Source organism: Benincasa hispida, chromosome 1 (genome assembly GCF_027475165.1).
Source record: "Benincasa hispida cultivar pf3 chromosome 1, pf3_genome.v1.1, whole genome shotgun sequence".
In the NCBI taxonomy this organism is placed as follows: domain Eukaryota; kingdom Viridiplantae; phylum Streptophyta; class Magnoliopsida; order Cucurbitales; family Cucurbitaceae; genus Benincasa; species Benincasa hispida.
Window position 1 is genome coordinate 61,070,402 of NC_143478.1, and position 72,089 is coordinate 61,142,490.

At 32.8% G+C, this 72,089-nt stretch overlaps 3 protein-coding genes and 2 long non-coding RNA genes across 6 annotated transcripts; 3 read left to right on the forward strand and 2 right to left on the reverse strand.

The window, feature by feature from the left end:
- Positions 1-11,583: 11,583 nt before the first annotated feature.
- On the reverse strand, positions 11,584-13,057 carry LOC150038597 (uncharacterized). Its single transcript, XR_016523707.1, has 2 exons — positions 12,618-13,057; positions 11,584-12,549 (listed from the first exon to the last, which is right to left on the reverse strand). It is a non-coding gene; the product is annotated as an uncharacterized LOC150038597 (long non-coding RNA).
- Positions 13,058-19,643: 6,586 nt separating this feature from the next.
- LOC120084574 (S-adenosyl-L-methionine-dependent methyltransferases superfamily protein) lies at positions 19,644-23,410 on the forward strand. 2 transcript variants are annotated; one of them, XM_039040379.2, is made up of 4 exons: positions 19,644-20,522; positions 20,656-21,066; positions 21,162-21,434; positions 22,966-23,410. In XM_039040379.2, exons 1-4 carry the CDS (start codon positions 20,448-20,450, stop codon positions 23,296-23,298), a joined length of 1,092 nt encoding a protein of 363 aa, XP_038896307.1. In that variant the 5' UTR covers positions 19,644-20,447; the 3' UTR covers positions 23,299-23,410. The 2 variants fall into 2 exon arrangements, with proteins under 2 accessions (XP_038896307.1, XP_038896311.1); XM_039040383.2 differs by having other exon boundaries at positions 20,054-20,522; positions 20,633-21,066.
- Positions 23,411-30,206: 6,796 nt separating this feature from the next.
- LOC150038598 (uncharacterized) lies at positions 30,207-34,611 on the forward strand. The gene is made up of 6 exons (XM_090313779.1): positions 30,207-30,419; positions 30,483-31,612; positions 31,721-31,873; positions 32,413-32,493; positions 33,205-33,424; positions 33,796-34,611. The coding sequence occupies exons 1-6, from the start codon at positions 30,207-30,209 to the stop codon at positions 34,609-34,611; spliced, it is 2,613 nt and encodes an 870-aa protein (XP_090169905.1).
- Positions 34,612-35,168: 557 nt separating this feature from the next.
- On the reverse strand, positions 35,169-42,404 carry LOC120074318 (uncharacterized). The gene is made up of 3 exons (XM_039027417.2): positions 41,285-42,404; positions 36,104-36,646; positions 35,169-35,611 (listed from the first exon to the last, which is right to left on the reverse strand). Exons 1-3 carry the CDS (start codon positions 42,146-42,148, stop codon positions 35,513-35,515), a joined length of 1,506 nt encoding a protein of 501 aa, XP_038883345.1. The 5' UTR covers positions 42,149-42,404; the 3' UTR covers positions 35,169-35,512.
- A 17,282-nt stretch (positions 42,405-59,686) lies between these two features.
- Positions 59,687-61,462, forward strand: LOC150038599 (uncharacterized). The gene is made up of 2 exons (XR_016524649.1): positions 59,687-60,191; positions 61,115-61,462. It is a non-coding gene; the product is annotated as an uncharacterized LOC150038599 (long non-coding RNA).
- The last annotated feature ends 10,627 nt before the right edge of the window (positions 61,463-72,089 follow it).

The window sequence follows — 72,089 nt, forward strand, 5'->3', positions numbered from 1 at the left end:
CTGGCCCTTACCCCTCATGGGGGTTGTCTTCGTGTCCCTCTAAATTAGGTTCACCCTGTTGTCCCTGTCGTCTACGACGAATACGTTTTCGATCAGTGTCAACAATATTGAGTCATCTTGTTTGTTGAATAATACCTTCTACGTTGACTAATGTTTGCTGATACATTGAACCGAATACTAGTAAGTTGTTCTGCACTTAATATTGTTGAACATCGCCGATAAAATTATTCTGTACAATAAAAAAAATAAATATTAAACAATATTCATATTATATATATGGAAAATGTCTGATTTTAAATCTCTTACCATGTAGTAATAGTAAATGCCGTCAGGTGTGATAAATCGCCTCGTGATCGAATTATACAAGGGAAAGTAGTCGTCTGATACAACTAGCCCATTTGTTAATTCTCCCTATGCACAAGATCATGTCATCCATGCCAGTAGGATAAATATTTCATATGGATTCGACGCCAGTCTTGGTCGTGCTTACCTCTCAAATCGATCTGGTGTAGTGCTAAGAGTGTATAGAACAACGAAGGTATCGTTTGTCGTAGACCGAACTGTCTTAACACACGATCTGGATGATGCCACTCTACTATATGAAAGCATATAAGAAGGCTAACGGTCAACCAGATGTTTTCACCATCATGACAATAATCAGGTAAGGATGACTAAATCTATTGTGTGTATGATGTCCAAATAATCTGACAAAAAAATAAGTATACATATAAAATATTTTAAATATTCATTTATTTATACATTTGCTACCTGATTATGCATCAGCATGTCGAATATCTTTCTGTACACAAGTAACATATTTGCTAATTGTTCAGATGCAGTTAATATACCACTCCATCTAAAATTATAAAAAACACAATTAATTTATATTCTTACATAAAATGGTAACGAAATAAATATATAAATGAAATAATACCTGGCACTAAGTGGACGATGATCTGGGGCCTGTAGCTGGACTTGTGGGGCTATAATTGGAAATCGATCATAAGCACATACTTGTAATAGTATCAGTGGCCCTGCTATTTCCAACGCTTGTGCATTGGAAGCCCGACAAAGTTCTCTATACAACCATGCAATACATGCACCACCCCACGAGTACGTACCAGCGTGCTCGAAATCAGACAATAGTGGGAGGAACATGAGATGCACTAGAGTACTTGACTTGTCAGCAAATAAAAATCCTCCAATAAGTTGTAGGATGTATGCTCGTGCATACCTACGTACGCTGATGTCGTCGACATCGGGAGGTAATTTTTGAAATTGGGATGCCAACCAAGGAATACTCAATCTTGATCCCTTCAGATCCTTTGATAGGACGCCTAAGAGCTCTTCACAAACTCTAGTCATACTATAGTGAATCTATCAATGGTTGCCCATCCATTCGTAACCCAAATTGTATGGCAACATCCTGTAGCGTAATCGTACATTCCCTACAAGGTAGGTGAAATGTGTGGGTTTCTGGTCTCCAGCACTCAATTAGAGCAGTAATAAGGTGCCAATCAAGCTGGATAAAACCAATTTGTGCAACCCCAAGAAAACCTGTCTGCTGAATATATGGAATAATGCAGTGATCAAATGGGATAGTATGTTGTGCAGTCGCCTCCCTTCTCTGACAACTCAACACTATAGTGGAAGAACTATCCCATACTGTTTGTGAACGATGCGTATTTTGTTGGTATAATTGTACAGGATTAGAAGGACCAGGCTCCATTACCTAAGAAGTTCAAATTATATTATATAATAAAATCCATGACATAAAAGATACATAAAAAGTACATAAAAAGATACAATTACATAAAATAAATTTATTACATAAATTCATTATAAGTACATAAAGAATACAAGTATATAAAATATACAATTACATGAAAAATATAAGTACATAAAAAATACAAGTACATAAAATATACAATTACATGAAAAATATAAGTACATAAAGAATAAAAATACATAAAATATACAAGTAAAAAAAAAATACACCTAATGACCCGAAGACGACGAAGCACCTAGTGTACGTTGTGGACAAGTGCGCCTGTTATGTCCTTCTCTCTTGCAAATTGTACATCACACTTTTCGACTTGCTTTTCTCCAATCCATTTCATTATGAATGTGCGTACTTTTTGGCCGACCTTGTTCTCTTAGTAAGTCCGCATTTGGACAAACTTCTGTAAATGATAATTCTGGCCAATAATCTAGGTGTTGAATTGGATGGAAGTGGCCTTCATAACAACGCTTGAAATTAGACAATTTGTAGCATTCATCAATAAGTGGTAGGTATGTCATACACATGCAATTATAAACTACAATTACATGAGAGCATGAAATCTTGAATGATTGCCAGTTATTGCAAGAACATGTTCCTTCTTTCAAGCTCAAAACTTGGGTGTACCGTCCTTTATAGGGAGAAATCATACTTATGCCAGTTTGTACTTTGAAAGTTTGACTTTCCCTGTCAAAGGATGTCACCGTATGTGCAAATGCTCGTTTTTCCCACCTCTTAAGTTCTTTTAGGACATATTATGTATACATGTCCCCACAATCGAGTGCTTCACTGATTTCTTGTCTCTGACGTTCAAAATACAGTATTGTGCGATAGAATGTTAGCCTAACCAAAGAAGTAATTGGTAACATTCTAGCACCTTTGAAAACCCGTTCATGCATTCAGCTGCATTGCTTGTCATCCACCCATAGCAGTACCCACCGTCGTGCAATTGTTTCAATTCTTTCATGCACCAAATGAACTTATGCCTTTGGTGTTGATTTTCGACCTTAAACACCAAATTTTTTAGTTGCTTTGATTTGTATTTCGTATTGAAATTACTGGTAATATGGCAAAGATAATATCGATGGTACGCTTTGGGTTCACTCCAACCAATTTCTTCCTTATTAATTGTAGCAAGAATGCCCTTATGTCTATCAGAAATCAAGCAAATACCCTCTCTTTGGATAACATATTCATGCAATGCCCACAAAAACTATGACCAACTGGACGAATTCTCACCTTCGACGATAACAAAAGCAAGGGAAAATATATGTCCGTTTGCATCAATAGATAAGGCTGCCAATAATTTCCCCTTATACTTTCCATAGAGATGAGTTTCATCAATCTGAATTAATGGCCTACAATGGTTGAGTCCTTCTCTTGCAGGACCAAAAGACCAAAAAACTCGTCCACAAATAGTCGTACCTGACACATCAGAGGGAAGGAAAAATAAATCTATTCGTGTTCCTGGATTGTAATGAACAAAAGTATTCAACCAATACAGAAGCTCCGAATATGATTTCTCCCAATCACCAAACACAGTAATCAACGGTTTTCTCTTGGTTTGCCACACCCGTCTATAATTGACATTATAGCCATATTGTTTTTTAATGGCTTATTAGAGTAGGGCATAGGTAATCCAGGATCAGCTCTAACCAAATTTTGAATTTCAATACTCATGAAATTTGCATCAAGCCGTGAATGATCCTGTATCAATTTTGAAAACAAACAGTGTTCTCCTTGAAGTTTGGTGATTTTGAACATCCCATGAATTTTACGCCGACATGCCCGTAACTTCCAAGCACAACCGTCACTCCATGATTTACCTTTAACATACCAAAGATCCTGATTTGATTCCACTACAACAATTTCGTAGTGTTCTGTTACACAATATTTTTTTACAGCAACCTGTAAATCTTCTTTGGTATTAAATAACATTCCTTTTTGTATTAAACTACAGTTATCTACACCTATATTCCTTTCTTCCAAAGTAGACCCTAGTTTACACGTTGAATTTGTCATTTTCCAATCTATTTGGGTGAACATTTCCGACGATACCAACTCAAGAACATGTTCCCCACTACTGTCATTTCCAAATAATTCATCAACTTCAACGTCAATGTCACTATTTCCATCATTTCTAGGTTCAAGAATAACTAAATCTTCAGGACACATCAACATATTTATTATGATTTTTTCAACTGTTATAGTTGACAAAAAAAATATATTAATATGTCAACCCAACAAAATCCAATTTCTAAATTTAACATATAAGATCTAAATATTATACATTTAAATTAGCCCAAATCTAAGATTCATAAACTATATGTTTAAATCAGCCCAAATAAATAAATAAAAAATATATAAGATCTAAGATTTAAGATTTATAAACATATACATATAAGATCAGCCCAACAAATACATATAAGATCAACCCAACAAATACATATATTTCTAAGTTTAACATATAAGTTTAAATTAGCCCAAACAAATAAAAAAATATATATATAAGATCTAAGATTTAAGATTTATAAACATATAACGTCAGCCCAACAAATACATATATTTCTAATTTTAACATACATATATTTCTAAGTTTAAATTAGCCCAAACAAATAAAAAAAATATAAGATCAAAGTTCGGACGATTATATATTGAAAAACAACTAGAGAAAGAATTTTACCACATAAGCGTTTGGACGATTTTGGACGAACGAACAAATGGAGGACGATTTCGAACAATTTTGTACGGACAAAGGCGTTTGGAGCAAATGGAGAAACGCAACTGTTATATGGACGAACTGACGAAGGATTTCGAGTAAATGGAGGCATTTGGATGCACAAGATAGAAGCAAAATGAGGAAGATTTCGGAATTTTGGATGGAGAAATGCAACAAAAGAAGCAAAATCGTTCGGATGGAGAAAGTTTCGTTCAGAAGGCAGAAAGCTCTCAATGAGGAAGAAGAAGGGGTGGGCAACGATTTAATGGAGAGGAAGTCGTGTACTGGGTACACGACTTAAGGTAATCGTGTACCGAATACACGATTACCTCAATCAAGCCTGCATGACTGCCATGGCAGACTGCGCGTGCCAGATGGATAGGGACTTATGTACCTGGTACACAATTTAGAGCTAATCGTGTACCCGGTACACAATTTAAAAACCTATTTTTAGGAATACTTTCTCTCCAACCCTATTTTTGACATTATATATTAAAAAACATTATTTTAAAAAAATCTTCACTTTCAAACAAGTTAAAAAAAATGAAAAAGAAAAAGAAAAAACCCACACCCAAACAAAGAACAAAATTTCAAAAGTTGATTGAAACTAATAATGATGGAGACAATATGGAGAAGGTAGAGAGAAAGAGAGGACAATTAGGATATACATAGAAAAGAGATGAGAGGAAGTCTAAGTTTATATCCTACAAAAGAGTTGCTTTTAGATTTGAAAATGGAACCAAATTGTTTTTTTTAAGTACAATAAGAGTATAAAGATTCAAACTATATATCTTTTGGTTGCTAACGCATCCCTATATTAATTAGGCTACACTCTAGCAAAAATGAAACCACATCTATGTTGTATAGAAGTTCTTAGAAATATGCAAAATGTGGGATTAATAGTGTGTGGTAAGTAAAAATTATTCACAAATAAAAGTTTGGAAATGTTCACGAGAATTTTTCTAATATTATGGGAGTACCATACTCTCCTTACTCACACTAGAAATTTACCTTCATAAATATTTGTATGGATTTCATATCAATGTTAGTGAATCCAACCCTATTTTTAAAAGTATGTTGATATGGCACACAATAATCGGAGTATGAAATTTGTCCAATACTATGTGTGGTATGGGAAATTTTGGAATGGCAAAGTAGAGTCTCCCGTCCATTAATTTTTGCAGAGATTTCTGGTAGAAAATTCATGAGAATTGAGTTAGTTTAAAGAAAAAAACCATAAATAAAAAAAACCATAAATTAAAATTAATTCTATTTGATTTTTTAATTAAATACTTAGTTTTTCACTATAAAAAACCATTTAAATGTTTAATTTCATCTACTGAATCTCCATGTAAAGATAAATTTCTTAAACTTCATATAATTAACTTATCAAATTGTTTAGGTCTTATTTGATAACCATTTTGTTTTTTGTTTTTGTTTTTTAAAATTAAGCCTATATACCCTACTTTCACCTCCAAATTTTGTTCATTCAGTATCTACCTTTTACCAATAATTTAAAAAACTAATCCAAAATTTGAAAACTAAAAAAGGTAGCTTTTATTGTTTTTGTTTTTGAATTTGGCTAAAAATTAAATCATTGTAGTTAAAAAACATACAAATCGTTATAAGAATTTGGGAGGAAATAAACTTAATTTTCAAAAACAAAAAACATAAAACGAAATGGTTACAAAAGGGGACCTTAGTGGTTGATATTTATAGTCAAAATGTACAATGATCTAAGTTGGTAAACAATAAAACTTAAAAATTAAATGTTATATTAACATATATAAGGAGCGGGGACATGAAATCCATTTAGTTTAAGGAGATTTTTTCTCCCCTTACCGTCTTCTCCATATTACCCGTCAAACCAGAGATTCTCCACTCCTTTTAAGAGTGGGTCCTATAGTCATGTGCTTGATTTAAATGTATTCATCATATTACCTATCAAGTGATCTTAAAAATATAATTCATTCAAAAAGAAAAATACACATGTTCACTTTTGCATAACGACATTAAATCATTTCGAAGTTATAAATTTTATTAGATACATACTTTTATTTTTAATTTTATCTAATTGAACTTTATACATCTGTAGATATTGCCTTCTGATAAGCTTTCATTTGAAGAATTTATTGATGCACAAGTATTGACATATGTCTGATGTGTTCATTGAATTTGTTAAATTAGAGAAGATGAAAAACAATTTGATACTGATGTGGCAATGGCTTCACCTCCTTCATTATTGAGTTTTTTTTTTTTTTTTTTTAAAAAAAAGGACGTCATTAAAAATAAGATATATTAATCAACAAGACCCTCCTTATCAATCCCGACAACACGGGAAAGCTCTGTGTAATACAAGATGATAAAATATATTTGGCCAAAGAATGGACCACCTTATTACAACATCTTGGCATGTATCTCAGCTCTCCAACATTTAATTGACTAACTAAAGAAGCCACTTCAACAAAAATGACCCCAAAAGAGGAGAAAGAAAAAGAGAGAGGAGGGACTTCTCCACACCTTCAGCATCGGATTCCATCCAAAAGTCATCAAGGCCAATATCCTCAGCAAACCTTCATAACTTGAGTTAGTTGGAAACTTTAAGGTGTAATTAGAGTTTTGAGAATCATAGTTAACTTGCTTACTCGTTATTTGTTTTTGTTACTCGATCAATACTGAGCTTTGGACTTAATGTTGTGGTCTTAAATCTCGTTTCTGTCCAATTTAAAGCCAAATAATTACTGAATTTAACTTATTTTTCACATGAGTTCAAATTTACCCATAATATAATTCATAACAATAAAAAAATCAAAGACAATATCTCATTTGAATTTAATGGATTGCTAATATAAGATTGAATACCAAATTAATAAGGTTATAGAAATATGAAATCACCAATATCAACCTGACTCCAACTAATATAAAATATATGTTTTAATTCTACGCCTCAATCGACAGTGAATGTTATTACTATTTTTTCAGATTAAGAGATGTTAATTCATATGATCAATAGATCCATTTAGCCTCTCTAGAAAATCAATCCCTCTGTGACAAATATTTGGCATGCATCTTCGACTCCTCAATCCATCGAATTTCGCTTTGTTCGGAGGGAATGGAATCGGTTTGCTAATTTTCATGAGTGGTTAATTCTTTGTTGTCATCATCATGTAAGGAATTTCTTGTGCCCAATTGTGGCAGTTATTCTTAGTAATACAAGTACTTAACAAAAAAATTTTAAAAAAAATCCCATAATAGAGAGAGAAAATGCATAATAAAAATGGTGAAATTTCTATTTTTCTTCGATAGATAGACATCAAATATAAAAAGGTCGAATTGAGGTTGAAAGTGAAATTTTTTTGTTTAAAAAAAAGTTGACTAAGTTTTACGAATTACTTTTTCTAAAAAACATTAAAATAATCTTTTGAAAAATAAAATGGGGGATTTTCAGAAATAGAAAAATAAAGAAAATATTGGAAACGGCAAGACCCTCAGACGACGAACAAGACAACAACAAATGATCAAGTCACGACAGTTGAGCAAAAAATAAAACCTGCAAAACAGAAACTGATTATAGGCTGAGTCGCGGAGCTCACTCTACTGCCACGTCGTCCCAGGATAAAACTGTCTGAAAAGAAAACCCGATCGAAAATGCACCGTTACCGACCGGAACACACATCCTTTCTGACTAACTGCTCGGAAAACAAAAAGTGGAGTGGAAAAATAGGAAAGGAGAACTAAGAACTTTCGAAAGGAAGTGAACAAAAAAATTGTGTGAACGAAAAAGAGGGGACAACCTCAGAACGTGCGAGGGACGGAAGACTCGGCCGAAAGACACACACACCATGCCCGACTGGATGGACGGACGGACGGTGCGCGTGTGGGACGTCCATCGAACCCACATTGGTCCATCTCTTCACTCCCTCCAAAACATAGGTACCCCTTGGGGCCCAAAACCAAAGCTCAAGGTTAGAATACATAAGGGAGGCTTTCAAATCAAAATTTTCCAATGTGGGATTCTCCAACCAAAGTTTGGTTCCCTCTTATTTTTGAAAATTAAATTTTCACCCAACAATCCTCCAGTTGAAAATTTAAACAAAAGAGAAAAAAGTTTTTCATCGAGCAGTTTCAGTATATACAACAATGTGCATAAACAAAGGTGTCTTGCGACTTGAACATTTACGTAGTGCAGATGATTTAGAATATACTAGAGTAACCCTTAGTTTTGAACTCTATCTCTAACAGCATCTCACACAGAGTGTCATAGGGTGTAGTACAAAAGCTCGTGCTTTAAGGCCTAGCACGTGTATCCCGGTTTAGTGAACACTCTAGAGAGTTTGCCTAAAAACTCCATAGGAAGTAGCCCTCACTTCCACATTCACATAGGTGAGTCTATCAAGAGTACTCCTGTAGCTAGGTATCCCATTTGTCATCAAGTATAGATCTCATTAAGAATTGAGTTTAACCTTTCTTACACTTCAGGATATCATACTTAAACTATAAGTCATAAGAATAGAACTCTATGTTTGATTTAGCATGATTCACTATATATCACTCGTGATCAGTTATTACCCGTTGAACTCGTTTCTTAGGATCTCTAGTCTGCAGGTTGGGTTTTCCTCACCATGATTCATCTTTCTATAGGCATGAGTCTCATTCTTTCTGAGATTCTGAAAACCTTCTCTCTGGCCAGTCCTTTCGTCAAAGGATCTGCCAAATTTTCATCAGTTCGTATATGATCCACTCTAACTACACCAGTAGTGAGAAATTCTCTAATGGTATTGTGCTTACGAGATATTTGGCGTCTCTTTCCATAGTAGCAATGGTTCTGAACTTTTACAATTATTGCAGTACTATCGTAATGGATCAATATGGCAGGTACTGACTTTTCCCATAAGGGAATCTCTGATAACATACTTTTAAGCCAGCCTTCTTCTTTGCTAGTTGTTGTTAGTGCTATCATTTTTTACTCCATCATAGATTGGGCTAAAATAGTCTGTTTTTTGGACTTCCAAGAGACAAATCTGCCTACTATATTAAAGATATAGCCACTTGTAGCCTTTGAATCATCTGAAAGAGAGTTCCAGTTAGCATCACTGAACCCTTTCAGGACAACGGAAAACTTTTGATAATCTAGGTCTGCTTGTAAACCTGCAAAGTAATCCTACAACATAAGCTATGTCAGGCCTAGTGTAGTCAGCAGTGTATCTAAGACTGCCTATGATGCTTGCATACTCAGATTGATTAACATTGTCACCAGTGTTCTTGAACAACTTAACGTTAGGGTCATAAGAAGTACAGGCTGGTTTACAATCAAAGGAATTATATTTCTTTAGAATCTTTTCTATATAATGAGATTGATCCAAAGAAATTCTCTTTTCAGACCTATTCACTTTTATGCCTAAGATTACGCTAGCTTCTCCTAAGTCTTTCATGTTGAAGTTTGCACTTAATATTGATTTGACATCATTTATGACGTGCAAGTTTGACCCAAAGATCAACAAATCATCTACCAAGATAGTGCATTGATTATTTTCAAACTTATAGTAGATGCATTTGTCACTTTCATTAACCTTGAAAACTTTAGATAGGATAAGGTCGTCAAATTTTTCATGCCATTGCTTAGGAGCTTGTTTTAGTCCATAGAGAGATTTGTCTAATTTACACACCTTATTTTCTTGACCATGGACTACAAAATCCTCAGGTTGTTCCATGTAAATCTCTTCTTCAAGTTCATCGTTTAGGAAAGTGATCTTTACATCCATTTGATGTACTACGAGGTTATAAAGGACAGCAAGAGAAAACAGGACATGGATTAAGGTAATTCTAGTGACAGAGGAGAAGGTATCAAAGAAATCTACATTTTCTCTTTGTTTAAAGCCCTTTGCCACTAACCTAGCTTTAAATTTATTAATAGTTCCATCAGGTCTAAGTTTCCTTCTTAAGATCCATTTGCACCCTATTGCCTTGCAACCTGGGGGTAGATCTACTAAGTGTCAAGTTCTATTTGACTCAAGTGAGTCCATCTCATCATTTATAGCTTCTTGCCATATTTTGACATCTACTGATGACAGGGCAGCTCTCAGATCTGTAGGATCTTCTTCTATATTATAGGTCAGGATGTCATTTCCGAAATCTTTGGCGGTTCTAGTTCTTTTACTTCTTCTAGGTTCTGGGTCGGTTTCCACTCTAGGGTTAGACCACTTGATTCCGAGCTCCCACTATTTCTTGATTTAAAAGGAAATCTATCTTCAAAGAAGTCGGCATCATTTTACTCAATGATCACTTGGTTCACTAGATCATAGAACGATCACTTGGTTCACTAGATCATAGAACGATCACTTGGTTCACTAGATCATAGAACCTATAGGCTTTACTATTTAAGGCATAACCTATAAAGACGCACTCGTAAGCTCTACTAGCCAACTTTCTCCTTTTTGGGTCTGGAATCCTTATAAAGACTAAACAACCCCATGTTCTAAAGTAGGACAAGTTTGGTTTCTTATTCTTGAGAATTTCGTAAGGTGAAGTTTTGTTTTTAGACATTGGGATTCTATTTAGGACATAACACACGGTAAGGATGATTTCACCCCACCAATAAGACACGGATCCTGAACTAAGTAAAATAATAACTACTAGCTCAGCTAAAGTTCTATTTTTCCTTTCGGCTTTTTCGTTCATTTCAGAAGAATAAGGTGCAGTCTTTTCTTGTATTATTCCATGTGAGTTAAACTCATTAAAACTGTCCGAGTCGTACTCGATTCTCCTATGACTACGAAGTCTTTTAACCTTTCTATTAAACTGATTCTCTATTTCATAAACAACAAATTTGAAGGTATCAAAAGCATCATTTTTATTTCTCAGCAAATATACAAAAGTAAAATCAGAACAATCGTCAATAACAGTAATGAAATATCTTTTACTGTTCCTAGTCAAGATGCCATCAAATTTAATACTCACATACTCACAATTATCAAAATCATAGTGGATAATTTAGGTATCATTTCCAGCCTAATCATGTTTACTAATTAAATTCTTATCCACAAGACAGAGTCTAGCATGCTAAACATTCATAGAACACAACATATACACAGAAGATTTTATTTTATTGAAGTCTAAATTTAATTTGAAAATTCCCTCAGTTACATACCCTTTCCCTATGAATACATTATTTTTGAGGAGATAACCCGAGACCAAATTCTTTCTTATCTCCGGAGTGTGCAGGACGTCCTTCAACGTGAGGGTCTTCCCAGAGGTAAACTTCAATTCTACCTTGCTGGTTCCAACAACTTTCGTGGAGTGGTAATCCCCCAACAGAATATTCTTATCCTTAGTTTCAGTAAAAGTTTTAAATAGACTAAGGTCGTGACAGACATGGCGCGTAGCGCCAGTGTCTATCCACCACCCTTCACAACCACCAATCACATTTACTTCTGTGATCATGGCGACTAACGGTTCTTCTGTCAAGTTCGCCTGACCAGCAGAACGACACCTGTTCCTACAGTTCCTAGCCATGTGCCCAGATTTATTACAATTAAAGCAGAGGAACTGTACCATTTCTTCTAAAGGGGGCTTCTATTTTTTTTTTTTTTGTTGGTTCTGGTTGCTAGAGCCACGGTTCTGACCTTTCCTCTTTGTCCCCTTAGTTTTTTGGTCCGGTTTTACCATGGCAAAGGCGGGTTTTCTAGGTACTGCGTTCACCTTTTCCCTCTGGTCTTGCCTCCGAGCTTCCTCTTTGATCCTTAGCCAGGTGATAGGACTATTCAAGGAGAACTCCTTAGTCTTATGCCTCAAAGTGTTCTTAAAGTCCTTCCACAAAGGGAGCAGTTTATCAATAATAACAACAACTTGGAATTGTTCATCTAAAGCATACCTTTCAGTAATTATCTCATGGGCTATCATTTGGAGTTCATGGGACTAGGCCTCCACGGATTTGCCATCCGTCATCTGGAACTTGAAATAACGACTAATAGCATATTTCTTCGACTCGGCCTCGTTGGTGTCGTACTTCTTTTGCAAGGCATCCCAAACCTCCTCCGCTGTCTTCATTGTACTGTAGTAGTCATACAGATCATCAGTCAAACCATTTAAAATAAAATTCTTACAAAGAAAGTCTTTCACCTTACAGTCAGTAGCTTCTTTTATCTATTGTTTAGTTGGTTCTTCTAAAGGGACGATTGACTTATCTCTGGTACAAGTTTCAGCAACTTCCTTAACGGTGAGAAAGAACAACATTTTTTGCTTCCACCGTTTGAAGTTCACTTCTTCAAATCGGAATAGACGGTTGAGGTCAGATTTCATAACATCGTTGTTGCTAGTGAGAGCCATTAGTGATGTGGCAGTAAAAATGTCTTAAAACTGTTGGAAACGACAAGACCCTCAGACGACGAACATGATAGCAGCAAACGGTCAAGTCTCAACGGTCGAGTAAAGAATAAAACCTGCAAAACAGAAGCTCGTTATAGACTGAGTCGCGGAGCTCACTCTCTTTAAGACGTTTTGCGGCTCTGCCCAATGTGGAAGCAAGTCAGAAATATTGCCATGTTGTCCCCAGGATAAAACAGCCTGAAAAGAAAACCCGATCGAAAATGTACCGTTACCGACTGAAACACACACTCTTTCTGACTAACTACTCGAAAAAAATAAAAATGGAGTGAAAAAATAGGAAAGGAGAATTAAGAACTTTCAAAAGGAAGTGAACAGAAGAATTGTGTGAATGAACTGTTGAAGTCCACACCTTTTATAGGCCTTCAGCGTGGAATGATCGAGTGAGAAAGAGGCAGACAACCTCGAAGACTTGCGCGGAGAACCAAGTTTTTTCCGGTTTTAAAACATAATAATAAAAAATAATAAAATAAAAATATTTTTATTAAAGAGAATAATCACACACACGCGTCGCGATCGATCGGACAGACGACGTGTGTGTAGGACGTCAACCGAACCCACATTGGTCTATCTCTTCACTCCCTCTAAAACATGGGTACCGATTGGGGCCCAAACCTAAAGCTCAAGGTTGGAGTACATAAGGGAGGCTTCCAAATCAAAATTTTCCAATGTAGGATTCTCCAACCAAAGGTTGGTTCCCTCTTATTTTTTAAAAGTAAATTTTCACCCAACAGAAAATTATTTATATAAAATAGCAAAATTTAATCTTCTTTGACAAAGGTTGATAGAGACCGATTGATATCTATCAAAGTCTATCAGTGATAAAAACTAGTAGAAGTCTATCATTGATATTATGTGATAGATGCTGATAGAAGTCTATCAATATTTACCAATAATATAAATGGATAGAAATCTATCATTGATACTATGTGATAGATGTTAATAGAAGTCTATCAGTGTCTATCAAAAGTGTTTTGACATTTTTTGAAAATTTTCCAAATAAAATTAATTCATCTATCTAAGATTAAATTTTTTTTGTTTAGATCACATTTAATTAAACATTAGACACAAGATAATCTATATACTATCTAAAAGAGGTTATGAGATCGTTTTCTTCATTTGCCCCTTTTAGTGTTTGGTTATAAGGATATATAATTTTACTATACAGTAAAAAAAAAAGTTATAATTCACATAAACTAAATTTATCTTTAATATTTGATTCCAAAATTTATTATGTAAAAACATTATATCATTCACGTGGATTTTTTAAAAAAAAATCATGCAAAAGTTACTCATAAATTAATTTGTTTAAATTTTAATTATCTCTAATATTGCTTCCATATTTCATTTTAGATTCAAAATTTATCATTAAAAAACACACACATATATATTATATATATATATATGATATAAAAAGATCTATCATTCACATGAATTTTAATTTAAAATTATATTTTATTGATTTGAAATCTAAGTTTTTTCTATAAATAACTAAATACAACCCTTAAATTTCTATCACGTATTTTTGTAATATTAATTTTAGCTAACTCGCTCTCCCAAGTTCTTAAGTTCCACACCTATTTTTTTAGAAATTTTGTTATAGCATTCAATTTTTTTTCTAATAGTAACATCGAGTTTGATTTTTTGTATCACGTATTTCATCCTGATCTAGAAAAAATATCACCTCTCTTAGCTTTCTTTAAATATATTTCCTTTTTTCTACGTTTTTTTTTCACTTTTGAATTTTGTAAAATCATAGAGTGTTTTAATGTATTTAGAAGTCGAAAAAGTGACAAAGATGAGCATGATTGATTATTTTATGCTTTTTTTAACTTTTTATTTTTTGTATATGCACACCAATTAGTTCAGGGATCATAATTTTTACTACTTATTACAATGTTTTTCTATTTTTTTTTTCCTTTTTCATGAAACTTTGAAATCAAATTAAAATCAAGCAGAGATCTTTGAAAATAAAAAGGAATTTAAGTCTTTAGACTTTTGGTGGAAAAAATAATTTTGTTGTTCAAATTAAAATCTATAAAAAGAAAATAATAAATAATAATAATGATAATAATAATAATATTATTATTAAAAAATAATCGTCACTCGCCTCCGCGCAAATTTTCACCCAACAATTTTGTAAAATCAAATAAATGAGTAGATATTATTTTGATAGTCAAAGGAATATCTTAGATAATTACACATTCAAATCATTATATAGTTTTTTTTTTCATATTTGTTTCAAGTTAAATGAGTAGATATTAAAAAAAATCTATCTATTTTTTTTCCATATTTGTTTCATGTTAAATTTTGGATATTAAAGAAAAAAAAGAAATTTTTACAGATATGAAAAATGTCAAACTATTTACAGAAATAATAATAAAAAAAAATACTAATAATCATTAATAGACTTCTATCAACCTCTATCAATGATATCTTGGTATCAATTTCTATGATTGATAGTGTCAATGATAGACTTCTATCCGTTTCTATCACCTATAGACACGGATAGATTTCTATCAGCATCTATCAGTAATAGACTTATATCAGTTTCTATCACGGATGAAAGCTGATAAATTTCTATTGCAACTAAAATTAAATTTTGTTATTTATATAAATATTTTCCATTATTTTTCTATTTTTAAAAATCTCCTAAAAATAACTTTTTCATATATGTGATTTTTTTTTGACATATTAAGTTTACGTTAAATGGGTAGATATTGAAAAAAACAATCAAATTTCATCCCTAATCATTTTTGTAAAATGATTTCAAATCTAAATTTCCTTAATAAATAGTTAAGTTAAATCTTGTTATTCATTAGATATCTCCTCTTTTTTTTTTTTTCTTTTTTTTTTTTTTTCTTTTTTTTGTTTTTTTGTTTCGTTTCGTTTCGATTCGATTTTTGTTTTGTTAACCCCCTCTTTTTTTTTAGGGTATATATATATATATATATTTAATTTCTTTAAGCATTATTATCACATTTTGGTGTTCTTTCAGCTCTTAGCATCACCAACAATTTTTTACTTCGACATTTTTTAATTTTTTTTAAAAAACTTTTTTGCTCTATTTATTTTATTTGAGGACTAGAAGTAGCTGTAAGTGCTACACCTCCATTTTTTTAATTTGTTTAATGTACATTATTTTTTACAATTTTTTTTCCTTATGTAACTTGTGTTTTTTTTTTCTTTTTTTTTTTTTAAATTTTGTGTGGGATTGAGATTTAGATTGAATGGTTTTTTTAAAAAAAAAATTTTAAGGAAGTTAAATAATAATGATAAATATGTTAGAAATATGTTTTTATTTATAATAAAAGTGATTAGCTTAATTTTCTTATTATAAATGTAAATATTATTTAGTTGGTTGGTTCTCTAAGTATCAAACATTTAAACTAGAAGGTCAAAAATTTAATTTGAAAACTTTAAAAACAAGTTTAAAAAACACATTAATAATTTAGATTAATTTTTTTTAAAAAAAAATATATAAAGGAAAAATGATGATCAAGGATAAGACATTTATTTCAACTTATACATGTACATTTCATTTTTAAATGTTATGGAGTACGTGCAACACACATAATTCCAATTAGTTACGAATAAGTGTTGAACAAAAAATTTATATTACTTTACCTCAAACTTGTGAAGATTACAATACTAAAACTCTCGGTGCTTAAAGAATTATTAGCACTATTTCCTACTACAATTAAAAAAAATATATCTTTTAAAAATCTATTTATACTGTACTTAAAAATACCTATACATTTACAACCTATAATATTAATCGAGATTTTCAAAAATAGAAAAATAAAATAAACTATTTACATAAAATAGTAAAATTTAATCATTTTAGACTTCTATTAGTTTTTGTGATTGATTAACACAATTTTTTTTTAATTATTTCGGTAAATAACTTGAGATTTGATAAAAAAAAAAAATTCCTAATATTTAACTATATCAAAATTGTTTCAAAATGACATACTTCCCCACTAAACCCTTGGGCTCATGGTATTATGAAATATAATGGGGAGGCCATTATATTAGACTTTGTTCAATGTCCAATCTTTTTCCTAATTGGTAGTGTTTTTAAGAAGCTTTAAACAACTTGAGAATATTTTCAGTGGGAGAAATCAATTTGGATTCTCTTGAAATTCTATTTGAACAATTAAAACTTTTTTTTTCAAAAAAAAATATATATATATAATTTTTTTTAATGCTTTGTGCATCTTTTTGAATTTCACCACAATTACATACCAAAAAATTAATTTTATTTCCCTCGAGATTTTTAAACCGATAATTTCTTGACAAGTCACCATAATCTTACATCATCAAAATGATTACAATGCCATTTTAATTGTAATCATTATTATTTAGTTAAAGTGATCGATGTTTTTTTCATCTCTCTTTAGATGCTAATTATGTAAATAAAAAAAGTTTTTTTTATGCTTAAATAATATATAATTCTTTTAATAAAAAGATATATCTTTGCTAACTAGCTTAATTGGCATAGTATTTGTACTATCGATCTCGAAGTCTGAGGTTCAATTCCCCTACCTCACACTTTAATTAAAATACCTTTCAAAAAGAAAAATATCACTTTGATCTCTAAATTTTGAGTATAATTTCTATTTGGTCCTTAAGTTAAAAATATTACACATTAGATCTTAAGTTTTGTATTTGATTTTAATGTAATCCTTAAATTTCAAAATGTTACGATTCTACCTTAATATTTAAGTTTTATTTAAATTTGGTCCGTAGGTTTTAAGATTTACACTTATAACCTCGTCTTTTTAACTAAATACTTTCTTTCTATATTTAATATTAATATCTATTAATTAATTTAAAACGATTATAATTAATTAAGTTTCACTGTTTTTCATCAATATTAAAAGTAAAGTTAGAATTTCACTTCATAATTATTTTAAATTTATTAATACACATTCATGTCAATAATTGAAAGACAGTATTTAATGAAACATCGAAGTTAAAAATGTAAATATTGACTTCTAAAAACTAAATTGAAACAAAATTTAAATTTCGATGTTAAATTTATAATAAAATATAGATTAAATTGAAACAAAAATCAAAGCTTAAAGATTAAATGTATTATATTTTAAAATACAGGAACGAAAATAGAAATTAGATCCAAAATGGATCAAAAGGTATTTTCCCATTCTTTGAAAATCCACTCAGAAATAAGTACCATTACCGAATTACAAACTTAACTTCCCCTTATCTAGATGTTAGTTTCTATGAATATTTGAAAAGAAAAAAGTTATATTTATAAGTAGTTAATTTTAAATTATAATTAATTTTTATTTAGATTACCTAATTATACATTCTAAAAAGCACTTAGAGATAAAAAATATATATATATTAAAAAGGAAAAAAATAACAATCTTAAACTTAGACAAATGAGTATAAAAAGTCGGGATATGATAAGGGAGGAAATAAATATCAATTACCTTTGAACTATCACTTTGGCCGTTGTAATTTGCAATCTCAACCTTAAACAACTTTAAAAATATTTCAATTTCAACTCTTTAATAAGTTCTTGCTACCAATGTCAGTTAAAAAAAAAAAACTTCTCTTGATGAATTAAAAAATACATGTACAATATGAAATTTTAAAGAAAAACAACATTAAAGTTAAATTTCTAATTGAAATTTGCATATAATTAATTTGTGTAAATCTATATTTTATTGAAATTAACGAGTTTAAAAAGATTTTTACACTTTTCCTATAGGTAAAACAAGTAGGTGAATTAGTTAAAATTGAACCGTAAAAATTGCAACACTTAGTTCAAATTGATAGAACTTAACATGTTTAGGGGTCAAAATTTAATTTTTTTTCCCCCTATTCAATGAGCACGGTTATATTTAGTATTAGTTAATTTAGAATTATAATTAAATTTCATTTTAATTACCAACCTACTTTAAAGTTTAGGGAAAAAAAAAAAAAGAAGAAGAATGGTTGCCAAAATGACAATAACTCAAAGATAATCGATATTTACTAATTCCCTTACGTTTGGTGGTTTAAATCTCTATACTCTACTTGTTGTCCTCATGAAATATATAAATAAAAGTGATTGCTTGCTTTGCAACAACCAAGAATTGTATAAGGGTAAGATGAAGAAGATGGAGAAGAAAGAGTGAAAGGCAATTGGTCCGTTCTAATTTTAGTTAAGAGGGTAAAATGTTGCACATTCCTGACTCTGCATCTTGATATTTTCAAACTCATTCACTATAAGAAAACTCGAAGCAAATTTTACTAAAAATAGTCGAGAATCTCAAGGTATGGGAGCATAATCAAACAAATGTAGAGAGATTGGAAATGAAGAAACTAAGAAGGTGCATGTATATGAACGTAATATCCTATCCTATTAATTAACCCTAAAAATGGGAATGTATGAAGAAGCATTACCCATGTTTCGAACATATTCCAAGTTAAAAGGGGGATGTTTTTAATCAAAATTATTCTAGGGACCAAAATTTAGGCCTCTACTTAGAGGGTGCATGAGTGGTATAGTGGAAAAACATAAAAATGGTGTATTCAATTTCTCAATGGCACCCCACTCATCCACTCATCACACACTCCATCTTGGGGAAAAAGAAAAAAAATAATAAAATGATCCTTAATTTGGGTCAATATTAGGAATATCCCTTGACTTACACGTGTCCATAGCCGCAACTTTCTAGGGATGAACATTGCTGCAAAATCTATGTCAATTTCTCATGAATAAAAGCAATTCTTTGATTTGATAGAGTTGCCTTTGTTTTCCAGTTCCACACACCGATTTGCTTTTCCTTACATTACAACCAACAACCTTATCTTAAAAAAATAAATTTTTTTTTTTAAAAAAACATCTTCTGCCTAACAATCTCAGCAAGTCAGAGTACCCAAAAAAGAAAAGGAAAAAGAAAAAAGAAAACATATGAGATAAGCTTCAAACACATAATTCACTGTCACTTTTGTTGTCCACCAATTACTACTTTTTCATTTTTTTCTCATATGGGTTCTTTTTCTTTTTGTTACAAAGCTAGCTCAATTTCAAGATTTGTCTAAATCTTTGAACATGTTTTCATTATTTAACAAATGGGTGAAAGAAATCTTAATGCCTAATTATTCCACAAGTTATGTTGCCTTAAAGATTCTCATTCTTCTCAGGTAAAATTTCTAGTACTACAGTAGAAGAAAGTATTGGATATGTTGTTAATTTTGAGTTTAATTTGCAAAGACTGATTTTGAGCTCAAAACTCAAGATTACAAAATCTCACTTGTTACTTACTGTCCATAATTTATTACACTGTTTGTATCAAATTGGTCCCTCCCAAGAAGGTAAGTAAATAGCCACTATTTATGAAAGGAAATATCATAAAAAAGAACAAGAGGCCAGAAAAAGAAAGAGAAAAAAATAAAGGGGGGCCAAAAAAAAACTTTCAAACTTCATTCAAATTCTGCCATTAAAAGGGGCATCTGAACAACCCAATTAACTCAACCAAGTCAAGAAGAAGAATAAGAACAAGAACAAGAACCAGAAAAAAAAATCTCAAACTCTCAATCTTTACTCATATGGATATTGAGAAAATTTTCCATATGAATGGTGGAATTGGCAACAATAGCTATGCCAAAAACTCCAATCTTCAGGTCATCTCTCTAATTTTTTTTATCCTTTCTTTTCTTAATATGTTCATTTTTTGCCTTTTTTTTTTTTCTTTTTTGTCCGTACTATCTCCTTCCTTTTTTGTTTCCTAAAGGCTAAAACACATGAATGTAACAGAAGATAGCTTCAGATATGGTAAAGCACATAACAATGGAAGCTATAGAGCAAGTTTACCTTTCCACCGGTGCTCCGGCGAGCTTCGGAATCGCCGATCTGGGTTGCTCCTCTGGTCCAAATTCCTTATCAATCATCAAAGAAATAATCCAAGCCGTCCGATCGCTTAGCTCCGGCCATATCCAGCCGCCACTGGAGTTCCGAGTCTATTTAAATGACCTTCCGACCAATGATTTCAACTCTATCTTCAAAACCCTCCCTGATTTCTGCAGAGAGCTTCAAAACGAAGGAAAAAATCAAAATCCATCAGGGTTTTTCATTGGGGCATATCCAGGCTCCTTTTACCAGAGACTTTTCCCTAATAATTCCTTGCACTTCGTCTATTCCTCTTACAGCCTTCACTGGCTTTCTAGGGTTTGCCGCCATTGCTATTTCTATTTCTTTTCCCCCCATTTCGTTGGTTTTTTTGGGGGGGATTTCTAGAGTTTAAAATTGGTTCGATTTTGTAGGTTCCTGAGGGGGTTCGAGATGAATTGGGGAAACCAGTGAACAGAGGGACGATTTATATATCGGAGAAAAGTCCGATGTCGATAGCGGAGGCTTATGTGAAGCAATTCCGGCGAGATTTTTGGGAGTTTCTGAGGAAGAGGGCGGAGGAGGTGGTTTCCGGTGGCAGGATGGTGCTGATTCTGCTCGGAAGAGACGGCGCTGATCATGTCGATAGGGGAAATTCCTTCATGTGGCACCTTCTTGCACGAGCCTTCGCCATTTTGGTCTCTCAGGTAACAAGAAAATTCATAAATGTTTGTTTATTATTATTTTTTAACTGGGGTTTTTGTTTTGTTTTTATTTTAACAATTTTCCAGAGCATGTTTTCACAGTGATCAAAATATTTATAAAAATAACCAAATTTCAGTAAATAAATTTTTTTAAATAGAAGATTTAAAGCACAAACCTCGTATTTACTAACCCATGCTTATTTTGAAGGTAAGAAATTGATATATATATATATATTTATATATATTAGGCAATTTTTATATCAAAACTTAAATAGAATCGCTTTAAATCAGGTAGGGATATCCATTAAATGGGGATGGGAAATTTTTTCCATTTAAACAATTTATTTATTTATTTATTATTATTATTATTATTTTGTGGGTAGATAATCAATTTAATTGAAATTTTTTGGTGGAAAAATGCATAAACAAAAATTTTCACTAACAATTTTGTAGAAATGCAAAACAGAATGAGTGGTTTATCCTACTAACATTTAAATGAAGGATTGACATTTTGATTTTAATTTTTTTAATCTTATGTTCTCTTATTTTCTAGATTTTGAGATTCCAATTTTTGTCATTTGGATTCTCATCAAAATTGACTTAAATTGGTCCATTCATTAATTTAGAAAGAAGTTTCACTTTAGAAAAATAAAATTTATTAACAAAGGCCAAATCTGGACTTTCATATAAGTGGAAGAATTAAAATTAGAATCAAAGTAGGTTTGAAAAAAAAAAATGGGTAAAGAAGATAGGAATAAAAATTAAATATACATAAAAGATCCTACGCTACAAGTCATATCTACCAAACAAATTCAAATATTTAAATAAAAACAATAACACAAAAAAAAAACATTTTACACTCTTTGAAAAAGTACATTTAAATATCTTATGCCTACATAAAATCCATTCCAGGGAAGAATTTATTGGTAGCTTTAATATTACTATATATTATCAAAGGAATCATAATTCAATTAACATTTGAGTGTACTAATAACCATGAGATCTATATTAACCATAAATAAAAACCGGTAAAAAGTAACCTTTTTGTAGTTAATTTATAAATTAGGGGTGAGGCAAGTTCTAACTTCAAACCAAATATGAAGATAATCAATGTCACTGAGCCAATAATAAGCAAAGCTACAAAGAATTGAAATATATGTATACATATTGTGAATTTTACATGATGTAGAGTGGGGATTCAACCCTTTAATCTTAACTGAAGTGTATATCTTAACCAGTTAAACTATGTTTAAGTTGATGATACTAAATTGGATTTAGGTTAAATGTTGGGCAAAGTAAATAATTGATTAAAATAGGGTATGTTTATAGGGTTAGCAAATTAAAAATCCTCGTGAGTATCCACCTTGATTAAGGTGGAGAATTTTTAATTTGACCGGAGACACAAAATGGGTCTCGGGTTGGGGATGAGGAGAGTATCCTCATCCTATCCCCGACCTTGAATCTACCTCATTTAATTTTTAAATGCTTTGAAGGGAAATGTGTATTTATATAACATTACAAATGTTGGTTATAGGGAGAAATAAAGGAGGAAAAGGTAGATAGCTATGATGTGAATTTCTATGCACCAAACAAAGAGGAAATAGAAGAGGAAGTGAAAAGAGAAGGGTCATTTGTGTTGGAGAGAATAGAGAAGTTTGAGTTAGAGAAGAAGGTGAAAAATGGAGAGAGCTATGGAAAAGAAGTTGCCAAGGCAGTTAGAGCCATTCAAGAATCTATGATTTCTCACCATTTTGGTGATGAAATTTTGGACTCCTTGTTTCAGAATTATGGAACCATTTTGGATGAAGAAATGGCCAAACAAGAAATCAAACCCATTTCTTTTGTTATTGTTCTTACAAAGTTGTGAAACAACCCCCCCAAAATTCTTATCCCACATTTTTCTTACAAACCTGCATCATTCCCACCATTATTATCTCTCAAATGTTATTATCAATTATCAATTTGGTTTTCCATTCAAACCTCAAGTTCATTAGATTTACTTGAATATTCAAGCATGCAACTATAGTTTAACAATTGCTAACTGGTGTGAAGTTTGGTTAAATTCATTTAAAAAATAAAACCTTACAAAAGGTTTAGGAGTGATTTTAAATTTATAGTAGGGTTTAGGAGTGTCAAAATTAATAAACTCTAATCAAAATGAAATGCAAGCATGCAATGAAATGAGTAATTTGCAAAAGAAGAAAATATTTCAAGCATTTGTTTGAGAACAATCACCCCCTATGGTTAAAAAAAACAATAAATAAATAAATAAAACCAAGCTGAAAATGAAATGCCCTAGTAACTTTAAAAAAATACATAATATAATTTTGATATATATGTGTGTATATATAATTTTGATAAAATCATTTTGGGCTAGCTCACAAGAATGCTTGGGCTCTACTTTTGTTGAACCTTGAAGACATTGCAATGCTCATATATTAGTCTTTCTAAGTAATATTGTCGGCAAAATATATACGACAAAGGGAATAATTTTAGCATATTTACAGTTTTTTCAATGGGCTTTTTTTACATTTTAAACATCGAATTAAAATTACAAGGATAGAAATAAAAACTGAATTAAACTTTGTTGAGGATCAAGATAGTGGATATGAAGAGTTATTGATATTGGAAAAATGATAGAGGAATTAGCCATGTTTAAAATATATGTTACATCTAAATTTTAAGTCTATGGTTGGAGCATAGTTCGACATGTACACACTCTCTGTCAAAAAACAAAAACAAAACAAATAGACGTCCATCGAGAGGTCAAATGTTCTTTATAACGTTATTTAGAACTAAGAAAACCTAAAATTTCTAAATTAAATATTTAATCATATAAAAATAAATTTATTGTTAATGATATATAATTAAATTTATTTTTTAACACTAATTTAAGTTTTCGAGTCAATCGATGATTTAACATGGTGTCAAACCACATTGCTTCAGGATGTCTTAAGTTCAAGCCTTGTACTGTTGTTGGGGGAGTGTGATGTATAATTAAATTTGTTTTTACCCTTAAGTTTTTGGGTCAATAGGTGATTTAACACAAACTTTCAGGTTTACATATTTATGGTTGAACTTTTGAAATGATATTTTAGTCATCTCTTTCATTTTGGTCCTTAACTTTTTATGTTCGTTTTTATCCTAAAATTTATAAAAGTAACCATAATTTAGTAACAAAAACAAAACTCGTTTACTCTGAAAACAATGTAAACAAAAAAGGTCTTCTTAAACCTTATATATAGAGACTAGACCAAAGAGAGATAATATAGAATAATTATAGATATTAACAGCAAAACCTTTCTAGAATTGAAAAAATCGATTCAATATGAAAGTAAAAGTTTAAATTATTGAATAAATTCATACAGCATAATATTTTACAACATCAACTAAGTACTTTATAATTTAAAAAGAGGGGAAGTTGTTCTCTTCTACCTCATACTTTAAAGCTAGGTCTAGTTTTAAAAATAAAAGAAAAATATTTTGGTGTATCTCGGACAGTATCAATGTTTGTGTATTCTACCATATTATTCAATCATAACTTGTCATGTGGCAAATTTTGCTTTTTTCATTTTTTGAAATATTTCAATATTTTTTATGTGAGTGATGAGAAGGGATGTACACAAATGGATGCATCCAAGTATTATCCAAAATAAAATACTTAAAAATGGGGTTTTGAGAGAACTTACAACTTTACTTATCCTAGTGGAATATAAATATGGCTTATAAATACACAGTGTTATTAAATAAGATGTCACCAATATAAAATATTAGTTAAACTATCATTTTAGTCCTTATACTTTAGACTTTATATTAATTTTATACTTTCAATTGTTAAAATTTAATCATTATACCTTTAATAAAACTTAATTTAGTATAGAGTGTTAGTACTGAGGTAGAGGATTTGAATCCCAGACTTCTTGATCCTAGGTATGGGTTGACACAAAAGCCTAACTCCTTTATCTTGCCTTAATTCACCTTGGTTTGCCCGTGGATGCCAATGGATGGATCAATCCGAAGTCCCAACTATTGGGAATGTCCTAAACTCGCAGTTCGTAAATGTTGTTAACATATTTTATTTATCAATAAAAATATTGTTGAATTTTTTTTATTCAATAAATTATTATTGACTTTGCACCATTTTATGAAAATCCAATAAGCAAATTCATGGCTATAATATGAATACTTTAATTTTATGTAGCGACATAAAAATGGATCAAGTTTTAGTATGTAGCCAAAATAGTCTATAAGTATATGGATGAGATTGGGTACCTTATCTTGGTGACACTATTGGATGCGGCCCATTTTATATACTGATACAAATGATGTGATCTAAAAATCATTCATGTAGAGACATGTGAGTGGGGGCATCTTGTGCAATGAGTTTGCATAAGACTGAACCTCAAAATAGTCACTTTTCTTTATAACAACTATTTACTATTAAAACTGACTATCTCAAACTCAATGACATAGGGTAACTCGATCTTAATCTTAAGCTAACTATGAACTCTTATTTATTCGGGATTATCTTCTGATTTTCATAGATGAGAGCAGTCCAACAGCACTGCTCAATAAGCCTCTCATTTTGGGATAAGACTAGGTAAATAGTTGTGGACAGGGTTTGGAATATGGAATTCACTCCTATCCAATTTAGGGTTAGTAGATGGGTTACTTAAGCACTGATGTCTTGTCTTGAACAATGGGGCCCCGCTCTCTCATGGAAGAGAGAGTTATGATTTATATGTCGGACTATAAATCAATTGTTCAATGGAGGATCAGTGGGAGGTTAAGGAGCAAGATGTACTTACAGGGGTAAAACAATAATCTTTGACCTAGTTGTAAATACGAACAACCTGTGAATGATTGACTTACCGATTATGGTTAAAATGGATAGAAATATATCTACAATGAAGAAAGTGCAACTATCGAACTATAGTGGAATGTCTTGGTAGTTAACAAATAGTGATTTATTTGGTTTAAAGAGTTTAACAAATTAACTACAAATCGTTGGAGCTCATGATATGTTGGTCCATAAGGTGCCTCTACTAGCTCGTAATTTTGTTAAGTTAACAAAATTTCTTGACGTTTTTTTCCTTGTCAAGAATGTCCATATTCTTGACATTTTAAATATGTCAAGTGTCTGTGTTTCTTGATGTTTTTTAAATGTGAAGTGTTATTTTTCTTGACGTTTTCAAAACGTCAAGAAAATCGACATTCTTGACACTGACTTTCTTGATGTTTTTAAAAACATCAAGAAAAGTCATTCTTGACATTTAAAAAAGTAAAAAAACACTGTTTTTATAGTAGTGACTCGTTTCAATCAATAAATTCTCGATTCTTCTTTTCACGATCTCCCTCACGGTCTCCATCTCAATCTCACGATGCTTCTTCATTTTTTCCTTTGAGATCTGATTTCAAGGAAGACTCTTGTTTTCTCTAGGACATTGTTTTTCCCCTTTAGAACTGACTCATTTGCTACGGGTTTTGTTTATTTCCAAGTACCAGATCTATATGATTCTCATATGGCTTTTTAATTTTTACTTTTGTTGATGGTTTTATTTTTTGGATACGTAATTCTTGTATTTTCTAATATGCACTGTACTCATCAGATCTCCCATTTATGCATACTCCTTGATTTGTCTATTGATTTTGCACCCTATTCATGCTTTCATTTAATTTTCATTTCAATCCATTCTTTCCTGGCTATTTCTTAAAAAAAGGTACATGTAAATTGGGCTGCACCTTCAATTCATCCATGCGCCAAGGATCAGGGAATGTAGAAATTTAATTATAATCTGAATCTTATATAGAATTTATAGTTTTTTTAGCCTTCTAACAAAGATCAAATTCTTCAATGGATAGGGAAGTAAGGAAAAAAATAGAAAAATAAAAAAAATCTGATGACCCAACCCAAAAATATTGAGTTTGGTTGGGTTGACCCTCCCAAATGAACCAATAAGATTGAGTGTAAGGCCAACAAAAAAAATCTCTAACCCGACCGATGTACACTCCTAGGAGTCTCTTATGAGAGATGAAGGGAATTTTGAGGAGAAGAATTTTCTTATGCGAAGAGTCTTTCTCTTTCTGAGGCTATGGGATGTAGAGAGAGATTTTTTTTTCCACAGAGAACAACCAACTCTCAATAATAGAGAGCTTCTTCGAGAAAATAACTTCTCTTTTTCGTTTCTCTTTCCACGGGAGTTATTTAATTAAATTAAAAATAATTAACTTTATTAAATTAAACAAAAATAATTAATAATTCAATTAAATTAATGAAAAATTTTTATAAATAAAAAAATTCTAAAAATATTTACACTATGTAGAAAAAAATTTCAAAAGTACTTGTACTTTTGAAATTTTTTTATCATAAAGTGTAAATATTTTTAAATATTTTTTTATATTTAAAAAGATCCATTAATTAATTATCTCATATTTAATTAAATGAATATTTCAATAATATACAACTATTTATTTCTCTTATAACTTATAATTTTATTTGAATTTTATTCATATTAACTTTTAACCTATAGTTTTTATATGAATCTTATTCACATTAACTTTAAATTATAGTTTAATATGAATCTTATTCATATTAATTTGTTACTTGAATCACGTTCAAATATATTACATCTCCATATATAGTTTAATTCATAATTAACTACATATTATAATGTATCTATGCACATTATGTTAATTGTATCATATACAATCAATATTAGGTGGCCAATGAACCTACAGATTATAAGCTCCAATGATCTGAGATTAATTAATTAAACTCTTTAATTAAATTACTCAACCACTATAGGCTAATAGTTGCACTCTTATGCCCTATATGTTGCGTTCATGAATATAACCATTACACGTAAGTCAATCCTTCACGAGTTGTTCGTAATTACAATTGAATCAAATGTTCGTTTAATCCTCAAGTACCATTTATCCTCTAATGAACAATTTGTTCTTCCATAAGTGAATTTCATCTTATGAAATTACGTTCTTAGCTCCCTCTAAAATGTTAGGCTTATTGAGTCGGAGACTTGGGCCACTCTCACCAATGCAAATCAAAGGACGAGCCTTCATAGAAAAGAGTTTGTAGCTCACTCAGATTCGAATCAAATTACACAAAATCATTCTGCCTTTTCAATTAACGGAGTTACAAAGAGAAATGAATTATTTCACGGTTCAGTCTTATACAAATTCTTTGTATATGATATCTTCATTCGCATGTCTTCATATGAATGATTTGGATAATTACAAAGTGCGTCGTATACATAGTATCACTAAGATAAGATACCCAACCTTATCCATATACATAGACCCTTTAGGTTATTACTTAAACATGAACTACATATTGTCAAATTTCATGTAATAACCTTAGATTTTTACAACAATGGACAATTCATTATTGCATATATAATAATCAAAGTGAATGGTGCATTAAATAATTAATTAGCTACAAGTTTTTAAGGCACGAAACCCAATAGCGAGCACATAAACTTTGGGCGACGCATTGATAACAAATTTTGTAAAATAGTCAAAATTGTCTGTAAAAGCTCATAAAATCAACCAAAACCATTAACAATCTACTTTGAATAATAATAAAGAACCTTCACATGATCAATTATCCATTTAAGACTGCATGTTTGGGGTAAAACACATGTAAATGACTATTTCCATTAAGTAAAGGTATCAAAATATCATTCAACACTATGCATTTCATGATATATATCAATGACCCTATTAATATTATTTAATTTAGTCAAGCACGGATCATTTTTTGTTTGCATACTCTTGAAATATATAAAAAGGAAACTAAAACATAAAACAAGAATGATATAAGCTAATTAACTAAATGTATAAAAGTAATCGAAACATGAAAACTAAATGTATAAATTAAAAGTAATTGAAACATGAAAATAATATATTAAATAAAATAAAAAACTTAAAAAAAATAGTCAAGAAGTGTTTAGATTAATTAGCATCTGTATGTACTGAGAATCAAAGAGATCTACATGGTTCAAATCTTCTACGGTTAAGGATACTAAGGATGCCAACACATAAAGTTTTGCTTATCTACCAAAAGAATATGGCTTACCAAAGGAATAGGTTGGTTACAACCAAATATCTAACCATTTGTATTTGTTGAGTTATTTTTACATTCCAAAATTAGGGATTCCATATTGTATAAATACAACACCTATGTACATTTCAAATACAAGAAATCATAAAGGAAAAGTTAGCTTGCCACTGTTGTTTACTGCCTATCGTCTACTTGATTGAAACTATCGTTTACCTTTTTTGATACTATCGTCTACCTCTTGTCGTAGTCGTCTACACGATATTGTCTATCGTCTACCTTCTGACGCTATCGTCTACCTCCTGTCGTAGTCGTGTATACGATATTGCCTATCTCTTGAAGTTGTCATCTACCTCCCGCAGACGTTATCGTCTACCTCCACAAACGCTATCGTCTATCTTTGACGCTATCGTTTAACTTGTCTAAGTGCTATCGTCCGCAGTGTGAATCAAGCCATATCCTTCAACCTCACATTTTTAACTTGGTATCAGAGCAAATAATTACTAACGTCAATCAAGGAAACCTGTGAGCCACCCTCGGCACAACCAACTTCAGCGGCCCACCCTTGAACCAACTCCTCAATTAGATAACCTTCATTAAAATTGATCGCAGCAATTTCCTCCTATGGAAAAACTTAGCGCTTCCAATTCTTCGGAGTTATCGACTCGAAGGACACCTGACGGAAAAAAGTTTATCCCCCAATGTTTCTGCAACCTGCAGTCGGTGAGAGCATACCAACTGGATCGACTGGAGCAAGAGCTGCTCCGCACAGCACAAAAGGAAGCTCCGTCAATGGTGCTTCCAACTCGTCAACAGCAATTGAGGTAAATCCTCAATATGAAGCGTGGATAGCTATAGATCAACTTCTCCTCGGCTGGCTGTATAACTCCATGACACCAGAGGTTGCCATTCAAGTGATGGGATGTGAATGTGCAAAGGATCCATGGACCAACATTCAATAACTCTTTGGTGTTCAGTCCAGGGCTGAAGAAGATTATCTGAGACATGTGCTTCAAACAACCAGAAAAGGTAATTTGAAAATGGAAGAGTACCTTCGAATTATGAAAATGAATGCTGAAAATCTCGAGCAAGTTGGTAGTCCTGTGCCACCAAAAGCTCTTGTTTCACAGGTACTACTAGGACTTAATGAAGAATGCAATGCCATCGTGGCCACAATTCAAGGGAGAGCGTACATATTGTGGCTTGATATGCAGTCAAAAGTTCTCCTGTATGAAAGGAGATTGGAAGATCAGTCAAACCAAAAGACGACAGTAGGCTTCAACCAAGTCAATAATGCATCAGTGAATATGACAAACACTAGACATGTCAACCAAAACAACAAGACCAATAGCAACAATCAGTCTACTAGGGGAGGACAACGATGTGGTGGTGGCCATTGCAGAGATCGAGCCAGGGGAAGAAACAATAACAAACCTGTGTGTCAAGTTTGTGGGAAGGTGGGACACATAGCGTTCTACTGCTTCAACAGGTATAACAGAGATTTTGTTCCCAATTCTCCTCAAAACAAAGGACAACCCTTCCCCAACAATCAGACAAAAAATACACAACCTCACCTAATAGCCCTAGCCACTGCTTATGGAAGTAACCCCTTTCTGACAAGACAAGAAAACATGACTCATGCAAATTTGTATGCTGACAGTGGTACCTCTAATCATGTTACCTCAGACTTCAACAATCTTGGCAATCCGATTGAATACTCAGGTACTGAAGCAGTCACTGTAGCTAATGGTAATACTCTAAAAATTTCTCATGTTGGAACTGCATGTTTGTCTAGTGATGCCTGCAATTTGAAACTGAATGATATGTTATGTGTGTCTGTCATAGCAAAACATTTGGTCATATCTAAGCTAACAAAAGACAATAACGTGTTTATTGAATTTCACACGGATTACTGTCTTGTTAAGGACAAGGGTACGGGACAAACGATAATGAAGAGAATGCTTAAAGATGGACTGTATCAGTTAGAGGGTGCAGAAGTCAACTCGAAGTTAGTAGGAAACGGAGTACCATCGCAACCAATGCACAAGAATAAAGATCTGTCTGCTCTTAGCATATCTTCGAAGCATAGGGTGTCTAAGATTACATGGCATAGAAGGCTTGGCCATCCTTCATAAAAAACACTAGAGTTTATTATCAAAAGTTGTAATCTCCCTATGTTATCTAATGAAGAGCTCAACTTTTGTGATTCTTGTAGCTATGGAAAATCGTATTCTTTAACTTTCCCTAACTCTAACTCAAGAGCATCTGCAACCTTTGAACTTATACATACTGATATGTGGGATCCAGTTCCTCTCTTGTCAACAGATGGGTACAAATATTATGCTATCTTTGTTGATGATCACAACAGGTATACATGGATCTATCCTCTGAGGTTAAAAAGTGACACACTGACAACTTTTCAATACTTTCTCACCATGGTACAAACTCAGTTCAATACACTGATCAAGTTCCTACAGTCGGATAATGGTGGAGAATTTGTTAAGATACATAAAGTCTGTCATCAGCTTGGTATTGCTCCAGATACACTTGTCCATATACGTCAGCACAAAATGGAAGGGCTGAGAGGAAGCACAGACACATAGTTGAGACAGGGCTAACTCTACTAGCCCAAGCACATCTTCCCTTACATCATTAGTGGGATGCATTCTTATACTCAACTCTGCTGATTAATGGCCTTCCTACCTCTATCCTAAATGGACAGTCTCCAATGGAAATGATGTTAAAAAAGAAGCTTAGGTTCGAGGAGCTTCGAATATTTGAGTGTGCATGTTTCCCCTGCTTGAGACCGAACAATTCACATAAGTTGAGCTATCGCACAGAGAAATGCATCTATCTCGGTCTGACTGTGAATCACAAAGGCTATAAATGCCTTAACGTCAATGGCAGGCTATTCATCTCTCGGCATGTTGTGTTTGATGAAACGGACTTTCCTTGTCAGGTGTCTCCTTCAGCTTGCAGACCAACCAAGTAAGCAGTTGTCGTCCACTTGGTTTCCCAGCTACCCCTCAGTCAGGACACACCGCACAGTGACTTCATGCCCTCTATGTCTATAACCTCATCCTCACCAACTGTCAGAACAACCCATACCCAATCACCAGCTAATACCTCTACAGATAACCCAACCTTCCCACCTCCTTCCTCTGATCGTCTACCCACCAATTGTGTACCCGAAGATTGTTTACCCTCATCGTCTAGTGACCAGCCCACTGATCGTCTACCTACCAGTTGCTTACTCAGTGATCGCTCACCCTACAATCGTTCACCTACCGATAATTTACCCAACGATCGTTTACCCACCACCCACTTACCCACTGATCGTGTAGCTTCCGATTGTTTACCACCTGACTCACCATCTTCTACTGCCCAACCCACTGATAGTTCACCTTCATCGTCCCCTTCCCAGTTTTCACTTGATGCTATCCCATACTCTGTGCCCGTGTCTACTCATCCCATGATTACCCGAGGAAAGGCAGGCATCTTAAAACCCAAAATATTTTCGTCCCAAACCCAAAAAGACTGGTTCTTAACCAAACCTACCTGAGTCAGTGATGCGCTCAAAACCACGCAGTGGAACAAAGCAATGGGTGATGAATTTCAAGTACTAATGAACAATCAGACCTGAACTTTGGTTCCTTCGTCATCGTCAATGAACGTTGTTGGCAATAAATGGGTATTCAGAATCAAAAAGAGTCCTAATGAATCCATTCTACGCTACAAGGCACGCCTCGTAGCAAAAGGCCTCCATCAAAACCCGGGCATTGATTTCTTTGAGACGTTTAGTCTAGTGGTAAAGGAATCCACCATCCAGATTGTCATTAGCCTTGCGATATCCAAAGGATGGCAGCTGGGACAGTTAGATTTCAATAACGCCTTCCTTAATGGCGTCCTCGATGAAGAAGTTTACATGTGCTAACCACAAGGATTTGTTGATCCTCAACTACCAAATCATGTCTGTCGCTTACATAAGGCCATATATGGCCTCAAATAAGCGTCAAGGACCTGGAACAACACACTGAAAACAACACTATGTAGTTGGGGATTTCAGAATGCTAAGTCTGACACATCTCTCTTCATATATCGGAGCACTTTTGCCTTGATACTCTTACTAGTATATGTTGATGATGTATTATCACCGACACCGATCAACAGGCAATCAACAAGCTTGTAACAGCCTTATACTCCAAGTTTGCTCTAAAAGATCTTGGCTAACTCCATTACTTCCTTGGAGTCCAATTGCACACTGTCCCTAATGGAGTTCTACTGAATCAGGAAAAATATGTCGAGGACATACTTCACCGCCTTGACCTTAGAGATCTAAAATCGGCACCCTCTCCAAGTGTTCTAAACAAGAAACTCTCTATCTCCGATGACACTCCTCTTGACAATCTCTATATCTATCAGAGCATGATTGACGCCCTACAGCACTTAACCACCACGAGACCTGACATTACATATATGGTTAATCATCTAAGCCAGTACTTAAGGCAACCTACGGACGTTCACTGGCAAGCAGTGAAGAGAGTTCTAAGATATGTCAGTAGCACTCGACACTTTGGCCTCTATATTCAACATGGGTCTGACCTCTCTATTTTAGCCTTCTCCGATGCCGATTGGGCAACCAACATAGACGATCAAAAATCAGTTGCTGCTTATTGCATCTTCCTTAGAGGTAATCTTGTCTCCTGGTCCTCCAAGAAACAATTTGTTGTCGCCCGGTCTAGCACAGAGTCTAAATATAGAGTGCTCGCTCATGCCTCTACAGAAATCATCTGGGTGCAACAACTACTATCTGAGATTGGTGTCAAACATAAGTTGGCTCCTGTCCTGTGGTATGACAACCTCAACGCCGGTGCTCTAGCCGTCCATCCCAAGCACATTGAGATCGACATTCACTTCGTTCATGATCAAGTCCTCAGTGGTCAGCTTGATGTTCATTATGTACCATCCTCCAACCAAATCGCTGACTGCCTCACCAAGACCTTAACACACTCACAGTTCTTCCACCTTCGATCCAAACTCGGTGTAGTAGAACTACCCTCTCGTTTAAGGAGGAATGTTAAGGATATTAAGGATGCCAACACATAAAGTCTTGCCTATCTACCAAAAGAATATGGCTTACCAAAGGAATAGGTTGGTTACAACCAAATATCTAACTATTTGTATTTGTTGAGTTATTTTTGCATTCCCAAATTAGGGATTCCATATTGTATAAATACATCACCTATGTACATTTCAAATACAAGAAATCTTAAAGGAAAAGTTGGCTTGTCACGGTCATTTACTGCCCATTGTCTACTTGATTGAAACTATCGTTTACCTTTTTTGATACTATCATCTACTTCTTGTCGCAGTCGTCTATACGATATCATCTACCTCTTGTCGCGGTCGTCTACACGATATCGTCTATCGTCTACACGATATCGTCTACCTCCTGTCGCAGTTGTCTACACGAAATTTCCTATCTCTTAAAGCTGTCGTCTACCTCTCGCAAACGTTATCGTCTACCTCTACAAACGCTATCGTCTATGTTTGACGCTATCATTTACCTTGTCTAAGTGCTATCGTCCACAGTGTGAATCAAGCCATATCCTTCAACCTCACATTTTTAACTTCCACCCATTTGTACTTAAAGAAAAACAAACTTAAAAATAAAGAAATAATTAAGCCAAAAACTTAAATTACAAATTGGCAAGGAGAAGAAGCGCAAGTCGAAGAAGAACTTAAGTTTGTTTATCGAACCATTGCAAAGTAAAATGTACCTTGTAGATATTGGTTCTCTCATTTGGATGTGATATGGGTTCATTCATATATTCTTCCTAACCTCGGAGTAATCTTTATCAAACTAGCCTAAACCATTTAGCTGTCAAAGAAATTGAATTGACCCTCCAAAGCAGAAATGAAATCATGAATGAACAAAGCAAAAGTCAAAAGAGCCTCCCTTTATAATAATAATAATAATAATAGTAAAAAGATAAAATTAATTAAATCAGTCACTGATCTCCCCTTCCCTGCAAGTACCCACATCAACAACCAACACTCCTTCCTTCTCCATTCCCATCACTCTGCAACAATTCCTTCTTGGAGCCTGAGAACAACAACAACAAATCCACCCTCGCATCGTTAGAAAAATTTAGTCAAACCATAATAACATACACCATTGATATTTTTCACACTTAGGTTCTCATTACTTATGAAAGTTCAGACTACATAAAAGTGAGTACAGCAACCAAAATATATGGACCAAATGTATTTCTCAAAGTAAAGATTAAAGGGTTTGTTTGGAATGACGGTATAAGTGCTTAAAAACAGTTTTTGAAGTACGGAAAAGCCATTCCAAACTTAGTTTATGAGTGATTTTAAAGTTGTTAAAATTGTTGAAATCATTTTTATTATTTTTAAAATTACTCAAAAATTCTTTTTAATAATATGAAAAATGCGTTTAAAAAGATAAAATTTAACATTGAGTCGATTTCAAATGATTGAAGATATGTTTCAGAGTGATTTTAACCAAAATCACTTTCAAACATGCACAGTAATTATAAAGTTCAGAAGAAGAAAACGGTGGTGAAATACTTACAGAATCCCAAAGGTTGGGGTTTGGTTTCTTAAACACCATGACCATTTGAAGGTGAGCAGGATCAGCCATCTTCCATTTGCAAAACGGATGTTGTGAACGGTCTTTCACATACTCGGTCACAGTAAGGCTAGCAGAGGAGTTGAGAGTGGCATTTGAAAAGTAGAAGATGAAGGGCTTCTGGCAGGGATTTCTGGTAACAGGGCGAGTGTTGAATGCATAGGCAGTGTAATCGGCTTTTCGGTACCAGTTCAGGAATGTTCTCGAAGGCATTTCGATCTCTCGGGGCGAAAAAATGCCACGGAATATTTGGACTGTGAATCCCCAAGAGAGGGAGATGGTCCACCCCCTAGCTCTGTCGTAGCAGATGGATTGCTGCATCAAGGCTGCTGAGTCCAGCCGCATTGGAATTAAGAGTCGATGGAGAGCTTCGAGTCTTGTGGTGTCTGGGAAGATGGGCTCAACGATGTCGAGATGGTGTAGCGATACCAAGGGAGTCACTGGATGCGCTGCAAGTAGCCCGAACAAGTTGCCATAAACGTCGTACTGATTCGAGTTTTGGCCGAGAAAAATACAGGTATATTAGTTTTAGTGTTAAGTGTATACTTTGTTATGAATCCATTAACAACGTATGGACATGGACATCTCAAGTGCATGAATGAAGTATTAACAAACGCATTCTTTGTACCATAAAAACTTCACTTGAGTACCTTCTGAGCTATACCTATCTACCCTAAAAAAATAAAAAAGGAAAAATTTGCCACATGCAAACTGTGATAAAACAGTCGGGGTGCGCTGATGCAACCCACCTATGTTTTTTCTTTTTGTATAAAAGGATTTGTTTACACAAACTCAACTCAGGGATGTTTCACAATTACTGTAGTTTTAAACAAACATACAACTTTATTTTCATTGAATTTCTTATTCTAAAGGGACAGTTTGATTTTTGGAAATGATACTTAGATGTCCAGAATTATAGACGTCCGAAATCTCTAAAAATGTTTGTTTTGTAGGAATATTTTTGTAGATATCTAGAAATATTTTGATAACTACGTAGGACTTTTACTCGAGAATGTCTTAATTTACATAATATTTCAAGAATGCCCTTATAACTATTTATTAATTTATAATTAATTTAAAATGGGTCGAACTTATATAAGATATTTGTTTTTGTCTACTTGAATTTCTTTTTACATTAGTATAATTTATATTATTTTATAAATTATTTTTTCAAGAAAATAATATAACATAATTTAAGATTTTTTTTAAAAAAATATTTATTTAAAATTAAATTTGAATATCTTGGTTAAAAAGTTACAAGAACTACGATATAACAAAAAAAAATTATATATATGACTGGCAATATTTATTTTAATTAGGAAAAATTACAAAAATAAAAAATATGATGGTAGTAATTACATCTTCAAACTTTCAATTGTAAAAAATTTTCCCTAAACTTCTACAAGTATTAAAATTAAACTCTCAAGCTTACAATAATTGTAGAAATTGAACCTACAGATGATAAAATTTGAAGTCTCAAACTTATATAAACATTATAATTTATAAAATTATGTAAGTTTGAAGGTCCAATACGACCCAATTTTAACACTCATATAAATTTGATGGCTGAATTTTTAAAATTGAAAGTTTAAAGATGGATTTGCAACTATCACCATACTTCAAGGGTAATTTGCCCTTTTAGTTATATAATAACATATGGAGAGTGATATATTTACACGCTAAGAGAAAAGGTAGAGCAAAAAAGTAAATTGAGATACCTTCAACTCGAAAATTTGGAAAAGTCTCTATACTTTAAAAATATTCATTTTAGTCCATATACTTTTAACTTTGATTCATTCTAAGATTAATCTATTTTAAAAAATTAACCATTTTAGTCATTTAAAAATTGAATAAAATAAAAATGAATGAACTAAAATGATTAGTATAAAATAAATCAAAATTAAAAGTAAATAAAATTGAAAGTGAAATTATAAAATTATAAAAAGAGCTTGTAAGGTAGGACAAAATTGATTACGAGGGTCCCAAGAAATTCCAGGCAATAGGTAGAATGTGAAATTATGGAGAAAACATTGGGGAACTCACCACCTCAAAATTCAAACATCTCCAAATAAAACCAGCCTCACCAACTCACTGCCCCACTTATGCTTACGCTTACCATTACCTGCCACCGTGGCTCCAACTTCAACCTCATTTTCTCTTTATTATAATTCAATCATTCATACGTTACATATCCATTTCTTCCACCCTAAATTTTGTCCTACATTTAAATTTCTTATCGATGTTTTAAAAAATAAAAAATAAAATAGTTTTTGTTGTTGAAATTTCACGTAGATTTTAACTATTTTACTTCAACATATGTGAACACCATTTAAAAAATTAAGAGAAAACATATTTTAACTATAGAAAAGAAAAAAATGAAGGGTTATCAAATGAGATTTTAATAATGTAGCTTTGTAGTTTGTAAATTTTTTGAGTCCCTAGTTAGTTTATCAAAGCAAGAGAATCCCATCCGATAGTAATACTAAGTTGTAACAAACTTTAAAGAACAAAGACTAAATTTTCAAGAAAAATTAAAACAAGAGATACTTCCACAAAACTATATGGACCCAAAAGCGATTTTCAACTCAATTTTGTTATTTAATCTCTAAAATTTAGTTTATATTAATTTAGTTAGTAAGTGTACATTCGATTTAGTCTCTAGCTTCGCTATATAAACTTCTAGTACATGGATTTTAAAATTTGAACTAAATTAAGTTCTATAGGGAGTGTTATTACATATGTAGATAAATTTGATGATAAACTAAATGTGTTCTAAACTATAAAGATGGAGCCATTACATGGTAATACCTGACATTCTTCTTTCAGTAGAAATTAAATTTTTTGTTACTATTTTGAAAGTAGAAGGATGGTTTTTATAGAGTATACTAGTATAGGGATTAAATGTGTTAGATTCTAAAGCTTAAGTCAATAGATGAAAGTAAATTTTAATATTATATCAATACTTTAACATGTCTTCTAACTTCAACCATCAGGATAGGGAGAGAACCAACCATAACTTTTACCACCATAATAATGATTAATCAATTACATGAGTTGAGTTTGGTTGAACTGAGGAGATTTTTTGGATCAATCTGAAATTTCGGTTAATCGAGTTGGCTACCTGAATTATCCGAATAAGGTCTCCAACTCAACCCAACCGAACCTTTAAAAATCGGGTTGAATTGGGTTGGATTGTCGAGTTATTTATTTATTTTCTTCTTTATTAACTTAAAATATGTAGATTGTGTACAACACATATTAATAATTAAAATTTCATAAAAATCAAATGTTAAATATAAAAATCTAAGATATCTATTACAAACAACAAACAAACATCATAAAAATATATGAGTTTAATATTTATTAAGTTATAATATATATATATATATATGTTAGAGGTTATTTGAACACTCAAAAAAAAAAAAAATCTCCGAAGTTTTGTGAATAGCTACTAACTTCAAGTAGGTCGTAAATAGTGTGTTAATTAAATTTATATGGTTTGAATTTATTTTTACACATTTATGGATTTTAAAGCTTTAATTTAATTATTTAGACTCCGTTTGACAAATATTTGATTTTTAAAAATTAAATTTATAAATATTATTTCCGACCACAAGTTTCTACATTTACAAAGAAATCATCAACGAAAACTGTCACGAGATAATTTTGTAGAGAACCTAGCGAAGTACTTTATGAATTCATATCTAATAACTATTAGAAGACATGCAAATTTCTAAATCTATATCCATTGTTTATTAAAAGGGTTGCTACAAAATAACTTTTTGTATTTATAATATACATATTTCCCCCTTGAATGTTTAGAAAAATTAAACTATCAACCCTTGTTATCAATTGAGTTAAGAGTTATTGTAGTGAGGATTGCATAGCAGTTACCAAATTCAAATCAAAACTCTCTTCAAAAGGGCATTTTAACATATGAATAATAAATAACCTACCCAAAATTCCAAAGACACTAAAATCTATTCATTTACCAAAATGACGAAAAATCGAACCGACCCCTTTTGAGAAGCTAACCCAAAAAAAAAATATATAGAAATCTATTAGAGACTTGGACACTTTTAAATTTAGAGATTAGATAAACAAAATTAAAATTGTAATTTAATCTTAAAAAGTTATATATAAATTGGACATAATTTATCACACAAATATTCAAAAAGTTTGTATTTTGATATTTGTTTAATTTTAGTCCAATACTAATTTATTGTTGGTTTTTTTTAAAAAAAAATATCAACATTTTCGCTATAAAATTTTAGTAAATTTATTGCATATGAAACTTCCATTTTTTTTATAAAAAGTGATTTTGTGATACTAAATTTAGTATTTATTCGTCTAAATAGTATTTTAACTAAAAAAAAAAAAACTGCAAACAATGGAACACTCTCATCTAATCTTAACCATCACATAGATTGGTCAAGTAGTAAATATGTAGTATGACCTTATACGAGATCATGGATCCAATCTATGATAACCAACTATCTCATATTAAATATCAATAGATTTTTTTTTTACACCAAAATGTTGTAGAATTAGATGAGTTATCTAGTGAGATTTGTGGAAATGTGCTAGGCTAATCCAAACAATCTAAGACTAGTAGGGTAAAAGCTTTCGCTTTCTCTATAGCATAACAGCCTAATAAGGCAAAAATCAGGTAGATTATTCGATTCTATTTCCTCGGATTGACTTGTTGTGACAGGGAATGCGATTTGTGAAATTCTCGATCGATTTGATCGAATTTGGAACAGTCTTTCTCACTATTCATTCTATTCGAGATTGAAGGAGCTTTCGATGTGTAAGTGTGCGACTCCGTACGAAGACCTCTTTCCCTTTTGCCCACTCACATAGACAAAAACAAAGTCTCTAAGTATTAAAATATCCATTCCAAGAAGATTGTTACTTAAAATTTTGTGATTTGATAGTTAAGTGAATGCATGATGCATGCTCTGATGCCAAGTATTGTCCTAATCTTTCCCTCCACTCCAACCCCAAGAAACGGAAAAAAAACCGTTTCATCTTGTTTCTGAAAAACAGAGGATTGAAGAACTTAAAAACAGAGCACTGAAGAACAGAGCAAGAGCAGGAAAGAGAAAACAAAATGGGACGCACCTGGTGAAAGCCGAGTTCTTTAGTGAGTGGGACGCCGAGTTCCGCCATACAAGCCTGAATCCGATCATCAGACCCATAAAGTCCCGGATATCTCTCCAAACACCCGTCCTGCATTTTCTCTATCGCCTTCGCTAACGGATAACTGATTGCGAATCCTCCTCCTCCGTACGCCATTCCATACGACAAATGAATGTTCTGCAAATGACTCTCCGACGAGCTTCCAATGTAATAAAACCCCTTATGATCATATTTCCTCAACACTCTCACCAGATTCTCCGCCACAAACACCGTATCGTCATCCCCCATCACCACCCACCTCACATTCTCCGCCCCTAAACGCACCGTCTCCCCCACTATCCTCGATATCCTTATCGCCGACCGGCGACCCTGTCGGTTCCTGTACGCGAACCTCGCCGTGTCTCCTGACACCACCACCGGCGGCAGCAGTTTCGAATCCTCTGTTGTCGTAGCCACCGGCCCATCCATCCACACCACGGCTCTCATTTTGGTGGGTTCGAACCAGAGCTTTATGTACTCCTTTCTCTTCTCCCACAGATTGGCCGATGCGGCGATTCCGAAAACTATGTCTTGGATTTCGGTTTGGACGTGGGGTTTTAGTGGGAAATTGGGGATTGTTTGATTTCTGATCGGGGATGAAATTGAAGGGATGGAGAGATGTTGTTTGTTGAGTGTGATGGGTTCGTCGGCGTCTGGACAGGGTTCGTCGGAGGAGAGGAGTTTGAGGGTGTAGACGATGTAAGTGACGGAGAGGAACAGGATGAGGAAGATTAAGAGTTTTGGGAGTGACCGGGAGTGAGGGGATCCGGTGGCCGGAGCCCAAATGAGCTTCTCTGAGTTTTTCATATTTGGTAAAATTAGATTTTGGGAATTGAATTTTGGGTTTCCTAAATCAGAGCTTCTTGTGCAATGTGGAAATGGGATTGACAAATTGCAGAATTTAGTTTCTTTGTGGAGACAGCTACACGGAGTGTGTGAATTGATCGGTGTCTCAGTTTTTTTTTTTTTTTTTTTTAAATTATAAAATATTGGAAAAAAATTATCAATTCACACCCCAAATTTTCCGGGCTACATAATTTTGAAGGTGGATTTTTGGAAGTGTATCCATTTACACTTTTCGGATCCAGAAAACATACAATTGTATCAATTGAACGAGATTTTGTAAAAAATCACTTCAATTACTTTCAAGTTTAATATTACCTTTTATCTTTTATAAATGTTTAAAAATTATCGAAAGAATATATATCTTATAGAATTTCATACGAAAATTGAAACAAGAATTACTATGGTAATGATTTAGTATGAAATTTTGAATTATTACATCATACCATTTTAGGTAACCACCAATATTTCAAGTCTTAATTTTCCTTGAAAATAAAAAGTATTTATACTTTAAAAATAAATTTTGAAATATTTATGAAATATCAATGATAATATTTAGATTAAAATATCATAGTCTTTATATTTTAGAATTGGTTGAATTTTAGATCATAATACTTCTGTAAATTTGAAAAATGTATTGAGGTATTGTATTATCTTGATTGAAAATTGTTATTACGTAAGAAATTTCGATATATAATGTAGCTTTTATTTTAAAAAATTTTAATTGATTGGAAACGTGGAAGGATGTGGGGAGTAGTCGAGTAGAATAAAGACATGTCAAATATTTGGATGAGTCGTCACTACTTTCCTTAGTTGCCAAATTAAAAAAAGTCCAGTTTTCCCTTCTTGGCGTTTGGCGATTCTTGCGAAAGCTTGGGAATTGGGATGTGGGTGCAACTCAACGACGGTTATAATTTATAACGCTGTTTGTTTTATTAATATTCACATTATATGTCTTCGTACAAAATGTCCTTCAACATTACACTTTGTATCTAAACTATTCTTTTCAAAAATATCCTTAAAATTTTAAAAAAGGTACAAAAAAGATTCTTGTTGTAACATCTCAGGATCTAGGTAAATTTAAATTAGTTTATAAAATTATTGGATTTTTTTTTTAATTCAAGGCCAAAACTTAGACAATTGAATGATTTGTTTGGTACAGTTAAATTGGTAGTTGTTTGGAGAAGATTTGTTAAAATGAAATTTGGTGGTTTGAGTTTTGTTTTGGAAGAAGGAAAATGGGAGATATATATATAAAAGAAATTAGGGTTTAAGGGTTTTGTTTATTTAAATGGGGAACCTCGGTTTGCATGAAGTAAAGAAAAAAAAAAAAGAATTTAGAAGAAGAAGGGCCTTCTTCTCCTGTGTGTATTCGCCGCCTCCCCCCTTTACCGTCTGTGTTGCATTGTCAAGCCCATGCCAGAGGTGAAACCGTGTCGTGTTTGTCGGCCGTTCGACTCGCGCCCCAGTCAATCATCTGCACCACACCGCCGCTCCCTCATCGGACCCTAGTCACTTGTTCACCCGCGCCACGTGTTCCTTGTCGAGCCGCCGCCGCTCCCTTGTCCCTACGATTTTGCCGCGCCGCCAGCCTAGCCCAAGCGCTCGTTCACCGAACTGACGCTGATAGCCCCGTCTATCGTCGGATCATGGTCAGTTTCCGTCAGATTCTACTGTTTGTTAAGATTTGGAACATTTTAGGCTTGTCCTTGGTCGTTTCGTTGTTGCCCAATAAATTCCCAACCTGGCTCTTGGTGTTATCTTGTTAGATTTGAGTTGTGGAAATCGTGGGCTTGCTGTCCAGTAGTTGGAGGTTGCTTCAAAGGAGTTTTGGTGAGTAGTAATCCTTGGAAATCTCTTAGTAACGATGATGGTTGATGGAATTGGGCTCTTTAATCCTTGGAATTAAACTTCACTTAAGGATAGGTCTATTATTGACATTTGGTGGTTTTAGGGGTTATTTTATATTTTGGGGTAGATGACTTGAGGAAGTTTAAGATAATTTTAAGTATGGATTTAAGTCTAATAAGTTCAATTGATTTTTGGTTCAGGTAGTAGTGGTTGATTTAGGGTCTCTCAAAGCTAAAAGGAGAAATTAAATTGCTTACGCATGTTTAATTTAAGGTAAGTGATTTACTACTGGTTTGGTCCCAAACTCAAGTATGCATTAAGTATTGGTTTCTACATTGGCTTCGAATTTTTTTTTTTTTTTTACATGCTTGTTGGTCAATTGAACTTTTTTTTGAAGCTTACGCTTATGTCATGGAATTTCGATAGTATTTGTTGTTGTAGTGTTTGAATGATGGGTAAATTGTGAAACTGTCATGAAACCTAAGCATGATTTAGGATTTGATTGTACGTTTACCCCTATATGAGACTGTTAATGACTATTAGCACTTCCATCAGGCTATGTACATCACATGTTGTGAGCCTTCAGGCCACACCTTATACCTACGTACAATGTTCCCTTAGGTTCACCACTTATGTTTATGATTGTGCCCATGTCTATGTCTACGATGCTATTGTGCACTTGAGTCTCGATGGGAAGGCTAATAGATCACTGAGTGGGCCCAGTAATGGGTCGCTTACTAAGTATACTTATATACTCATCCTTTTCCTTTCATGTTTTTTTTCCAGGTAAAGGTAGAGATAGATCGGAGAATGACAAGAGAGATCCGTGACCTTGGCCATTTGGACATCTTGTCGTTTCTACACTTAGGTTTCATCTGATAGGGTCTGATCTAAGAGTTTAGTATTTCAAAATTTATGGATATTCCTTTATCTCATTTCTTAATTTGTTTAATTGATATTTATTTTAAATTTTGGGTCAGGGATACCCCGAACAGTGTTTTTAGAATTTATCTATTATTTAGTTTAATTTAATGAAATAAAGGTTTTAATTCTTTTATTTAATTTTTTCTCGAGGATTTCATCGTCAAACCTATGCATGCACATAGTAGCGTCCTAGAAACATAATATAGATTTAGGTTATTACAGTTGGTATCAGAGCTTAAGTTTTAGGTTTTGTAGACTGACTTACATAGTGAGTCCAAAATGTTCCTTATGGCCACAAACGGATTTCTCGTCATCACTAGGTACGTCCCTTAAGTCCTTTAGGGAATTATGCATGAAACTTTACTTATTGTATAGTTGTATTTGATGGGTTTCCTTGCAAGAATTTTTTTTAAGCGTTTCGTGTGGTTATCAAGTATGGCACCACGAACTAGAGGAAGGGGTAGTCGAGGTAAGAATGTTATTGTGAAGTAGGACCCTGACGTACAAGACCCTGAGGTGCAAAGCTAATAGATACGGGACCCACCGCCTTTTGACCCTTCTGGGGCAACTTGACAAAGTGTTAGAGCAAGAAATGGGCCTCGAAATTTGACCGTACCCCGGCTAGGACCATCACCCACAGAGATTCCGACAGAGTACACTGTCATGGCTGCAACTATTGGGAATGTCGTCACGCATGTTGTGGTAGGGCAGCTAAAGGATATTGTGGCCGAGCAGATAGCTCAGCACGCATAGTCGCAACAGGTGCTACCCCGCCAACTCCGACACCCCAAGTTCAGAATCAAGACAAGGTACCGAATTAAACTGTGGTAGGCCCTTCCTTAGAGGTCGAATATCTACGGGACTTCAAAAAGTATGACCCTCTGACGTTTAACGTATCCCTGAAAGACTCCACTAAAGCAGAGTTGTGGCTATCCAGTGTGGAAGGGATTTTTCAATACATGAAGTGCTCAGAAGAGTAGAAGTTGCAGTGTGCTGCCTTTGTTCTCGTCGATAATGTCAAGTGCTAGTGGTGCTCAGCCGAAAGAATGATCGAAGCTAATGGGGACCAAGCAACGTGGGACTAATTCAAAGAGCAGTTCTACTAGAAGTACTTCTCTGCTCACGTGAGGTACAACAAGTAGGCTGAGTTTATAAAGTTGAAATATGGGGCCATGATAGTAGAGGAGTACGAAGAGGAGTTTGACAGATTGTCTTGCTTCGCCCCTGATCTGGTGTCTATTGTGTTGGGGTTGATGCTTTAAATCTCGTAGAGTCCTATAGTTTGTAAACATTGTATGAACAAACTCATTATGTGATTAATAAAATATATGATATTTTATTCACTTTGACTATAAAATATGATGTATTTTAGTTGCATTAACCACAAACCAATAAACTAACATCCAAGGTTATCTTTATAACTTAAACATGTATGTGGAGACATACGGGTGGATCATGTTTAAGTGATAACCTAAATGGTTTGTAGTAGATGGATAAGGTTGGGTACCTTATGCTTGTGAGACTATGAGTATGACCCGCTTTGTAGGTATTACAATTGTTGGAAAGTACTACAAATGATCTGATCCTAAACATTCATGTATTAGACATGCGAGGGGGGATATTCTATACAAAAGAGTTTGTATATGAAGGAAATCAAACATGAGGATTTCCCTGAATAGTAGAATGATCGTTCCAAATTCCACTTAAAATTGAACATACAGAATTATAGTCAAGAAACGGAAACTAACCAGTCATGCACAATTGAAATTACAACACCCTTACAAGATAATCAAGGGAAAGATTATATATACTTTTGAAGACTCATGCTTCAAACTCCATTAATCACGAACATTCGATCAGTCTCCAAGACAACAACACATGAATGCTCGAACACAGTGACTGCAACACAGCGGGATCACAACGAACACGAACTCAATGATCTCCAAGATCACGAACCCAACGAACGGCCTCAAAAACCTCGAACTCAATCGAGTTGAGTGAGGACACCACCACAATGGCTACCTTGGTATTTTTGGTGTGAGAATCTAGAAGTATGGGCTTTATGCGGACTTGGTTAGAGGAAGAGACCAGAGGAATAATAATCATGTAGACGATTGAGTAAGTGGGAGATAACAAGAGTCTATCGTATAGACGAATGCTCAACCGTTTAGCAGAAGGCAAACTATCGTATAGCAAAAGGCATGCAATCGTTTAGCTATGACCAGCTGAGTGAACTATCGTATAGTGTCACTCCACGATCGTTTAGTCTCTCTTTGTGCTATCTTTTAGTGAATCCAATTCACTTGACAGCCAACTGTGAGTTTTTAGAGAATAGCAACTCTTGCAAAATCTTCTAAATTTAGGAAAACATTTTTCCTTTTATCTCAGTGCTACCATGAAAACCACTAATAACCTCCCACTCAATTGGTTATTAGAGAAAAAGAGATAATTATCCAATAATTAATATTATTATAAATATATACGATAACCAACTTACCATATTATATTTATAACCTATAGTTTTAATATTTCATCTCATGAAACAAATAAACCATAGCTCTTTTTCTATTTCATGGTACTTAATGTAAATTTCATCTACATTAATCCTCTACTTGATGTATCTCATACATCACATCGATCATATCATATATAATATTTCCTCTTGTCAATTTGAACATTTCAAATCAACACCAAGAACTCATTCTCGACTTGAATCCATTGAGCTACTAAGGGGACCTTATGGACATGTAGCTTGAAGCTCCAACGATACGTGAATAACTGACTAAACTTCTTAGCGACGGGATCCACCATCCGTTAACTGGAAGATACTCTACTAAAGACAGACAGCTACACTCTCCTTACTACATATATATTTTGTGTCCATATCAACCAATCAACAGTGCGATAACCCTTCACAGATCGCTCATAAGTACATCTGGGCCAATAACCATTATGCCTCTATAGTTACATCTAACTCCTTAAGTACCACTGATCCCTCTAATGAACATAAGTCATAGTTCTACTATGATTGAGTCCTCTCTTCCAAAGAGAAGCTGTGGCCACTATGTTCAAAACCCAGAATCAACCATTAAGGGAGCAATCTATCTACTTACCCCTACTTCGGGGAAGGAGTAAATTCCATCCTATGTAACTAAGTTCCCAGCTCCCAAATCAGCCAAATCCCCAAAAAGGTAGGCATGTTGAGTTGGCAATCTGGCCACTCTCACTCATACTAATCAAAGGACTGTCCTCAAAGGCAGGAGTTCCAAAACACTCAGGATTGAGGTCATGTCACCTATGGTCGTTTAGGTGAGATATAAGTCTCAAGTATTAATGGCGTTACATAAAGAGACTAGTCATCTCGTGGTCTGGTCTTATACAAACTCTTTGTATAAGACACCCCCACTTGCATGTTTCCACATGAATGGTCAGGATCTACCATCTGTAGTAGTTCACAACATTTGCAAATTCTACAAAGTGGGTCGTATATGTAGTGTCACCAGGATCAGGTATCCGTCCTTAATCCTTATACTACAAACCTTTTTTTTTTAGATCACTTAAGGCATGATTCACTTGTATATCTCTTATACATGCTTAAGTTTACATATAGTAACCATGGAGCTTTGTTTATTGGATATGAGTAAATGCCAAATAAAATAACTCTTATTTTATTCATAACAATGTGTACAGTTTACAAACTACGAGACTCCGGGAGAATTAGGACACCAATCCCAATATATAAGACCGGACCACGAAATGTTTAGTCTCGTTATATAACACCATTCATAATAGAGACTTACATTTGACCAAGATGACCATAGGTAACATGACCTGAATCCCAAGTGAGTTGTGAACTCCTGCCTATGAGAGCGGTCTTTTGATTTGTATGGGTGAGAGTGGCCACATCGCCGACTCAACAAGCCTACCATTTCGGGGATTTTTTTGATTGGGGAGCTAAGAACACAGCTACACAAGATGGAATTCACTCCTTCCCCGAGGTAGGGGTAAGTAGATAAATTGCTCCCTCAAGGGCTAGTTCCGAGTCTTGAACAATGTGACGCCACACCCTCTCTTGGCTCGAGAGGGACTTAGTCATAATGGGACTATGATCTATTGTTCATTAGAGGGATCGGTGGTACATAAGGAGTTAGATGTAACTACATGAGCAAAATGGTATTTTGACCCAGTTGTACTTATGAGCAATTTGTGAAGGGTCTTCGTACTGTTGATTAGTTATATCAAATAGACACAAAAATATATATGTAGTACGAAAAGTACAGTTGTCGGTCTTTAGTGGAATGTTTGACAGTTAACGGATGATGAATAATATAATTGAGTTTAATTAATTATTCATGTACTGTTGGAGCTTCAAGCTACAGATCTATGAGGTCCCCTTGGTAGCTCAAAAGGATTTAGTTGAGAATCAATTTTGAATTAATTTGAATTTTTCAAATTAATAGAGGGATTTAATTGTATAGTTTCAATTATATGTGATATAATTGTCATAATGTATTTGGTACATTATAGCTTAATAGTAGGAAATTAATATTTGAATGAAATTTAAATATATTTTCTATGAATGTGATTCATAGTTGTTAAATTTAATATAAATATGATTTATATGAAATGTGATATAATAGAGAAAGGAATCTATAGTTTATATTGTATGTGATACAATATTAAAACTATAGGTTATATGTTATATTTGATATAACATATAATTTAATATAATATAATATGATAAGTTAGTTATCATATTTATTTATATTATATTATTATTATTTGAATAATAAGGAAGGGAGTTACAACTCCTTTCCCCATCTTTTCTCTCCTCCCACTTTAGTGGGTGATTATGTTTTGTAACTTTATTCTTTATTAATCAGATTCGGGCAGATATTCAAATTGATATCTTCCATTATGGATTAACTCCTATCTACCCCCGAATGACCTCTCATGAAGTCTACTACGATTCACGAATGAATTGGGAAAGCCAACAAAAAGATTCGATTCTGACTTCGTAACGGCTGCTAGCACGGAGTTAGCCGGGGCTTCTTCCTCGAGTCCTATCATGATCGCACACTCGACGATGGCAAGAGGAATAAAAAGAAAAATAGTTTTTCTTTCTCTACTACTGTACGATTACTGTCGAACGATTGAGAGTGTTGTTACAGAAAATTTCTATGAGTTTGTCTTGTGAGAAAGCTCTCAATCTTATTCCTCCACCTCAAGAATTTTCCCTCCTAACCAAAATAGTCAAAGCCCACCATTCTTAGGTTCTCACCCCGAGAATACCAAGGTAGCATTATGGTTGTGTCTAGGTTTTGGTTCGAAAAATTCTTGAAGAAGGTCTTCAAGTTGTACGTGACTGTTCGAGGGAAGGAAACAGGAAGAAAGATTATTCAATGTGAGGTTTTTTAAAACCCATTTTCGTGTAAAAGCATGCTGTAATTAAATTTAAATGCATATCTATTTGTATAGGAGGCTTATTGAGCCGACGCTATTGAGCCAACCCTCACCCATGCAAATCTAAGGACAATCTCGAATAAACAGGAGTTCACAGTTAGCTTAGGATTAAGGTCAAGTTACCTAGGTCATCGCTTTAAAATAGTCAGTCTTAAACAATAAACAACGTTATAAAGTAAGAGTGACTTAATTTTTGGTCCGATCTTATGCAAATTCATTGCATAGGATGCTCCCGCTTCTCATGTCATTATATGAACAAATCAGAATCACTTCGTTTGTAGCACTTTATAACAAATTGTAACAACTACAGAGTGGGCCACATCTGATAGTATTACCAGAATAAGGTACCCAGCCTTATTCGTATACTATAGACCATTTTCGCTATTTACTGAACTTGATCCACTTTTATGTCTTCATATAAAGTTCATGTATTCATATAATAGCCATGGATCTTTAGTTTATTGGATTTAGACTTTACAAGTGCAATTCACATATTCAATAACAGTTTTATTGAATAAACGTCAATAACATCTTTATTGATAATAGAATATGTTTAACATCACAAACTGTGAGTCTTAGGACATACAACCCAACAACTTGTTCATAATCAAGAGAAGATTTCGTGACTATTCGAGGAGGATTATTGTGAAGAATTGATTCTTCAAAGGTAAGTATATTTCTAACCTTAATTTCTTCTACATGTCGTAAAATTTGTAGAATGCATAACTGTGTTTCTCTGTGATTTACTTTTCTATGAAATTGAAATTAGGAACAATCCCGCTTCCGCATTGGACCTCATAGTCCTTCAAATGCAGTATATATACTCTTAGTTCGGTTCATTTTTTTGAACTAAACCAATATTTTTCGATTGTCTTAGAATATAAACCAACATGTTTAATTTTGTACTAAACAATCATCGAACCAAACCAGTGAATTAATTTGGTTTATGTTTGATTTTTTAGTTTTTTAGATTTTTTGTTACACTCCAAATACGAATAAATATATGATGGATGAAGATCTTGTAAGGAACATCAAGCATAATCACATAAAAAAAAAAAAAAAAAAACCAGAACAGAACACAAAGTTTGTTAACTTAGTTCGATGAAATACCACCTACGTCTGGGGGCAGTGTACCTGTGAAAAAATATTTTCACTAATATAATATCAAACAATTATAGCGTTGTACTTATCCATAATGTCACGACAAATACAATGACACACGAACAAAATAACTCCTTGCAAGATCACTTAAACTCCCCCTAAATGTAAGACTCCCTATCAATGAACTTAAGCTCCCCTTAAGTATGTGTATATTAGCGATCCAACACTTAAACTCCCCCTAAGCATGAGACTCCCTCTCAATGTGCCTTTGGTTCCCCCTAAGTGTGAGATTCCCTCTCACCAATACTTTTAGACTTCGTTCGGCAACCATTTGATTTTTTGTTTTGTTTTTGAAAATTAAGCCTATTTTACCCACATTTTTACAATAGTTTGCATCTTTATTAAGTACAATGGTAGAATTCTTAGTCAAATTCTAAAAATAAAAACAAATTTTTGAAAGCTACTTTTTTTAGTTCTCAAATTTTGCTTGATTTTTTAAACCAATGGTGAAAAATAAATAACAAAGGAATAAGTTTGGAGGTGGAAGTAGTGTCCATAGGTTTAATTTTCAAAAACAAAATAGTTACCAAACGGGGCCTTACCTTTCCACTTTCAAGTGAAGCTTACTCCACTCGATGAACTTAGACTCCTCCTAAGTTTGAGAATCCATTCTCAAGTTTATTGAAGAGTAAACCCATGGATCTAGAATAAGTCTCAAAATCTACAATAATACAATCTTTGACACACTTGTAGTTTGTAAGAAAAACATACAAAGACAATCGACTTCAAAGAATCTTTAAAATGGCCATCCCTAAATTGAAAGCCACAACTCCTTAAATATGCACAAAGGAAAGAAGATAAGGAGACTACTCTAAATAGAATTAGACAATGCTCAGAAAAAAAAAAAAAAAAATCAGAAGAATTAACATTCAAGGGATTTTCCAGATAAGGAAATAAATATTCCGTAGAATCAACAATTTAAATAACAACATTATGTTTCGACCAACAATAGCAAAAACATATTGAAAGACTATCCATGAGACAGACAAATGAATATCCAGAGAATACAACCACACAACTCTTAAATAAATATAGCCAACACCAAATCAAATCTCTAACAATAGAAATATGGAAATTTAAACTTCAAACATTCTTATTGGTTTTCTATCGAAAGTGTCATTTTGAAACATTTATGGAAGGTCAAAAGTAATATCGCAACATTTAAAAGAGTAGAGGTATTTTTAAATATAAATGATATTTTTTCTTGGGAAAAAAAACATAAATGACAAAGTTAAGAGGTAACTGTTTTATAATTTTGCTTAGATGTAACCAAAATTTTATGACAATATTTAACCGATGTTCATTTTCATAAAACTTTTAAATTAGATTAAAACACAAATTATATAGCATGCTTTTTTTTTTTTCTTTTTCTAAGTAAAAGAATATGACGTATGAGGACTTGAACCGCCAAACTATGCAACCAATGTAACTTTTAACTTTAAGATGCTTGATGTTAAATTATTATAGAGAAAAAATAGAGAGATTTATTTATATCTTATCAATAAATAATATTTAAAAGATAACATAAATTATAATGATTCAATCGCTTCTATAGCATTTTTTGAACTGAAAAGAAATAAAATCTTTTCATATATTACAAACATTAGAGCAGTGTATGACTTTTCAGCTCAATAAAAATAAAATTATATTAAATCATGCATACTCTTAAATAATTATAAAGAACAAAACAGTCAATGATTTGTTTGGATTATGGAGATTAGAAAAGAACAATGAATCGTTTTCCATTTTAGAATGGATTGATAATTAAAGAGTCGGCAAGATTTGTAATATACTAAGAAAGGAGAATTGTTTTGTCATCCATGTTAATTAGGACATGCACTTTTGTCTGCTGCTTATACTGTAATAGTATTGAGAATATTGTGTTACAATGAGCTTAGTTCAACTGTAATTAACATAACCTTATTTTTTAAAGGTCGAAGGATTTGATCATCAATCCTGTAATTGGTTGTTAACAAAAAATAGTATTTGAGATAAAATAACTATATATTTTAGGTACATTAAGATGTATGATTTGAAACTTCGAATACAATTACATGTTTAAAACTACAATAATAATTCAAATACTATAGTAGAAATTTAACATAAGAAAGTAGGATAAATAAAAAAATTTAAGTTTGTTAGGAGAGAGATCTAATTTTTTGTGAAACAATTTCAAAAGCTTTTTGTCTATTCGACTATACAATGTTGGAATACAATCAACGTCCTATATTAACCTGATAAGAAGAAGCTTTACAGTATATAAGTGAGAATAACTATTTCTAATAATATGAGACATTTTGGGTGAAACAAAAAACAAAATTATAAAGGCTCATGAGGATAGTAGGCAATATCATATCATTATATAAATATTTGTGTTGAGAAAAATGATGTACAAGAACTTAATACACTAGCAAACTGATTACACTTCAAATAATACGCTAGCAAATGATGTACTTTTCTTTTAATTTTATTTTAGAATTTTCAACATAGAATTGAAAGTACAACGTGCATTCACAATGCAGTAAAGGTTAAGCATGAAATAAAAGTTAATTTATAGAGAAGAAGAAAGAACTCACCTTCGAAGAACATTTTCTTAAAAAAAATTATGTATCTTCTTCTTTCTCAATGAACCAATCTTCCACTAACAATATCGTGACGCCGTCATAACGTCTTCTTGACTATCCTCTTGGCAAAGATTAATTTGTAGAACTGACTTTTGAAAAAGATAAAAGGGATTGAAATTTCAAGATAATATTCAAGATAATTATCTTGAAATTACCTGAAAATTTCAGATGTCACAGACCTAGTCTTCCTTCTCCTTAGTGTCATGTCTTTTCCCCTTTGTCCTCAGTAGCAGCAATGATTTTAATAAATTCAGATGTATCTTCACCAATTGCCACATCTAGTTTTATTTGTTCTTTTCTTTTTCTTGAATCTCTTCTATTAGTTTTCTTCCTTCTTTCGGGACAGTCTCTTAAAAGTATCTGTCTTTGCGATAGAGGAAGCATTTAAAAGTCATATCTTCTTTAAAATTCCTTTGTCCTTTTATGAATTTCCTTTCTTTTGTAACCCTTTATCTTTGAGATAAAGAGATTATGCTTCTGAATCATTTTTCTTTGAATTAAGCTCAAGTTCTTTACACCTAAGAGCTGAGATTACAACCTTTTATGAGTTACATTCGAAATAAAAGTGGTAAATGCAAACCTATCCATTGTCTTTTTGTTTTTTTTTTTTTCTTGTCACTGTGTTTGAAAAGTCTTTTGGATCTTCAATTGCATTTTATGAATTCAAGATTGCTTTAATCTTCTTTGACCACAAAACAAAGTCTCCATTGCCACCGTATTTTTCAATTACAAAATTTGAAATTGTAGTTGACATTGAAGCTTTCTGTTATACAAGACTCTGATCTAAATTGTGGTGATATCAAAGTTTCCATTTCCTTTATTTGCTTTGCCTGAGTTTTTGAGAATTGTTTAAGAAAATGAAAAACTCACTTTTATCTTTCATTCTCTGTAAAATGAGCATACAAATCTGAGAGAGAAGATGGAGAACAACTTCAATTTGTATGAAGATGGAAAACCACAATCAATCGAGAATAAAAAGATAAAAGAAAGAAGAACACAAGACTTTACGTTAGGCTGATGTCACTTTGCAAATCTTGGAGAGACCTTTTTATTCAAAGAGAATCAATACAAAATACATTCTGATCATAATGAAGAACGCAAAGAGGTGCATATGCTAAATCTTAATTAGTTATTTTATTCTAACTCATTATTCTTCAATGAGATATTTCATTAATCTTGATTTTCTTGTTGAGATGTGTGGTGAGCTATGATGGCAAAAATTTGGTTTAATATAAGTGCATATATCGAGTAATAATATAGTCAAAATGGTCTTGGTCAAGTATTGTCCTCAAGAAATTGAATTGATAATCTTTTAAGGCCCGTTTTGTAACCATTTGGTTTTTTAATTTTTATTCTTTTGAAAATTAAACATATTTCATCCATATTTCTTACCGTGATAATTTGTAACTTTCTTAAGTACTATAGTTGAATTCTTAACCAAATTCCAAAAATAAAAACAATTTTTTGAAAGTCACTTTTTTTAGTTCTCAAATTTTGGCTTGGTTTTCCAAACCATAAATGAAAAGTAGATAAAAAAATAAAGAAATTTGAAGGTGATAGTAGTGTCCATAGACTTAATTTTCAAAAACAAAAACAAAAAAAAAAAATTACTAAATAGAACCTTAACTATTCAAAGATTGTTCCAATATTATTTAGGAACTCACTTATCATGCAAATTAATTAAATTAAACTAAGAAGACAATAAAAGTGATCAAGTGTGGAGATTATTGACAAACCTGTCGAAAACAATCTTCTTTTTCACTTAATTACTAATTACTAATCTCTTGAAACTAGATAATTAAGCAAAGCATAAAAATTCTTCATCAATAGTCTTTGTCATTATCCAACTACTCTAATGTGTTCAAACGATAGTGTAGCATGCATGATATTATCTAAAGCCTACTCACTATAGCAAGATTTATGAAATCGTTCGAATATTGATCAAACATTCAAAATCATTAAAACGATTATGCTAAAATGTATTAAGTTAAATTAAATCTAAGATCCACAAATGTGTTTAGAAATACTCCATAAAATTCATCTAACCTTAGAATAATGAGAATTTAGCCTAACATGACTTCTATGGACAGAACCATAATTCGAATGCAAAAATATAGAAAAAAAAAACCAAGATACAAAAAGAAAAAGAAGGCGTTATCCGATGTTCCAGTCTCGTCTCAGTGGTGGGAATCAACCTTTCAATGTTCTCTAATCACTCTAACATTAATGACCTTAGTACTCTACTCAAAACATTCTCTCTAGATCTCTAACACTCCAAAACTTATTGATTGTGGTCGACCAAAAATCCTAGATTAAATAGATAAAAACTTTCTATAATTGACAAATTTTCCTAAGTTGCAGCACTAGCGCCAGGGGCACTTCACAACGTTGCAGTGCTTTTGTACAACGCCACAACACTTCAGTCTTTCACAACACTCCATGTAAAACGTCATGACACTCTCCTATTTTTGAGCTTCCTCAGTCTTTTTCTTCCTTTTTTCCATTTTTGGCTCGGTTTTGACTTTTTAAGACAAATTTGGTATGTTTTAACTCTTTTTACTCTGGATCTCGATCTCAAGCACAACCTTTGAAAATCACTAACAAACGATATCAAACCTCTGTAAGAATTATTCTTAATAAAAATTAAATATGTATTTCAAGATTTTGCTCCAGCTCAACAAATTTTCCACATTTGGACTAAATCTCTCCTTTTAAAGTGGTCGGGCAATCTATCAACCTGAGCAGCTTAACACATAAATCAAACTTAGCTCGCACAACAAGTTCAGTTCCGCTGCATTCTCTTCGGTTTTAATTTTAATTACTTTCACCAATCCTTTTTCAATCATCTCCCTAATAAAATGCAATTTAACATCTACATGCTTTGATCTCTCATGAAATTTTTTATTCTTAATTAAACATACTGCACTTTAATTGTCATAGAAGATATTCTTTTGTGTGTAAACCCAAGGTCCTGAATTACCTCTTTTACAACTTATGAAGCTACAATGAATTCAACTTTAGTTGAAAGTACTATTATTGATTGCAAGTTTGAATTCTAAGATACAATGATAATGTTTAAACTCAAGGTAAGCCAATAGTATAACAAGACCTATAAATTGAAATAATAAAAAAACTTATAAAAACCTTAGATATTTGTGGAAATTCAAAAGGTAGTCGAGGTATGTTTTTAATAAACACTATCTTGAAGACAATATATTATTCACTTTGTAGGGGCTGCAAGCAGATTATAACGATTGACTCAGCAGGATATAACAATTAATTTTGGCAGAATTACAACATCGAACTACTCGAACCTGACAGAACTCTTAGATACTTATTCTCATCTTAACTCAAGCTCTTCAAAGTGGAATGAGATACTCCAAATGAAAAAAGAAGTTGCTATTTGTAGATTAGTAACTTAGTAATTCTCCAAAATAAAAAATAAAAATCAAATAAATACAAAATTTGAATCATTTGTCAAGTTTAACTCATTTGAGTTTTAAATTGACAAAATCAAATATAGCTCATTCAAATAGAAAAATCTACAAATTTAACTTTCACATATGTTAAACGTGTACATGAAACATGTAACGACCCGAGTTCAGGAGGGGTACATGAATGAACTGATATCACATCTGAATGAGAGAGATCCTGAGGACATGAAAGTATGGTTAAAAAAGACTTAAAAGAATTGAAAGTTACTACCTATACCAACAAGGTACATCTTCCTTTTTGGTGGCTCAATCATAAGAACTCCAAAGTTAAACGTGCTTAGCTTGAAGCAATCCTATATTGTGTCTCAATGATATAGTCATTGTGATTCTTGATTGAGTTAATCAGATAGGGAATGAGCTTTGATGAATAGTAAGTTAGCTTGGGTAAAAGGGATTGTTTGAGAGTAAACACGAATGAATGACTATTTAAGGAACACTTTAGTGGTCCTTTGTTTGAGAAGAAATTGTTGGAGTACGACCAAAGTCCCATATTGGCTAGATGAGGGGAAGATCCATGCTATATAAGCGAGAATAACTATCTCCAATGGTCCAAGAGCTTTTGAGTAAAACAAAAAGTAAACCATGAGGGCTTATGCTCAAAGTGGATAATATCTCCAATGGTCCAAGAGCTTTTAAAAAGGTGTGCCTTGCAAAAGTTTCATTAATGTTTAAGTAAGTTTAAAGATTTTAGGATGTCGCAAGATTTAGAGAATAAAAGTTGAAGTTATATTTTATCCCAAATAAGCCTAACTTCAGCTTTATTAGTGAACAATCATGTATATAGTAGTAATTATACTATCATTTGAAAGGATCCTCTACATTCTAGCTCGTGGTATATCTTGTCCAAGTTTTACTTGGGCCTTGGCCTTCGATAATTGGTTGTCTTGGGTCCAAGTTATAGTGCTGTCATTAGTCTTCTTTTTTTTTTTTTTTTTTTTTTTTTCATTTTTCATTTTAAATAATGCTTGTATATGAGTGTTAAATTTTCTTTTCTTTTCTTTTTTTTTTTTTCAAAAAAAGTAGTTAATTTTAAAATAGGTACCTAGAGCCTTTTAAGAACTATTTTTAAGAATTTAAATGAGTAACTTTACTTAGAATATGTATCTTATCAAAACTTGTTTAAACTATTATTTTTCTAAAACTTTTATTTTCTTAAAATACACTTTTATTCCATGAATTTTAAACATAGCTTCTTAATTTTTGAAACTAATGATCAATTTAAACATAGCTTTTACGTAATTTCTTGATTCTAGAAACCAACATTTTTTGTTTGATATTTGTAACACTTCAAATTTTCATATAATTTTCTTTAAATTATCTTGTTTCATTAGATTGAGACCAAAATCGAATTTAGGAGGTAAGCTATTTAAATTTAAATGATATTTGTAAAGATTTGAAATTTCAATTGAATTTAAGGAAAAATAAAATTGATTTATTTAGAAAAAATTGTAGTGCTAAATTTTGTTCCGTTTGGATCCAAAATTAAATTAATGAGTTAGGAAAAAGAAATTGGACTATCTTATTTGGTTAAGGATTAAAGATTTTAAAAATTTGGAAATTTGAATTTTTGAAGGAATTTAAATTGGATTTAGAATTTAAAAAGGAAATATAAAGAAAAGGAAAGTAATTAGAATTAAAAAAGGAAAACTATTTTAAACGGTAAAATCTTTGAAGATATTTACCAGATAGACACTGTTTAAAATATAGCAAAATTTTAGAACTATCAATGATAGGTGTTGATAAACATGGATAGACTTTTATTAGTATTTATCAATATCATTGATCAACACTGATAAAAGTCTATTAATGTCTAATTGATAATTCTAAAATTTTGTTATATTTTATAAATATTTTGATTTATTTTTTATATTTAAAAACAATCCATTAAAAAAAAAATGTTTTCGGAGTTAGACGTTAGAAAAAAAAAACAACAACAACAAAACAAAAACAAGAAGAAAATAAAGGAAAAGAAATTAATTGAATTCTCTCTCTCTCCCTCGGTACACGCCAACACCCCCCCTGGCCCTTCGTTTTCCTTCACGCACGAATCCCACGCCGTACCAGTCCGTTGCTCGCGATCGCTCTAGCCGCCTCGCGGCCTCCGGAAATTGAGCCACGCCGCCGCCGCCGTTCACGTTGCCGTCTGCCTCGCTGACGGAGCCACACCGTGCGCACCAGATCTCTCTACCAGACGCCGTCGACCGAAACTTCAAGCCGCGCCGCTGCCAGCTCTTTGTCGCCGTCACTCGCATTCGTCCGGAGCCGGCGTGTCTCCGCCTCGCTCATCAGCGCACATCAGCCGCTGTTCGCGTTCCTCAGCCAGCGTCGTCTCTCTTCCATGAGTCGCTGCTCCGTCGAGTGCGTCGTTGCCGTCGTTCGACTTCCATCGGCGTTTTTACACATCGGGTGATAGTTTTTATTTGAAGTTTGGAGGATTTCTAGAAGAGAATAGCGTGTTGTCAAGAGGATTAAGAGTTGGGTGAATTTTTGGTAAGTTTTTTTTATTTTCATGGAAGTTATTGAATGCCCATTAAGTTTTGACATGAAATTGATGTTATCCACCATGTTTCGAATATTAAATTGAAGTTTTGGAATGTTATAAACCGCTTTCCATCTATCTTAGATTGATTTTGGCGATTCTTGGTAAGTGATTAAGGTTTCTAAATCTTGTTATATTGGTTTATGTTGTTGTAAGTTAGGTTTATAACTCTTATTTGTGATTCAAAGGTAGATTTCGATCTTTGTGCAAAGTTGGAAGTTGTTTGGAGCAAACAACCTATTGAGATTTGGTTCAAGTTTTTTTTGAAGCCAAATAAGGAGATTTTACTCGAAATATTACATTTGGACTTTAATCATCTCAAAATAATTATCTTACTACTGATTTGCTTTTGAACCAATCGTCTTAACTAAAATGATGATGATAAGACTATACATTTATTTAGAATGATATGAAATGGTTTGCTACGCTTTGATCAATGGCTATGAACAATCTGGTAATTTATAAGTTACATTACTATGAATATAATAAGATCTTATGCTTACATTATGCACACTAAATATGATGACTATGTTAATATGATGTAATGTTATTATGAGGTATAATGTTTGATTGATGCATGCTAGAATTGATGGTGATTGTTAGCTTTCTTATCAGGGAGTTTACTACTTCATGATTGATATAGGGCCCTTAAGGATCACATCCATGACTGATATGTGTACCTTTGGGTTGCATGCCTATGACTGATATGTGATCCGTCAAGATCACACCTATAGTTGATTTGTATTCCTTCGAATTCACACTTATGACTAATGTACTGATGACTTTTTGGTTATTAATCGTAAATTAATTAAAAATTAATGTTTTGAGGATAACAAACCTGATTTTATTTATTAACAATTTAGTTTTTTTGAAGTGTTCATTGTGTAGAACTTGGAACAACCGTTCTAACACATTTGAATCACTCAAATCGGCGTTCAAACGAAGAAGACATGACCAAAACAAGCTTAATGGAAAAATCCCGAGCGGATGATGTGGCAGAATTCTTCTCATCAAAATGGACCAATTGAAAGGTGGTACTTGGAGGATGGGAGAAGTGACACATTGTAGAATTTTGATTTTTGGATTACTTTTAAAAAGAAAATGAATTTAATATTATTTTATATTTGTGTCTAATGGTTAGTTTTGAACACATAGTGGACATTGTTTTTTGTTGGGTCTTAAAAGAAATGTTTAAAAAGATATGCATTATTATATTTTTTTTTTGTTTGTGTCTAACTGCTAGTTGAGTTTAAAATCTCTACCATTGATTTTTCTTTTTGAAGATCCAATGACCCAATTAAATGTGGGTTTCAACAATTTTTTCTCTCTATTTAAATTTACATTCAATTTTCTCCAAATTACATTTACATTCAATTTTTTCTCCAATGACCCAATTTTTTCCAAACCATGAAAACAATTTTTATTATTTTCAATCTTCTAAAACTCATTAAGTCACCATTGTTGCTCTCTCTCCAAACTTCAATTTTCTCTTTCAATCTTCTTCTTGAGAGAGATATTTTATGTTACAGGGATTGATTCAATGAGTGCTAAATTTGTAAGTCCACTCTTTTAGAGAGTTTGTCGAGTGTGTTATTTATTTTTCCAAACTATTATAAGGGTTGCTCTTGATCTTGGAAAAAGAGTGATCGTAACATTTTGATCATCAACCAAAGGATCGAGTTTGTTCTTGCGCCCAAAAAAGAATGTTGTATGGTTCGATTTTAAGCCGTGAAAAGAGTCAAGTTCGTATAACATACCCAAGAGAAGCTTGGAAACTGGATGTAGGCCGATTGTGTCGAACTGCTATAAAATTCTTGGTGTCAGTATCTTTGCCCTTATCTTATTTAATTTTGCAATTAATCATTAATCTGTTTTAATGCTGGAAATTAATTATATTTATGTTATCATCCTTCATATGAAAATTAAATTGGATGTTTGAATTTGTTAATGTCACTTTATTGGTCTTTTAAAGTGAATGTATATGTATAATATTTAAATTACTTGTTTTTCAAAAAGTATATTAATTTGTTTAATTAGGTCCGCATTAGAGAAAAGTTTCATTGGTTTTAATAACCCTATTTACCCCCTTCCCTTTAGAGTTTTCATGTCGATCCTACAATTGGTATCAAGAGTCAGATTGTTCTTGTTTGTAATAAAACATATTTTTTATAAATTATTTTGGAACAATACCCATTGTTAAGTTTTTCACTCCACTTGGTATCAGAGCAAGGGGCTCTTCTATATAAATTATTTTTCAAATATGATTGTGATATATAAAGTATCTTATTAATATTTTGAAAAATTATTTGAAAAGCTTAATTGCTTAAGCTATGATAACTATAGAAAATCGTTGTGTTTATAGACCTCCCTTCTTTAATGGTAGAAACTATCATGCATCGAAAAATCAAATGAAAATATTAATGCTTACTACAGATTTCAAAATTGTATATGTTTGTGACCATGATTTATCTAAATTGAAATTAAGGCTATAAATATCATATATTATGCATTAGATAGATAAATCTGTGATAAAATTCTACATTTTGAATATGCATATGATATTTGGAACTATCTTGATAATATGTATAGTGTAGAACATTTTTCTTGTACTACTAATGTTTCATATGATGTGAAGTAGAATTATAACTCTAATGATTCAGAAAATTTTCGTGAAGTAAAAAACGAAAAATTGGACAAGTCCTCTTTGTGCTTGATCCTCCATTTAAAAAATGACTCTTGTGATGAGACCGATGAAGATGAGGTAAGTCATAAATCTCTATTTTATGATCAGTTGTATGATGCTTTTGAAAGTATGCAATGTGACACTTGAAAAGGTTAGTCATAGATATTTAAAATTAACAAAGAAGTATAAGATATTGTCTATTGAGAATGAATCTTTGAAAGATGAAAACGATTGTTTGAAAAATAGAGTACTGATGATGTTTTACATGATCATAAATTTTACAATAATGAGAAATGTTCAAATTAATTGAGTGAATTAATATATGTGATATAATTAATTTAAATTAATTATATACGATATAATTAATATTATGTATTCAATACATTATAATATAAAGTTTATTTATAGGGAATTAAATATTTGAATATGATTCAAATATTAATTATATGAATGATATTCCTAAAATTGAATTTAATATAAATGTGATTATTAAATATCATACATTATTGAGAGAATTAAAACTATAAGTTGTATTGTATTTGATACAATATAAAAGTTATAGGTTATGTGTTATATATGATATAACATATGGTTATATATAAATATAATAAATTAGTTATTATATATATAAAATTATTTAAATTAAATTATTTTTAATTTATTTTAAATTTCAAAATTAAAGGGAGGGAAATAACTTCCCTCTCCTTAATTCTCTCAATCACTAATGTGCGGTGGTTTTGCAGGAAGTTTTCTTTTCTCTCTTTTTCTTCTCTTTAGGGTTGATACAGAAAAGAAAACTCTCTGTATTTTTTCAAAAAATAGATCAAACTAATTCCTTTCTCTAAAAAATTTCTCCATCTCTTTCAAAATCTTAAAACCCATACCCCCTGAGAAATTCTCATCCCAAGAGAATACAAGATAATTCTTGTGGTGGTGCCCCTTGGATTTACCGTTTGTTGGATCGTGATTGTTAATGATCGAAGAGGAGCAAATTCGTGAGGAAGGTTTCAATATCTTCAAAGGTAAGATCTCCTCCTCCTTCTTCTTTGGATGCTGTAAATTAAATATTAATTGCATAAATTGTATCATGTAATTTTATTGTAATGTGAAAATTAAAACTGGGTTGATCCTCGCTTTTGCTGCAGAACATCATAGTTCCTTCAATTGGTATCAGCGCGTAGTTTTGGTCCCAAATTTTATTATTCTAGACTTGATTTTACAGATCTATAGTGGGTTATATTCTGTAAATTGATTCATGTGATGAATGTAATATTTTTTGTTGATTTGCAATTTTTGGATTTTTTCAGGATTAGATAATAGTTTTTACAGCTATATTTTACAAATTTTTGTTTGTAAGGGCCCTTTGTTTTTTGGAATAAATTGTTATAGAGTCAGTAATTCTTTAGTCTTGAGTTACTCCTGTTGTTTTTCTGGAGAAAACAATGCCAAAATCAGAGGAAAATCGAGGAAATTTGCAACTATATAGTAGCGCTACAACGCTGCGAAGAGCAGAACAAAATGCTCTTTCTGTAACGTTGCAACGCTAGGTCACAACGTTGCAACACTCCGAGATGGAAAGAATGAATCGATTCGCGCACATTTCGATTCGTGGCTCGGCTAATTCGTGTCTGATTCAGTTGTTTCAAACTGGTTAATCTATTATTTTTTAATAATTAGCTGTTTTTTAATTAGTTAAATTAATATAAGTGTTATATTAATTTGATTAACTTTTTAGGAATCCAATCCCGGTCTAATAATTGATTTAAATTATGCATATGATGTGTGGTTTAATTTATATATTTATATGTCATCAATGTAAGAAGAAGGCATCTATTAGAGAACATGTTCTCAACATGATGGTCCACTTCAATGTGGCGGAGATGAATGAGTCTGTCATCGATGAAGCCAGTCAGGTTAGCTTCATACTAGAATCTTTACCTAAAAGTTTCCTGGAGTTTTGTAGCAATGTTGTTATGAACAGGATTGACTACAACTTGACCACTTTACTCAATGAACTACAAACTTTCTAATCCTTGATGAAATCTAAAGGAGAGGTTCGACCTTTGGAACTAAGGCTGTGTCTTCTTCTTCCAGCAGCAAAAAATGGAAGAAGAAGAAAGGTGGAAAGGAGAAAGCTAACCCACCAACTGCTGCCCAAAAGGGAAAGAAAGCCAAGGCTAGCTAACCCACCAACTGCTGCGCAAAAGGGAAAGAAAGCCAAGGCTACAAAGGGAATCTATTTCCATTGCAACCATGAGGGACATTGGAAGAGGAATTGTCCCAAATACTTGTAGAAAAGAAGAATGAAAGCAAGGTAAATATAATTTACTTGTTTTGAAGACTTGTTTAGTGGAGAATGATGATTCAGCCTGGATAATAGATTCAGATGGCACTAACCATGTTTGTTCTTCATTTTAGGGAATTAGTTCATGGTGCTAATTGGAGGCTGGGGAGATGATGATGCGAGTTGGAACTGGGCATGTCATCTCAGTTGTGGCAGCGGGAGGACTCCGACTTACTTTACATAATAGATATATTTTATTAGAAATGTATTTGTTGATCCTGATTTAAAGAGGAACATAATTTATATAAAGTATCTGATTGAACAAAAGTATTATATACATTATTCTGTGAATAAAATGGTTATTTATAAGAATGGTATAAAACTTTGTTTTGCTAAGCTGGAAGGTAATCTTTATGTGCTAAGACCGTTTTCAACTAAAGTCCCCTTAAACACTGAACTATTTAAAACTACGATAAATCAAAATAAAAAAACTTAAAATTTCTCCTAAGAAAAATATTCATCTTTGGCACCTAAGATTAGGACACATAAATCTCAATAGGATTGAGAGACTGGTCAAGAATTGACAAGGCAAAATGACTAAAAGTTCTTTTACTGGAAATGTCACAAGGCTAAAGAACATTTAGAACTTGTACATTCAGACCTTTGGGTCCGATAAATGTTAAGGCAAGATGAGGGTTTGAGTATTTCATCACTTTCACTGATGATTATTCTAGGTATAAGCATATTTATTTAATGCAACATAGACCTGAAGCCCTTGAAAAGTCAAAGGAGTATAAGGCTGAAGTTGAAAACGCATTAAATAAAACCACTAAAACATTTCGATCTGATCGAGGTGAAGAGTATTTGGATCTAAAATTCTAAGACTATTTGATAAAACATGGATTGTATCCCAACTCTCGGCACCTGGTACACCTCTATAAAATAGTGTATCAGAAATTAGAAATCGAACCCTGTTGAACGTGGTTCGCTTTATGATGTGTTATACTTCCCTATCGGACTCGTTTTGGGGTTATGCAATACAGACCACAGCTTATATTTTGAACCGTGTTCCATCCAAAAGTGTTACTAGAACACCTTTGGAATTATGGAATGGTCGTAAAGGTAGTGTATGCCATTTCAAGATCAGGGATTGTCCAATACATGCTTGAGGCAAATCCTAAGAAATTGGAATCTCGTTCAAAATTGTGCCTATTTGTAGGTTACCCAAAAGGAATGAGAGATGGTTACTTCTATGATCCTAAGGATAATAAGGTGTTTTTGTAGACAAAATGCTACATTTTTAGAAGAGAACCACATAAGAGAGCATAAACTCTGTAGTAAGATTATGTTGAGTGAACTTTCCAATGAAAGATTATGTTGAGTGAACTTTCCAATGAAACTCATGAACCTTCAACAAGAGTTGTTGAAGAACCCAATACCTCAACAAGAATTGTTGAAGTTGGTTCATCTAGTAGGTCACATCTACCTCAAGTGTTGAGGGAACCTTGATGTAGTGGAAGGGTTGTGAACCCACCTGTTCGTTATATGGGTTTAACAGAAACCCTAGCTATTGTAACTGACGAAGATATTAAGGATTCATTGTCTTACAAGAAGGCAATGGAGGATGTGGACAAAGATGAGTAGATTAAAGTTATGGACCTTGAAATGGAGTCAATGTCCTTCAATTCGATTTAGGATCTTATAGATCAACTGGATGGGGTTAAACCTATAGCTTGCAAGTAGATCTACAAGAGGTAACAGGGTGCTGATGGGAAGGTGTAAACCTTTAAGGCTAGGCTTGTGGCAAAAGGTTATACCCAAGTTGAGGGAGTCGACTATGAGGAAAATTTCTCACATGTTGTCATGTTAAAGTCTATTCGAATCCTCCTGTCCATTGTCTCATATTATGACTTTTGAGAATTGTAAATGGACTTCAAGACGTCTCACTGAATGACAATCTTGAGGAGACCATTTATTTGGAGAAGTCTGAGGGATTCATAACCTAAAGTCAAGAGTAAAAGGTTTGCAAGCTTAATCGATTCAATTATGGATTGAAGCAAGCTTTTCGATCTTGGAATATAATATTTGATACTGTGACCAAATCTTATGGCCTTGATCAAAATATTGATGAGCCCTGTGTATACAAGAAAATCATCAACAGTTTAGTAGCTTTTTTAGTGCTGTATGTAGAGGATATCCTACTCATTGAGAATGATATAGGTCTATTGACTAAAATTAAGAATTGGTTAGCGACCTAATTTGAAATTAAAGATTTAGGAGAGGCGTAGTTTATTTTGGGCATTCAGATCTTTCAAGATCAAAAGAACAAAACGCTAACCATGTTTCAAGCATTGTACATTGACAAGATGCTTGTCACGTTTTCGATGCAAAAGTCCAAAAGAGGTTTACTCCCTTTCAGACATGGAGTTGTATTGTCTAAGAAATAGTTCCTAAGACACCTCAAGAAGTTTAGGAAATGAGACAGATCCTCTATGCATCGGCTGTTGGTAGCCTGGTGTATATGATGTTATGTACTAGACTTTACATCTGCTATGCAGTGAGGATAGTCAGTAGATATTAGTCAATCTAGGATTTGATCACTGGACCGCCATTAAGAACATCCACAACTATCTACAGAGAATGAGGGACTACATGTTCGTGATGGTTCAAAGGATCTGACCTTACAGGGTATATGGACTCTGATTTTCAGACTGATAAGGATTCTAGGAAATCCACATCAGGATTAGTGTTCACTCTTAATGGAGGGGCGGTAGTCTAAAGGAGCACCAAACAGGAGTGACTTCACTATGGAGGCTGAGTACATAGCAACTTGTGAAGTTGCTAAGGAAGTTGTGTGGCTCAGGAATTTTTTTACTAATCTAGAAGTGGTTTCAGATATGTCAAAGCCCCCATCACCTTTTATTGTGATAATAATGGTGTTGTGGCTAATTTTCAAGAGTCTAGAAGTCATAAGTGTGGAAAACACATAGAGCGAAAGTATCATCTCATTAAAGAGATTGTGCATCGAGGGGACGTAATCGTCAAACAGATAGCTTCAAAGCACAACGTTGCTGATCCATTTATAAAGGCCCTCACGGCTAAGGTGTTTGAAGGTAACTTAAAGAGTATGGGTCTACGGGATAGACCACATCTAGTCTAGGGCAAGTGGAAAATTTTGTACTGGACGCGTTTTATATCATAGTTTATTGTTTTATGTATACTTTTATATTAGTATGAATTTTATATTGTACACCCTAATAGTTTTAGAATAAATGGGAGATTGTTGGAATGATGCTCTAAATCTTGTAGGTCTAATTGTAAGGTACAAATATTTTATTTATTTAATAAAAATATGAGATGTTTTATTCGACATTTAGTAGCATTAACCCACAAAACAAATAAACTAACATCCAAGGTTATCTTCTGTGACTTAAATATGTATGTAGAGACAAACAGGTGGATCATGTTTAAGTGTTAGCCTAAATGGTCTGTAGTAGATGAATAAGGTTGGGTACCTTATCCTAGTGACACTACGGATATGACCTACTTTATAGATGTTACAATTATTGTAAAGTGCTACAAATGATCTGATCCTTATCATTCATATAGAGACATATGAGCAGGGGTGTTCTATACAAAGGAGTTACTAAAAGATCGAACCACGAAATGACTAGTCTCATTATATAACACCGTTCATAATAGAGACTTACATTTCACTAGGATGACCATAGGTGACATGACCTGAATCCTGAGTGAGTTGTGAACTTCTACCTATGAAATCAGTCATTTGATTTGTATGGGTGAGAGTGGTCAGATCGCTGACTCAATAAGCCTACCATTTTGGAGATTCGTCTGATTAGGGAGCTGAGAATACAACTACACAAGACGAAATTCACTCATTCCCTAAAATCTGGGTAAGTAGATAAATTGATCCATTAAGAGCTGATTTTGGGGCTTCAACAATGTAGTGTCACACTCTCTCTTAGTCCGAAAGAATTTTGGTCATAGTTGGACTATGACTTATTGTTCATTAGAGGGATTAGTGGTACTTAAGGAGTTAGATGTAACTATAAGGTCAAAATAATAATTTTGGTCTAATTGTACTTACGAGCAATTTGTGAAGGGTTGTCGTACCGTTGATTGGTTATATCCAATAAACACATAAATATATTTGTAGTGCGAAGAGTACAACTCTCAGTCTCTAGTGGAATAATAAACAGTTAATGAATGTTGAATAGTTTAATTAAAGGTATTTAATTATTTATTCAAGTACCATTGAAGCTTCAATCTACAGGTCCATAAGGTCCCCTCTATAGCTCAACATGGATTATTGAGAATAAATTTTGGATTAATTTGATTTTTTCAATGTCACCTATGGTCATCCTAGTGAAATATAAGTCTATATTAGTAACGACATTATATAAAGAGACTAATCATTTCGTGGTCCAGTCTTATACAAACTCTTTGTATCGGATACCCTCACTTGTATGTCTTCACATGAATGATCAAGATCAGATCATTTGTAGCACTTTACAACATTTATAACACCTACAAAATGGGTTGTATCCGTAGTGTTACCAAGATATGATACCTAGCCTTATCCATCTATTACAAACCATTTAGGTTATTATTTAAATAAGATCCACTTGTATGTCTCTATATACTTGTTTAAATTACCTGAAATAACCTTGGATCTTAGTTTATTGGATTGAGTATATGCTTATAAATTAACACTTATTTTTTTTAGAACAATATGTTTATACAAAGTTTACAAACTACGAGATTACAAGAGATATGTCCTATCAACGATTGTTTTATGAAAAATGTGCTTGAAAGCATTCATGTTTAAGTTTTATTTACTGATTCATTGTTATAGCTAGTTTAATGACCTGTAAAAGTTAGTGTGAGATGGCTATTTTGTTTGGGTATTATGGAAAGGAAGAAAATTATTATAAGGCCATTCAGCGCTAGTTTATTTTATGGAAGGACTGTTAGAGACGGACACTTATTTCTGTTCAAAGATATTGAAGTTTGATAAAACTATGTAGTGTTATGAACTTATGACAGGAAAGAAAGAAAATTATGTATTTTTTTAAGCTATAAAATGTAGGCGAGTTGGGAATTCACTGAGAAATATTATTAAGTTTTACATTGAGAGAATAAAATTGGTGGTGCTACATGAAACTTTATCACAAGGTACTCGTTGTTAGGTACATAATTAAAATTTCTTTATAAGATAAGAAAGAGGTGAAGAAGAAACTTTAGTTCTATTAAGATTGCTAGATATTAGAGTCAAAATGTTTCAAGAGATGTTTTGAAAGGATAAATAGGTCATGATCACCATCATGGTGTTGATTGGTGGACCAAGTAAGGAATGGTGTTTTGGTTCTTCATGTTACATGCCTAAAAGGAAGAAGAATTACTAGTTGGAGTATAAAATGATAGTATGAGGAACTCGTTACAAGAGCTAGGTAAGACGAATTGGTCAAGGAAGGCCAAGATGGTTTAAATTATAGTTAGCTTTAAATGGGAGAAAACGAGTTGTTGAATTGAATTATTCTTAAGGTACTTGGGTTTGAACTATGTTTTGTTACAATGAAAAGACTTAAGTTTAATTACTTGACCTAAGAAGAAGAAAATGTATTTATAGTTAAGCGATATCAACTTGTGAAGGATAGCTTGCTAAAGGTTGAATTTAAGAACTGGATTGTAGATTATGAAGGGGTTACAGATAGTCACATGTTTAGATATAGATATATTTCCTTAGAAAAGTGAAAATAAGCATTTTGGATTTATTGGTTGTCTTGGGAAAGATAAGAGAGAGGGAAAATAAAAGTATTTGAGAAATATTTTGTCGTTTTGAGAAGGTAAGGAGAATTAATGTTTTGCGAGGACATAAGTTTAGTTTGGTGTTCTAAGATAGGGTTTATGTGTTTATAAACCTTTGGAATTAGTATGAACAATCTTGCTATTACTTGGAACTTTGAATTTTAGTATTTATTGGTTGAATGGATATTTTGCCTAAGCTATTAGTCCTGGAACTCAGTTTTCGCATGAGAATTTAATTAGGCTAGGCAATCATGCCTTGGAAGAGTGCTTAGCAAGCTTTTTCAGATTATAGTGGAGACAGAAAAAATAATGTTTTTTGTGAAGATGTTTAATAGCAATAGTTGCTAGAAACTATAGAAATGGAAGGGATAGGGCTTGTTAAAGAAGGGGTAAGTCACTGAAAGGTATTAGCAAGGTTTAGAGGGTTTGATTGTGGACACGAATATTTATAACAAGGAATCAATGAAGCCATCAATTTGATTTGATGGTGGAAGTAGTCTAGCTCCAAGTAAGGAACAAACTATACGTGTGTTAAGGTTGAGTAAATTAGACCTCCTAAAAAGACCCTTAGCACTAGAGATGAACTTGAGTTGAGAGCAACTTCTATCCTTAATGCTCCAAATGGAAGGACTCTAGTAGAGTTGAAATAGCCTAAGCCACTGATACAAGAACCATTTAGCAAAGTGTTTCATATGTACCTTAATGTTTTGTCTTGGAGCGCATTGGTTTTGTTTATTAGGGAAGAAAGATAGATTCATGCAACTATTAATCAACTATACGGATGGAATATGATAGCATATCTCAATTGCAGGGGACTGTCGGGGCAGTCAATTGTCGAATCGAAATTCGAATCCTAGACTTAAGATGCCAGAAGAGATATTTTTTCTCTTGAATGGACAATGAGGTGGCACACTCTATGGAGTGTGAATATTCTCAATACAGATGTATAAATCATGAAGGTCTTTATCTTAGAAACTGTCATTAAGTAATGGTTACAATTAATATGAGGTTACAGTAATGCTCTAAATTGACAAATGCTCTATAGCATCTGGG

Bases quoted from the DNA above. Each gene is read 5' to 3' on its own strand.
- LOC120084574 (XM_039040379.2), top strand. From the start codon at position 20,448: ATGGATATTGAGAAAATTTTCCATATGAATGGTGGAATTGGCAACAAT. The intron at 20,523-20,655 runs GTCATCTCTCTA...TGAATGTAACAG, and splicing joins CCAAAAACTCCAATCTTCAG to AAGATAGCTTCAGATATGGT. The intron at 21,067-21,161 runs GTTTGCCGCCAT...TCGATTTTGTAG, and splicing joins GCCTTCACTGGCTTTCTAGG to GTTCCTGAGGGGGTTCGAGA.
- LOC150038598 (XM_090313779.1), top strand. From the start codon at position 30,207: ATGTTTCTGCAACCTGCAGTCGGTGAGAGCATACCAACTGGATCGACT. The intron at 31,613-31,720 runs GCATAGAAGGCT...TGATTCTTGTAG, and splicing joins AGGGTGTCTAAGATTACATG to CTATGGAAAATCGTATTCTT. The intron at 32,494-33,204 runs GTAAGCAGTTGT...ATGGGTATTCAG, and splicing joins TCAGCTTGCAGACCAACCAA to AATCAAAAAGAGTCCTAATG.
- LOC120074318 (XM_039027417.2), bottom strand. From the start codon at position 42,148: ATGAAAAACTCAGAGAAGCTCATTTGGGCTCCGGCCACCGGATCCCCT. The intron at 36,647-41,284 runs GTGCGTCCCATT...AACTCGAATCAG, and splicing joins AAGAACTCGGCTTTCACCAG to TACGACGTTTATGGCAACTT. The intron at 35,612-36,103 runs GTAAGTATTTCA...TGTTGTTCTCAG, and splicing joins ACCCCAACCTTTGGGATTCT to GCTCCAAGAAGGAATTGTTG.